This window comes from Abramis brama (assembly GCF_963993115.1).
Source record: "Abramis brama genome assembly, chromosome: 19".
In the NCBI taxonomy this organism is placed as follows: Eukaryota; Metazoa; Chordata; class Actinopteri; order Cypriniformes; family Leuciscidae; genus Abramis; species Abramis brama.
The window spans coordinates 25,330,589-25,402,677 of record NC_139981.1 but is presented as its reverse complement, the minus strand read 5'-3'; the positions used below and the strand labels follow the sequence as shown (position 1 = coordinate 25,402,677).

General features: G+C 40.6%; 1 protein-coding gene and 1 long non-coding RNA gene across 3 annotated transcripts; both read right to left on the bottom strand.

The window, feature by feature from the left end:
* Positions 1–25,598: 25,598 nt before the first annotated feature.
* Positions 25,599–36,183, bottom strand: LOC311070274 (uncharacterized protein). 2 transcript variants are annotated; one of them, XM_084094057.1, is made up of 3 exons: positions 35,742–36,183; positions 30,395–30,494; positions 25,599–26,914 (listed from the first exon to the last, which is right to left on the bottom strand). In XM_084094057.1, exons 1-3 carry the CDS (start codon positions 35,900–35,902, stop codon positions 26,387–26,389), a joined length of 789 nt encoding a protein of 262 aa, XP_083950183.1. In that variant the 5' UTR covers positions 35,903–36,183; the 3' UTR covers positions 25,599–26,386. The 2 variants fall into 2 exon arrangements, 1 of the variants encoding a protein (XP_083950183.1); XR_014603643.1 differs by lacking the exons at positions 30,395–30,494; positions 35,742–36,183 and adding an exon at positions 27,931–28,613.
* Positions 27,182–29,127, bottom strand: LOC311070275. The gene is made up of 3 exons (XR_014603644.1): positions 28,978–29,127; positions 28,806–28,900; positions 27,182–28,004 (listed from the first exon to the last, which is right to left on the bottom strand). It is a non-coding gene; the product is annotated as an uncharacterized lncRNA (long non-coding RNA).
* Positions 36,184–72,089: the final 35,906 nt, after the last annotated feature.

The window sequence follows — 72,089 nt, the reverse complement described above, 5'->3', positions numbered from 1 at the left end:
AAGGTAAGGATTCCACAGCTTAACGGTTCTCTTCACAGGGCTCAGACGGAGAGAGAGAAGGTAAGTGTTCCCCAGCTTAACTGGTTCTTCACAGGACTCAGACGGAGAGAGAGAAGATAAGTGTTCCACAGCTTAACTAGTTCTGATTACAACAGAGAGAATGGCACGTCGGCTAACTGGAACCACCAATGCTTTAGCAATGCACTCCCACACTCGTGTTTCACTGCAACCCACACAAATAATCACACGTGAATATATCAATGTACAGCACTGCAAAGTCTCTCCACTCACAGAATAGGGCATTGGCATGGGGTCCCGTCCACCACTCGCCGATGGAGTCTCATTGGTAACAGCAGTGAAGCGTGGGATATCCAATACACTATAAACTCCTCGCAAAAGACAATTTCAAATGACATGAAGTTCCATCCAGTTCCAAGAGACATCAATTATGTCACAATCCAGTTAAAGACATCACTTATCTCTCTTCGGTGTCGATTCTCCTCTCCAACCCTTCAGTTATGCTTCAGCCCGTTAGACTCGCCCTTTGCCCGGCTTCCGGTCTCCTACCGCGTCTGGAACACAAAACTGGCTGCCCCAACACCGCTCGACTCGACTCCACTCCGCTGGACTGCTGAACTCCTTTTGGTTTGAATGTAATACCTTTTTATGTTACCCCCCAATCAATGCGCGCCCCAATCGCTGTTCCGCTTACTCTCCTCCCGCACCTGTTTTCAATCTTTCATAATAATCTCCGTCATTGCCCGGTGTACCCGGAACCGGAGTCTTTGCGGGTCCCACACCGGAAGAGCTCCCCATTGGAAACTCCGGCCGGAATCAAAGGTTCCGCCTCCTTCATAATCGTCACCCGTGACAATAACACAAGCAAAAGTTTTCACCCAACAGACACTTTGTCACTTATAAAACAATGACCTAAAAACACTGACAAAGGGTAGCATTACACAATGATTTATTTTGTAAAAATTTCTTTACAAAAAAATAATTACACTCTTTATTTTTTAGAATTCACTGCAGTATGTTACATGGCCCATGTGTGCATTACAGTACAAAATCATTCCAAAGTTTTCCCTTTTGTATAGAAATTAAATCGAAAGACTAACACCTATGTAGATGTTTGACATCTAATTGTTTCCTGTTTTGTTTTTTAGAAGTTTTTATGCTTTTTTATGTTTATAATATATTTCAATATGGCATTACTGTAGAAATGCAGCAAATTGATATCTTATTCAGTTTGTATTTTGTTCATATTTTGAACTTAAGTTTAACACTTTTGTGTTTTGGTGGTGTTTGTGCCTGAGTGAGAAACTAATTCATGTATTTTGGAAGTAGCAGTTTGTATTTTACTAAGTGAAAAGAGAAAATAGACTCTGGGATAGGGAATTTTGTCAGGACATCTGGGACAGAGAGTGTGGAAAACATGGCTCAGGCAGACAAAGAGATGATGATGATGATGATGATGATGATGATGATGATGGTGTGTGTGTGTGTGTGTGTGTGTGTGTGTGTGTGTGACCAAATGTTCCTACAAGGATAATAAAACCTGAGATCACCTACATTTTGGGGACCAGCCAGTCTCCAAGAGGGAAATGAATTATAAACATACTAAATTATGTTTTTTTGTTGTTGTTGTTTGTTTGTTTTTTTGAAAAAGTAAAAGTGAATAAAGTTTTCTGTGATTGGCAGATTTAGGGATAGGGTTAGAGAATATAATACACAGCTTACAGTATAAAAAGATATGGAGCCACTTATGGAGAATCCCCACAAAGATAGCTAAACTGAGTGTGTGTGTGTGTGTGTGTGTGTGTGTGTGTTTGGTTCAGGTATACCCTACAGTTATGGCAATATCCAAAATCATTTTCCTTGTGGGGACATTTTCTTGGTCCCCATGAGAGAAACAGCTTATAAATCATGCTAAATTATGTTATTTGAAAATTTAAAAATGCAGAAAGTTTTCTGTGATGGGTTGGTTAGGGGATATTATATCCAGTTTGTACAGTATAAAAATAATTATGTCTAAGGAACATCCCCATTAAACATGGAAAACCAACGTGTGTGTGTGTGTGTGTGTGTGTGTGAAGGAGAGAGCAAAAAGAAACACTTTAGTGGCATATGCTGCTGTCTGTCTCTTTTTTAATCCCTGCATTTTTCCTCTTCTCTTTCCCACGTCCTGAGTGTTAATTGATAAAAACAGAGAGGGAATCTGACCCTGTGACTAATCGCCTCCAGCTCACCACTGCATGTGCGTCCTGATGCTGGACAGAAATGTTAAGTCTGCTCTGCAACCTCATGATTTGGGCCATGTGTCATCAAGTAAAGACATAAGTGGTTTACATAATCCACCCCTACGAGCCAACAAAACCTTCAAAGATATAAAGGACAGAAATGACTGTAGCTGATCTTCAAAAACAATATATGTGACCCGTGCTGGCAAAATGAGTCGCAATGAGCAAAATTCCAATTTTTTTTTACATTTTATTTTCACATTCTCTATTAAACCTTCAAAATGATGTATGATTTGTTGGAATTAGACCAAATAAAATACTGAGCTACACCTGTTTCTCGATAGAGTCAGCAAAGTCAATTTTGAGAAAAAATCGAGTTAAAGTTTTCTGAAGGTTCCAAAACAAAATCACCTAGCAATCAATCATCCCTTAAAATACCTGGTAATAGCACCAAATTTGGCACACACCAAGTCACACACAAACTTTTTTTTCCATGATACCACAATTGTTTGATTATTCATTTATTTATTTTAACATTTTATTTAACAGGCAGCCTATTCAGACCTACTGTACCGCTGGATGTAATATAATGTTACACATTAGATGATTTTCCCCAACAGGTAACCAAATGTTTATTTAAGCCATAACAGATCATTTTTGCCTGAATACTTGCTGTAAAATGACCAAGAATAGGCAGTTTCTTCAGAAGAACACTTATTCATTTATTAATAACTTATTAACACGTATAGCATTTATTAACAACCTGCAACACGCTACAAAGTCGACCCGCTGACCCTCTCCTCGTTTCTTTGACACCCCCCCCCATACTCCTTATATCCTAAATTTAAAGTAACAGTATTGAAACGATAAACAATATCAAATCACATGAAAAATGAAGTCTGCCTGTTTTCTTCTCCCCCTTTTATACTCAAAACACTTTTGGCAGTTAACGTTATCATGCATAACAAATAGCACCATGTAACCAGCTGGTAAATATCCATCAAAAGCATTAATCTGAGCAATATAAGCTCCTGCTGTTATAATGAATGGAACAGACATTTCAAATCTTCAGAAGATTGCACACCACAACTAGTCTTTGAGTCTATAAGTTTTCTTAATGTCTTTACAGGTCAAGCCTGACAACAGGTTTGCTGACTCTTCCAGACCTGGTAAATGTCAGTCCATGCTTAGGCGTAGGGGATGTTCCCCAGCATGTGTGGGTTGGTACAGTCTCAATTGTGTCAGTATATACAGGCTGAATGTCAACAGTCCCTTTTGTTTGTTGTGAGTGTGTGTGTACAGTCTGTTGGTACCGCTTGAAGATGCCGTCGGTTTCGTTGCAGTACCGTCCCTTGTTCCATCTCAATGATATAGGGGCGAGGTGTCACACTTTCTTGCCTTATCACTGCAGGTGATGCCCAGACCTTCTCATGGTCCAGCTTAGTAAGAACTGCATCACCAGGTCTCAGTGTAGACAGATGTTTAGCTCCATTACGACGATTGTAGTAGTAGGCTTGTCTGTCTTTTTCTATCCTGTCTTTCAACATGACAGACTTTCTGCTTGGCCACCTGGGTTGAAGATTCTTTTCTAGGGTAGGTTCTGATTTTCCTACCCATGAGAAGCTCTGCTGGGCTAACCCCTGTGGTGGCACAGGGAATTAATCGGTAGCACATGAGAGCACTATGTGTCCATTGCCTTGAGGATGGTGAAGGCTTGATGTAATGTGTCTAAATCCAGTTGCTTGGCTAGCTCCTGAAATCCTGCACTGGAGAATTGAGGACCGTTGTCACCGTCTGGCAAAGACAGCTTTCAACTTTTGGGTGATGCGAGATGTTGTTGTGGAAGGTAAGTGCAGTATCTCCAGAAATCTGGAGTAGTAGTCTGATACGATTAAATAATTTTGTCCATTATGCTCACAAAGATCAACTGCGATCCTTTTCCAGGGCCGTTCGGGGAGTGGTGTGGAGATCAGGGGCTCTTTCTGCTTGGTATTTCTTAACTCACGGCATATCTGACATGACATCACTGTATTCTTTATTTCCGCTGAAATTCCTGGCTACCACACTGACTCCTATGCTTTCTCTCAAGAATTTGTAAGACCCCGGTGACCCTCATGAATCTTCTCCAGGATATCTTTTCTCATCGCCCTCGGCACAACAATTCTCCTTCCCTTAACCCTCTGAGGTCTGAGCTGTTTTCTGGGCCCTGGAGGTGTTCTGACATGCTCTGACATTTCTGGTTATTTCTGTTACTTGTGACATTTTCATGGCTAAAGTCTAATTACACTGTATTCAGCACAAACTCTGCTACGATAATATATCAGCAGCATGTATGTAAAAGTTTGTAGTTTTGAGATAATGACATTTATGCGTGGTTTATGAAAATACAAAAAAAAATTCTCACTGAAATAAGGCCATGAAACCCATACTGATTATTTCTTCACAAGACTTTTGTAGCGACAATGAGAAGGAACCAACCACCAACCAATCTTCTTCCAGAAAATTAATTCAAACTTTCCACTTCCTGCCGAACAAAGAGGAAGATTTGTTCAGAACGTCTCATGATCGTCATCAATCTTGCCATCGGGTCCAGCATCACCGGTCTGACTAATTAAAAGAGCCCCCAGCACTAACGAAATAACTGGTCAATGCTAGCTTTGTTGCCAAAATACTGATTGGTTAAGAGAAAGACAGAGACCAAGGTCTCACACAAGAGTCCTCACATTCCAGATTCAAATTACCCAACCCAGAGCCATGAATCATTCACAGTCTCCAGAAAGTCTGCGGACCAACGACTTTTATTGGTCAACTTTGATAGTTTGCAAGACGGATCGATACCTGCAGATGTTGCTGAACCCCCACAACATTCCTGACCCCTCCCCCGTTGGGACCTCTGAACGAACAAACAGAGTTCTTTTCTCCCTAAACCAGAAAACTGAGATTCTTCCTACAGTATACATAAAACTCATTCAATAACAATTTTCAATGGACTTATAAACATCATACATCATTCTATGTGTTTCTACGATATATGTGTCCATTTAATATGCCTTGATCCCATATAATTCATGTAAATGTTATAACTATTATAGGTGTGTGAATGTAAGTGTGTACTGTTTCATATCAATGCTATCTTACGAACACCACTAGCAAGATGGCTGGAATTAAATCTGTGTAAAATGTTTCGTATTCTTATAATAGTAATGATGTCTAAACTGTGGCCTCTGTACTCTCTATTAGAGCTTAGAGTAAGGAGGTCCCAGATAATGCATGATTTACGATGAGACAAACAAAGCCAGTGTCTAATTGGTCCGATCTCTTCAGGAGGGGGGACAAACTTTGAGTTTAAAATCTTAGACCCGAAACAAAGTCCTCTCTCGGTGCTCTCTCTCGATCTCTGGGCTCTCTCTCTGTTCTCGCTCTCAACAAGGGCAGAACCAAAAATGCAGCGGGAGATGAAGATCTAAACCAGACTAGTAACCATGTAAACGCAGAGACAAAGAACCCAAATTAAGATCAGAAGAACGGGTTCAACAGCTTTATTCAAGCCATCTTACTACTCTCGTCTAAGTTTTCTTTTCTTTTCTAAGTTGTCCTTTATTTTCCGTTGTGAGTCTCGGTTCTAAGTTAAGTTTTGCGACAAGATTTCGAGCCACGTTTCTTCTGCAAAGCCAGCTTCAAACAAAGACTTTCATTCCGCCAGCACACCACGTGACTGGCCGCCCCAGACATCAGGCACGAGGAGACCAGCCAACGAACCGACCGGGGAAACCCCCTTTTACGCAACGAAGGGGATTCCCAAAAAGGAATGCAAAGACAAGCAAGTACCTCCAGACTAAAAGCTGAACTGGTGTATTGATATACATTTAATAACCTGTCTAAGAAACGATAGAAGGGTTAAATTAATGATTGATGGTTCGTTCCAGGTCATGTCTTAAGTGCATATAGAATCTTGAGATTTCATCATCTCACTCATCATCATCTCAATCTTTCCTCACTCTCTTCCTTTCTGCAACTCGTATGAATGTGTGTGTGCGTGTGTTTGTGTTAGATATTAGTTTTATGTGTTAGAATAATCAATAAAGTCATGTTTGTATTTTAAAGAGAAGTATTACTTGTGTTATGTGCTTACGAATTTAATGTCTTAAACTTCTAAGTTACCTTGCTAACCATAGTGTTTCACTATAGTTCGGATATTTATGCAGAGTTGCAGAGTTGATAGTTACAGCCAGTTCAAATGAACCGTGAACGAGTCATTTGCTCAGTTGTAATAAGTGACTCTTTCGAATTCCCTATAAATTAATTAATAATTCCTTTGAGCTAAATTGACGAATCACTACAAATACAAATATCTTACATTTTTGAAAATTGTATCACGTAGCCTAGAATATTTGCTCTAAAACTATGTGAAAATCACCCTGACTGCTCATTCAGATAAGACAATATATTGATTTAAAATTTTTACGACGTGTTTTGTGTGAAAAAGCTTTATGCGGAGGTCATTAATATGTATTGTTTTCACACCTGAGAAAGACAAAGACCCTCCCCTAACGGCCCTATTAGGAGCTATCAGGCCCTGTCATTCTGGGCAACCTTGCACAATACTGTAAATGAGGAGATTTAAAAAAGAATGGCTTTTAAATTGTTTGGATTTATTTACAACACAACATAGTCCAAAGATACACACAACAAATGCCAAAAAAGCACTTATTGAAAACAATGATCCAAAGACAGAGACCTTTGTGCCATTCCTAAAAACATTGTACATACCTTTCATTTCCAAGGTGTTTGATTTTCACTTTACCATGTTCATGTTCACTGAAGTCTTCAGTGGCATCTGGGCCCTGAAAAAAAAAGTGAACATACTGATATCAAGAGAAAGGCCTGCACGATTTTGGAAATAAATATTAGATTTTTCTGGTTAAAATTGCTTTTTAAAATTCACAGAATACACACACACACACACACACACAAATGTTTCCAACAATAATATAATGAACACCAGGTTTGTTGTGCCTTGTAGGCATAAGCTATGCACAGTGCTGGATAAAATAATAATATCAATAACCTATAGCAGTATAAATCTTCCAAAAACATGAAGCCGTTTGCTTTTCAAACGTGATCGCGCTGCAAAATATGATACATTCATACGCGATTGCGCTGCAAAATATAATTCATTCAAACGCGATCGCGCTGCAAAATATATTCAAACGCGATCGCGCTGCAAAATATGATACATTCAAGCGCAATCGCGCTCAAATATAAAACATTATGGTTACCATATACATATCTACGTTTGAGCAGATATCCACAAACACAGTAACAGTAAACACGGGTCTAAATATTATAATATTCACCATATATCTAGCAACAGTTCAACTGCAATGTGAAATTTATGCAACAATAGCAAACTAATATGTAAGAATTTCTTACCTTACACCTTTCTTGTCTTCAAATCGCGTTCTTCTTCTTCTGATGTAAATCCAATGTAAGCTTAGGCGCGTCTAAAAGCAGAGACTTGTAAAGTGTTTTGGTGTTTTGTTTTTGAGGTAGGCCTAATGAGCGCGATCGCGTTCCATGTGGAGATTTGCATGTGAATATCTTTTGCGCGAGTGGGCGTGGTAAATTAAAAAAATAATGAGCAAGCGTTTGAGAAGCTGGACATCTTGTTGGTTTTATACAAATTACTTAAACAGAGAATATTTGTTTTCAGTTTGAATCCGATCATTTAAAAGTACACACTTAAATGTTTATAAAGGTATATGGCTCATAAATGTGTGACAAGTATTCGCTGAGTTTTGTTTCAGTTTATAGACGTGCTCAAGAAAAAAAAGTTCACTGCGACGGAGAGGCAGAACGCACACCCTGTTTATTTTCTTTATTTTACAAAAGCACAATGTTTTGATTTGATTGTAAGTGGACACATACAAAAGTAGAAATATCACAGATTCTTTTTTTATATTTCTTTTTTCTGTATGACCATAAATGACGGAGTTTATAGTGCTACAATGTGGAGAAAATCCAGCAAAACGCGCCCGCGCGTTTGTCAACCTCAGAGGGTTAATCACTAAGCCCTCATGCTCTAAGAGCTCATCTTTTTCAGCCATGTACTCCTTCGCTGCTGCCGGAACTTGGCTAATGTGTTGTGGCCATCCAGCCCTGTTCAGATTGATTACAGCTTGCAGTTCACCATTTGTTGTAGTGGTAGTTCTGATGCAGTCCATTTTATGGGGAGTCGCAGGTATACCTTGCATTACTGCATCCACATAGCACTCCACATCAGCATGTGTTTCTGTTTCCTTCGCGGTGCAGGTTTGCGGGCTCCTGGACAATGTGTCAGCAATGACTAGCATCTTGTCTGCCACATACTCGGCTATGGGCTTAAACCTCATTATGCACATCAGAAGTCTCTGGCATCGTACTGGGACGTTATCTAGGCTCCTGCTATTAGACGAGAGGGACCGGGCGCTTGTGATCTGTCACCAGCTTAAACTCGTCCAAAGGAAAGGTACTCCTCTCAGAAAACACAAAAATAAAGATACTTTGGGATGTTTAATTGCTATTTGAAGCATTGGGATCGCTAGCTGAGGGCTTAATGAACTAATTTTTGTGAAAACCTCAAAATCGACCAAAATGGAAATTTTTCACTTGTTTTGCCTGAAGCTCGAAATTAGCCTGTGCGCATTCCAAAGTATTTTGCCAGCACGGGTCATGTATAATGCAAATCATATGACAGACAACTGCCCACCAAACATGCAAATAGTCTACAGTGTGGTCATGTGACTCTAAACACAAAGACACATACACATAAACTCCAACCTGATCTCATGAGAAAACATAAATGTTTCACAAGGTGGCAATTTTAAAGTAGAACAATGTGATTCATATGGAAATTGTTATGCTGAGTGCTCTCAGAGATGAGTTCAGGCAGGATCCATGTGCAGTAGAATTTTATTAAAATAATAACAATAACAACCAAAGTGTCATGATTCCTGTCTTGTGTTCCCCTTGTCTTGTGTGGACTTTTGTTATTTCCTGTTCTGTGCCATGTTTTGTAGTCCTTTGTAGTTTTTCTTGTTTATTAGTCTCCCCAGGTGTTTCTGATTAACCACGCCCCCTTGTTATCTTGTTTAGCTTGTTTGCCTGTGTACTTAAACCTCTGTGCTTCAGTTGTTGTTTGTCGGTCATTGTAGCTGTTGCTTGTTCCTGTCCTATGTTCCTGTCCTGAGTTCCGTTGTTTGCCCTGGATTACCTGTTTGTTTTATTAAAGTCGTGCTTGCATGTGGATTCTCTCTCCGCCTCGTCCGTGCCTACCTCATTGTTACACAAAGTAAACCAAAATAAATATGAGAAAGCCAGGAAGCAGAACTGAAAACTTCAAAGAAACATCCAAAAAAGACAACACCAGACAAAGAACATGAGAAACACTGGAGTATTTATACACAAGGGGTGATTTGCAAACAAGACACACCTGGGAACAACCAGGAACTAATCAACAAGAAAAACTACAAAGGACTACAAAACATGGTGCAAAATAGGAAATAGCATAAGTCCACTCAAGACCAGGGGCCTGTACCATGAAGGTAGCTGAACAAACTCGGGGGTTACAGGATTAGTTTTGAGTTGACAAAACCAAACCGATGCGATCAGGCTTTATTGGTCCCATGATGCAGCTCATCAACTTTCTTTGTCAACTCAGGCTTTGATCCTTAAGCTATGATTACTCCACGCGCGCGTGCACATAAAAGAGTGACGTCGACACTGAACAACCAATCGCGGGTAGAGCGAGAGCGATATATTTTTTCCGCGGAGGAGCAAGAGATAATCATTCATAATTACGATTAATTTAAATATGTATTTCTAGCTCGAAACAATACGGTCTCTGCTGCCAAAGCAAGAGAAGACTGTTGGAGAAAGATTGCTGATGGTTAATGTGTAAGTTAAACAAATACGTTCTATATTTATGTAAAATTATGTATGTATATATGTATGCCTATATGTGTAATATAGCCTATAGATTATTTTTATAATATATAAAAAATGTGCATGTATGTACTAAGAAAGATTAATATTCATTGATTTTTAGATTTTTAGATGCAACCCCAACTCCAAATGTTCTTGGCAGCAGATAAAGACAAAATATAAAAATATAATTCAAAGTGGTTATTTCAAGGAGTTAATTCAAAGAGTATTTACCACAACCTTTTATTACTTTTGTGAACATTTTATCACACTTGTTTGCAGCAAACAGAAATAAAGAATTAAATTCAGAAAACCAGAAGACACTGGCGGAGGAGTTGGCTCTGAGTAGGTAATAAGGGACGGACGATTATGGATGGGATTACAGGTGCTGTACAATCTGACCCTGGTGCTGGCTCCTCTAAGCAAGTAACACTGGGTACGTGTGCAATACATTACTACTTTTTTTTAAAGTTTTAAATATGGCTGACTGTATGTTCTGCAGGGAAATACAGTGTCCCTGTTGAAGCTAACACACACACACACACACACACACACACACACACACACACACACACAGTCTCCCACACAGAGGTCAGTATGCAGCAGACAGAACACCAAACATAACCTGCTTTACAACAGTTATGCTTAACATTGGCCTACTTTTATTTATTAGGGTGAAGCAAATGATGAAGACACTCTGTCTGTGTGTTCAGTTGCTGATGTGAATGCACTGGGCTTTTTATTATGGCAAACATTTGAATGTGTGGCATAAAAAAGGGACTGGCCCTTACACATCTCTGTTGTAGGATTTTTCACAACCTGACCCAGAAACTGAGGCCTCTACCTCAACGGGCTTCAGAAGAAATGTGTAAGGATTTAAAACCCTTGACATAAATTACAGTCTGTGTTTGTAGGAAGTCAAGGAACCTTTTGTGATTTTGATGAGCCTCCAGAAAACTTGTAATGATCATTTTTGTGGTGGAATTATGTTTCAGGTGGAAACAGACTCAGTCAGGGCCCTCTACAAAAGGAGTCTTGAACTAGACTGCACACTAAAGGGGTCTTGAACTAGACTGCACACTAAAGGAGTCTTGAACTAGACTGCACACTAAAGGAGACTTGAACTAGACTGCACACTAAAGGAGCTGACTGTGAGCTGAGGAGGCTCCAAACAAAATCAAACAGCTGGATAAAACTGATCTCAGTATGTATATAGTTATATTGCGAATGGTTCGACAAACATATGTTTTCTCCTAGCTTCTGTGCGTCACCCACCGTGCAAGAATGTACCACTTGCAAAAAAAAATAAATAAAAAAAATGCAACGCAATACAATTTGCAGTACAGTAAGTGCATGAATTCGACGTGTTAAATTCTTTATGTGCGGCTCAAGAAGTTCGCAAAGATAAGACATTCCTTCCGCGGAAAATCTGTATCTTTCATACAAGTAACTATCAGTTAAGGCAAGGGGATTTTGTCTGGCTAAAAACTCTTTCTCTACGAAGATCCCCACGGCGGAGCAGAAGACCACCACAGCAGAGCAGACAGGTCTGAAGATCCCCATGGCGGAGCAGAAGACCTCCAAGGCATAGCTGAGAACCACCACGGAAAGGCAGATGGAACTTGAACCCACCACGGCTTAGCAGACGAAACTGGAACAAAAAGCGCAGAGAGGTTACGGTTGGACTCTGTTGCTGTGTCAGACCATGCAGAGAGTACAGTAATGGTCTCTGTGGCCATAACAAGGCAAGCAGGACATCCAGGGGTAATGTCCATGCCAAAGTAGGCAAAATCTATACCACTGTCTTTTTTTGGAATTATAAAGTATATTGAGACAAAACCACTGAGCCGTTCTGGCCATTCTACCAGTTCGATGGCACCCGGGGGCAATGAATATTAGGCCTCAAGACTTCCTCTGGGGAGAGAACAAAAGAGGCAATACTTGGATCAATTTTAGGCATCTGACCCCAAGTCATAAGTGTCTGTATCCTGCATTGCAGCCAATGCTCTGCTTGCACTAGTGGTTGCCGGCTCCGCCCTGGTCCCCCGAGTTGCCGGCTTCGCCCTGCCCCCCCGAGCTGCCGGCTCCCACACCACTTGACCAGTTTTTACGCGAGGTCGCGCTTTCCGGGAGGGGGAAGTACTGTCACAGTCACCAGCACAGTAACCTGTCAGCACTACATTTCCCAGATTCCCTCCTGGTCCCCACCTGCACTAAGTCACCCATCACCTCACCTGCTGCAGATAATCACCCGGACACTGATTCACTGCACCTGCACTCCCTCATCAACACAAGATATAAAAATTTGGATGACTAGTGCAGATTTGAAAATCATGCTTTCCCCCGTTATGGTTGAATCAAGGAAGCTACACCAGATATTTTGCCAAGAGATTTCTATTTATTATTTTATACATGTATCAGACAGAGAGAAACAGGCATAGCAGAATAAGGCTATAGGTGAGGAGGTCTTCATTCCAGATTTCTCTGTTCCCCATTTCTCTATTCCCTCATGCCAGCTGTACATGGTTTTTTGGGGTTTCTCCTCCCTCACCCCCTCATGCCTTTATGTTTTTATATACACCACTCTGGGATTTACATCTTCCTTGTAAGGTAGAAAAACATGTAAGGTAGAAAAACATGTTGCTTACAGTATGTTTTAAAATTGTTTTAAAATTGAACGTACATGCTTACACATGGTACAATCCACTTTCCCTCTGTGTATACATTAGTGGTACATTTGCATCAGTTGAAACATTCCTTTCCTTGTAAAGAACATACCAACTGAAGTATCATCATTAGTGGAACATATCTGCTCAGTGAACGTTACATTGCACACATACTTGTATGCAAAATATAGCTCATCCCATATCTCTCATCAGCACACATGTACAACATACTCTGACTTCACAAAATACATTATGAAATTATGAAAATGAATAAAGAAAAATAATACTAAAAAATAACATTAAACAGTAACATTTTTAGTCTTCAGTCCCTTCACTGGAACTACGAGTTCCACACCATCATTCCCAGTTGGCCCTATTGAAATTGACAGTAAGGAGAAATAGCAGACCAAAGAAATCGACATAAAGGACAGAAGAATAGAAACAGAAAGGAAAACAAAAACAAAACAAAGAACAAATAACTCCAACCCATGTTATGTCCCTGCACACTATGTGTCATGTAATGTATATGTGTAAGCATTTAAAATGAACCCCAATCATCTAAGAAAAGAAAAAGTAATAATTTATTCTACCAGTGCCTGAACTCGTTAAGTACTTAACTCCTCCAGTTCCTGGCCAAAACAACAAACTAAAACAAACGTTAATGTTAAAGGATCCTATCCCTTGGGGTTGTAAATCAGTAAGCTGGTGTTCATTGCTTGTGAGGTTGTGTTTTGTAAGTATTGTAGAATCTCCTATTTCACTCTGTATGCCCCATTCTTGGTTCTATCCATTTGTCATCAAAGGAGCATTTCTAAAGCTATCTTTAGTTTAAATGGTAAATTAATTTATCCCCTGTTACCCAGAATTCTTTTGAATGAGCAAAAACAATCTTAATTTTTAGACACCACCATGTCTTGAAATTGTCCAATGCCATGTCTAATGATCTGCAAAAGTGAAAACTATGGTAGACATATTAATTCAGTATCACACAGCCATCAAGGATTCAGGATCTAAAACTTTTATATAATTTTGTCCATAAGGCAACCAACATCATATTTCTAAAATAAATTAATACACTTTACTGTGGTCTCCACAGAATTAATAACAATCACCCTCATGGTCTCAGCTAGTTCTTGAAAACTCTTTCCCATCAGCTCTTTTGCAAATAATCTCCTTTCCTCAGGGTGTTCCCCTGGCATAGTTATATCATGTTATGACATTTGTCACAATGAAATACAAGCCATCCAAGGAATGCAATATCTGGTGATCAGGCATGGAGAGCTTACATTTTTGGGCAGACTGCTGTAACCCTCAATGATGCTGTTGGCCTAACAAACACCTGCTCAATCGTACCCATCTCACATCTAACACCTCCCTTCAGGGTAGGTGCCCAGTGGTGGTGCCTTAGGTTGCCCTCCACTTGGCCAAAAGAGGATCTTACTCGTCTTTGAGAAATCACCTCATGCTCACTGGTAACCGCTCCTTCCCATTAAGAAATTTGAACAGGTATTTTCTGGAGCTCAGGAAAGTGCATTCAAGAGCCATCAGAGCCATTTGGAATGCCTAATAGTGTAAACATGGAGACAAATTAATGACAGTAGTATTTAATCACCAAAATCCATTAGATATCTTTAAAACATCAACATAGCAATGCTGAATTTATACTCAGTGAATTTAGTTATTACAACTGTCCATTAAGTGTTCTGTTACATCAATAACCAGAACCATCAGCCCTGTACATGGTGAAGACAAAGAAGTTACTGGTCATGGGATAAACAATTAAAAATGGTTACTTCTATCATTCAAGGTATATTATTATTTCTTGAAACATTTAATATAAATGGAAATATATATATATTTACATTCAGGATGTGTGCTATGACTAATTTGACAGTCCAACATATAATGACGGGTTGCGTTAACTATAAAGCGTTATCGAATTTTAAAAACACGGATGGAAAATGCTTTCTGACATTTTGACATAAAATACACAAGCACAAACAAAATTTAAACCTAGTGTCAGGGTTATGTTTGTTTTTAGTTTGGTTTTTGATCTTTTTCCCTGTTTTGTTCATGTCTGAGTTTCACATGTTCCTTTGTTTAGTTTCCCGCATTTGTTCAGTTTCCATGGGTACCATCATCATTAGTTCATTGGTTTTAGCTGTGTGTCATTTATTATCTCGTTTCAGTTTGTTAACTGTCACCTGCCCGTATACGGGCAAACTAAATTTACTTCACTATATTACTATTAAATCCTAATCTAGTCATGACAAACTATATATCGTTGGAAAGGTCTAAGGTTCCTTAATAGATATTTCAGCACTGTTTTTTGTTACAATTTATGCAGGAACATTAATAGATGAATTTATGACAAGAGCGCACCTCAAAAAAACTACATCATAACAGGCGTTTCTGACCTTTGTCACAAAAAGTCGACGCACACACTTTTAATAATTGAAACTTTGGTTTTCATGCTAAAAGTTCATAATAAAACATTTAATCTAGTATTTGTCAATAAAAAAATATAAAATAATATTATCTTCTAAAAAGTATAATATATATATTATCCTCTAAAATATAATATCGCCTTTTTTATCGCCTTTTTTATTACATTACATATTTTAGTAGTTATCATAAATTAGGTATCATTTGAAAGCTTACGATCTCAGAATTCATCCTGTGAAAAGTGTTTTGAAATTGGACATTGTGTTACCATAGAAACTGTACTCTAAATTATTTTATTAGGCTCCTCCCCTTTTGGGCATCATTATGTTTCATAATTTATTATCAAAATATTTTCTAATCTTGACAAAACACATATTGTTAGAAAGGTCTGAGTCTCAAGGTTCCATATTTTGTGACAGAAGTGATATTTGGACAGAAATTTATTAATTTGTAATGGTAGAATGCATACAGTTAAATTCAATGGAATTCAATGACACCCGGTGGCTATTTTTGGTAATACGCCTAAACAAAATCTCATGGGAACTTCAATTTTTGTGATATCAACTTCAAATTTGGAACACAACTTGGTTAGATATATGGCTTTGATTTGATAGTAATTTTTTTGTAAAACATATTTTGTAAAATATATATTTTATATAAAATAAAAATATGAAATAAATTATATTTGATTTAATGTAAATTTAAACTTCCATAACTTTTTCATACTTTAATTTTTTGAAGTGCTTTCACTTCTGCAATAATCTGCTATTTTTTCCCTTTAAAACAAGACCAAACTTAGGTCTATACTCCAAAGCATTCTTGAATTACAACCATTTAAGCTTGAATAGTGCATTTTAATGTCCATTCTCAAAAAGGGGGGTGACAGTTAAAGGGTTAAGCCTCACCCTTGCTTTCACACTTGGTCCATTCTCTGTTATGTTGAGATGTGTTTGCACTGCCTGTTTGCTTGCTTTTTGAGTTCGGATTAAAACTAATTTATTAAAACTGTTTATTAGTGTTTACACCTATCACGTCAATTTTCATTTTACAACTATCTTCTCTCTGTGTGTGTCTCTCACCATGACTACTGTCCTCCTCTCTTAAGAAATCAGTCAGACGGCAGGAGTGGAAGTGGGATCGAGCGGGATTTTGTGTTGCTGTCAATTTGCAATCTCTTTTTAATTCTTACGCATTTGTCAATCATCCCCGCTTGCTATTTGGGGTATGGACACAGCGCTATGATTGGTCGATTGGTCGCTCTTCTTTTGCTGTTGCTTGATTTGAGTACTGCACTTGCACAGGTTTTTGCGTAGTTTAGAGTGACAAATTACTTGTTCCAATTTAGCAGACTTTAAGTATACCAATTTAGTATACTAACAGTACAATTGCAGGGAATTTGTATTAGGTACATAAATATGTAAATGTATTGGTAGTATACTTAGCATAAAATAAAAGTATTTCAAATACATTTTAGTATATTTATTTTTCACTAGGGACACTTGCTAAATCAATCGGATATGCTCAAAAACTGGATTTGGACTGACAGTCTGAACGTAGCCAAAGTGACATCGCCAACTACTTGCATAGTCTGGCATGCATAGTACAGCGTTATTAGTTGTTTTTGTGGATCCGTGTGAACGGGGATCGTTTTGATCTGTACAAAGAAATAAACAGTAGATATACAGTAGAATAGAAACACAAATGGATCCATAAAGGATTCAGTTTCTCTAAGCCCCTCCTTAACAAGAAAAAAAAATGACAGGAAGAGCATTTTGAATTGTCCATCAATGTTTTCAAAATTCTTTAAAGTGCCGAGTTCGCTTCCTTGGTTAGCGACTACATTCCAGTAATTTTATCATGTTGGTCTTCTTCAAAGTTGGACGCAGAGTTACGGTCAGTAAACCCATTAAATCACTGTTCAGTTAGCCTAAGTTTTTATCTCCAAATGATGAAAAAGCGGAGTCGCTGACGGTTAGGATGGCCTTGATAAATGTGAGGTCACTATCGAACAAATCGTTTATTTTAAATGACTTTTTCATTATAAACTCGCTTGACTTTTTATGTCTGACTGAAACATGGCCAAAACTGGATGAATTTGTGCTTTTTTTAACACTCCAAAACTCTCTGGTCATGGTGGGGGTGTTGCTACTTTTAAAAAAAAAAGCATTTTAAAAGCAAAAAACTACATACGGATGTGTAGTCCAGTTTTGAGGGACAGTTAATGAGAATCGACATAGGGGGTCCTGTATTATGTGCACTAATTTACAGGCCTCCAAAATTTAACAAGGATTTTATTAAACAATTCTCAGATTTCCTCTCTAATATTGTATCTCGTTGTGATAGACTGTTGATTCTTGGAGACTTTAATATTCACCTTTGCTGTCCATCTAAATCGTTGGTGAAATAGTTTTTATGTCTCACTGAATCTTTAAATCTGTCACAATCAGTTTTTAGCCCTACTCACAGTTTGGTGCACACATTGGATTTGGTGTTATCACATAGTTTTCCCATAACAAATGAATGATTGATCACTAACAGTGATTGATGCTGCTATCTCTGACCATTTGCCAACTGTGTTTGAATCTGTCTGTGTTTTTCCCACCTCCACTTGCTCTCAGCCTGTGAGTTATTCTCGTTTCATTCAACCTTTCACTGCCAGTTTTTTTTCATAGTACTATCAAACTAACTTTTCGGATGCTGTCTTCTTTGAAGAATTAAACATCGAAGAGATGGAGGATTTTACTAAATTTTGATTTTAGGCCCCTCCAGGTCTTTTTAATTTAGATTATATTGCCGCCAGTGTTCAACCTCATGTAAGGAATCTTGGGGTTACATTTGATTTGTCACTAAATTTTGAGAAACAAATCAGTACAGTGGTAAAGGGCAGTTTCTTTCATCTGAGATCGGATTGCGAAATGAAAACAGTTTCAACCTCTGAAAAATTTGGAGACCATAATCCATGCTCTCATAACATCACGCCTGGACTACTGTAATTCCCTGTACTGTGGCCTGCCTCAAACTGCGATCTCTCGCCAGCAAATTGTCCAAAATGCTGCAGTGAGACTTCTTACTGGCACAAAAAAGAGAGATCAGATTTCTCCCATTTTAGCGACTTTACATTGTCTTCCTATAAAGTTTAGAATTGGTTTTAAAATTTCTGTTTTTGTGTACAAGGCTTTATCTGGAGTTGCACCAAATACATTAGTGACCTTCTGATTCCTCACTTTCCCCAAAGAACACTTAGGTCTAGTAATCAGCATCTCTTAACTGTCCCACATTGTCGCTGTAAAACTAAGGTGGTCGGACCTTCTCTTCTGCAGCACCTAAACTTTGGAACAGTTTGCCCGTAAATATGAGGTCTGCTCCTTCATTAGCCAGTTTTAAATCGGCTCTTAAATCTTATTTGTTCTATCTTGATTGTTTAGATTAATTAAAAGTTTAATTTAAAAAACAACAACATTGGATTGGATTTTGTTTAATGTGATTATATTTTGTACGCTGCATGGTTTCTTTTAATGCTTTCTTTTTATATGCTCAATGTTTTATTGTACAGCACTTTGGCGCAACTCTGTTGCTTTTGAGTGTGCTATAGAAATAAATTTTGACTTGACTTTGACTTTACAATTTTTGGAATACCTTTCATGAGATGTCTAATATAGCTGTTTGTGAATGTAAAAGGTCTGTAAAGTTATAAAGACCAAAGTGCATAACAAAAAAAAAGTTATTGTCTCCTAAAAGAAAGAATTGATTCTGAACTGTCAACATGAGTCATCAGCAAATCCAGTCTCATTTCCTGTTACAAACCTTCATAGGTTGTAACAAATTTGCATAATGCCAGCCTATGGTTTTCATTGGCTGCCCGTGAATAACGTCAACTCAAGTCAAGTCACCTTTGTTTATATAGCGCTTTATACAACAATAGTGTCATTTTAAATCAGCTGAAATCAGTTCAGTGATGATTCAGTTTGGTTCAATAACTGCACTGTTAACCCTTGCTGTAAAACAGGTCAAAACAATTCTGAAAGTATCATACCATTTTCCATTAAAACAGTAATCTATCATACAAAACAATGCATTCTTTGTTATTTGTTGTTTTCGAGAAAATAGCCTACAGGAATATACTGTGAATTAACATCGCTCATAGTTGACACTCAGAGGCTGTGTTCCAAATCACACTCTATACCCTCATTCATTCCCTACATTAGTTCAACTATAGTCCACTTGAATGAAAAGAAGTGAGTGAATTGAGACACTGATGAACACCTGACAAGCAGAAACACTGAAGGACAGATAAACAAGAACAAAAAAAAAAAAGAGAAACACAAGAACTACAACTGACTTCCAGCCACACTGAGTGTGAAAACAGTTTACAAACCAGTTTAACATTATTTCTTTCATACTTGTAGTATGTATTGCAAGTTATTGTTGAGAATTAACAGATATTTAGTTTTTGATGTTTTACTGAATATAATAAAGTTTGTAGTCAACATGATGGAGATCATAGACTGTAAAAAAAGATGGACGACGCCCCTTCGCTCTCTTCCATTGGATGAGAACTGAAGCGCCCTCACTCTCGCAGAATGCACTCAGGGAGAGTGGATTCTGCGCACTTTTTTAAAAATTGATTGCAGTACGACAAGAGGCTTGTTAAAATAAAGTAAATACAATCTCCTCAGTCCTCCGAAGATCCCGAAAAAAATGTCCGTTGGTGCTTCAGTGACTACTTCGCTCGAGAACCTGTCAATCACAGCTGTCAATCATGACGTTACACCACCGCATCACGTAACTAACTAAAAACCAACTTATTTTTGAAACAGACACTTGAACTTACATCAGCGTGATAAAAACGACAGCAAATGAAAGAAACCACCTTTGCAAAAAAGATATTTGAAGTGTAATTTAATTGTTTAGTTGGTCTCACGTCCCGTTGAATAACACGGGGAGGCGGGGCTTGTTATGACCTATACTAGGACCAGTCACTGGGGGGCGATCGAGACGTTTTGGCTTCACTTTTCAGGGCTTGTGCGGCACGCTTGATGGAGATCAGTATTTGCTTTAGTTGGGCTCTTGACCCTTGACTTTATAACATTAGATTCCCTCTGGCTGCTATACCTGTGAGTTTATAAATGTAACAGGGCGGACATCCGCCGTCTATAATCAATGGGGGAATAAACCCGCTCAAGTTGTTCAATTAAATGAAAGTATAGGCACTGGTGAGGTACACGGTCTCTTTAAAAGAAATCTACACAACATATAAACCTTAATTGAAACAAAAACCAAACAAAATAACCTTACACAGAGTACAAACAAGAAAAAGGGCCACAATAAGGAGGGGGGGCAGGCTGATTTAGTTAGACAAGTCTTGGCCTGGAAGTAACAGTCTCCGCTATTTAAGTGCAACCTGAGAGAATTGTAACACACGTGCCAAATGTAATACACAACCATCAAATCAATCAAAAGAAAAGTGCTATCACTGCATCACACCAACTCCTAATAAGGGAGATATGGTTGGATCCAGGTCCCCTAAATGGCCAAACAAAATTAAATAAAAAGAACAAATAACAAATACACTTTACAATGCAACTAACAACAATCAACTAAAGAAAACAAAAGAAAACCAATACACTCTACAATATTTTCACATAACAAAACCAAACAAAACAAATCCAAACAAACACACAATTGTAAATAAACTTTAAATACTGGGAAAAACATCAGCTGCCAGATGAATCTGTCAACACATAATACACATTCAGCACACCTACATTTGTACACGATTAAAATATACAAATAACATTTGGACCATACATTTCATTTATACATCTTTATATAAAATATAAAAACACATAAAACATCTCATTACCTCCACAATGTGTCCTATTTCATACCGAACACGTCATATCACAAGTCTATAACACATACAAAACACATACTCAAGAACAATACTCTGCTTTCTTTTACACATGATGCAAATCAAACGACCTACCCAGGAATTGTCAGCAACATGAACAGGAAAAACTGAATGATATAAGACGTAGCCTACAGCTCCAGTGAATGACCGCGATGCCAGTTTTGTTACTGCAACACATAAAACACACATACTCAAGAACAAACAATACTCTGCTTTTTACACAATCAATCTAACCCGGGGATTATTGGCAACATGAACAGAGGGGTATTCCAGAAAGCTTGGTTAACTTACCATTTGGTAAATCATAACCTCTGGGTTGATTTACCCCAAACCCGCATACCATGAGTATGTCGGTTCCAAAACACCTGAGAAGAGTTAGTTTAATCAACCTCCTACTGGTTACCCAGAGTTAATGCGCGTGCATAAAGGCGTTTTCAATGGATCGCCGATTTCACGAGTCAAAATGGAAAATGACAACGAAAAAAAGAGAGCGGCATACTTTACTGAGGCGGAGTTGGAGGTTTTAATGCACGCATATGAAGAATTCAAGCCAATGATAATGAAAAAAAAGCAATACGGCTGCATGGGCTAAAGAAAGAGAGTTGGTTTGGCAAAAAATAACGGACAGAGTAAATGCGTGAGTGTATTAAATTGCAAATTTGATATTGCCTCCCCTTTTATTATAGTGCACAATAATTAAACACCCCTTCCGCATCCTTTTGACTGTTAAATCACTACGAAAGCATTTACTTTCCCTGCCATTCATTTCTTTAGATTAAAATACCAGTGTATATTGACTAGGAATATATGGTTTCTTATTTAATAAGGTGTAATCCTTCTGGAGCCAGAAGAACTTTGAGCCAAGTCAAAATGAAACACAAAAACATTCTGCAAAAAGGTAATATTTGATTACACAATTACTGAACTATTTATTAAACACGACTTAGTATATTCTTTCTGTCATGTAGCTAATAGAAAGAAGGCTGAAGCCCGTCTAACTGGCGGGGGCCCACCACCACCTCCCCTCACCCCATCTGAGGAGCTGGCTCTGTCCCTTAATAAAGGGCGACCAGTGGTTGCTGGCATTCCAGGGGGCACTTCATCACACACACCATGCACCACAAGTAACATGGTGAAATGTAAGTTTGCCACTGTGATTTGTTCTCATTATGACTTAATAAATTACTCTCTGTCACTTATAAAGGCTTTTTGAACATGCTTAACGTTTTTATGCAGGCTTACTTTATTTAACTACATATGATGTATAGGCTACTGTGGTCTTAGTTATATTGCTTTGATTTTTTTTCCTGCATTATTGGTTTCTCTTTGATAATATTGAGAATTGTATGGGTTGTATTTTCTTATAGATACTGACAGAGGGATTGTATTATTGGACCCTACAGAAAGAACACAGTCTGTCACAGCTGTAAGTGTTTTGTTGTCAGGTACCTTTAGTTGCTTTTAGATATTTTTTTATGTTTATTTTTGCCAGATAATGTATACTTTCATATTTCCACTGAAGGATGAAGATGACGATGAAGAGACCACATCTGCTGTGACAGAAGTGGACAATGCTGGTAGATCCACTGAGGTATGATGAACACCATTATAATGCATGCCCCCTTTTTACATTAGAGCAGGGGTGTCCAATCTTGTTTCTGGAGATCTACCTACCTGCAGAGTTCAGGTCCAACCCTGATCCAACACACGTCTGTAATGATCAAGTGCTCCTGAAAATCTTAATAAGCTGGTTCAGTTGTGTTTGATCAGGGTTAGAGCTGAACTTTGCAGGAAGGTAGATCTCCAGGAACAGGATTGGGCACCCCTGCATTAGAGTAACAAACTGTCATTGTCCTTTCACAGTACATACCTGGGGATTTGCCCACAGATGAAGGTCCTTCAACCTCAACGCACAATCTAACCGGAGTAAGAATTTGAGTGCAGTTGTCCATATTTTACTTTTATTGTCTGACAGAATCTCATTTATTTAACTTTTTTTGCCTTCCTAGTTGCCAGCAAAGGAGCTGTATAAGGTCCATCTTCAAAAACAAATAAGATAAAGTGACATGGAGATGGACCTTATACAGCTTCAAATTAAAAAAGCAAAACTTGAAATTGAATTACTGGAGCATCGCCTTAAGGTGAGAACTTCTGATTAATCTGTTGCATGTTAAAAGTATTGTGTATATAAAGCATTGTAATAAAAAAAACACAAAAAAACACAAACATTTTATTTCATTTTTACTTTCATTGTTTTGCAGGAAATCAAGAAATTAACTGCAGAGCAGACCAGTGCAAACATTTTAATAAAAGTAATTTTGACAAATCCTATCTCTCAATAGTCTTCCATCTCTGTTGTGTGCAAAACCCTGTTGGGGTTCCTCTGGGCCATCTTCCTCAATCCAAGGAGGGTGGCTCTCTCCTCTTATAGTGGCAATGTTGTGAAGCACAACACAAGCCACTATGATGTCGCATGCCCTCTCTGGACTGACCCGGAGCCCACGCAGACACTGAAACCTAGACTTCAGGATCCCTATGGTCATCTCCACCTTGGCCCGTGTTCGGCTGTGAGCCAGGTTAAAGCGGGTCTGTGGTCCGGGATCAGGTTCAGGGTAGGGTGTCATTAAATAGGGCAGACAAGGGTATCCTCTGTCCCCCAGCAAGTAACCATTGTACTGTCCTGTAATGATTCAAGTGTACAATACAAATATAGTAAAAAAATAAAAAATAAAATAAAAATTGTATACAGCAAAACATACCCTCCTGAACTGACTGACATAATGATGACTCGCGGAAAATTCTGGCATCATGCACAGATCCTGGCCATTTTGCCTCCACATTAGTAATGATGTGGGTTGCCTCACATATTACCTATAGTTAGTGGGAAAAAGTAATGAGTTTAATGATTTTAACAAGACAAAAAATTAGGAACACAAAATTGTTACCTGCACATTGATACTATGAATAGATTTCCTATTAACATATTCTCCCTCATTTACTGAAGGAGCTTTAATAGGAATGTGTGTGCCATCAATGCACCCAATTACATTTGGAAATCCTGAAATAGAAAGTCATATTATGGAAGTTTAAAGTGTGTGTGTATGTGTGTGTGTGTGCAGGATGAATACATGTATAGATATAAATAGTATGACTACATATTTAATATGCGTCATAGATTTTACTACAAAGGACAAACCTGCCACTCTGTGGAATTCCTCTTTAATAACACGCAGAGGTTTATGGCCAGGGAACTGTACAAACGTGTGTAAGAATCGTTTAAGTGCCAGACATACTGTGCGAACGGCTCTACACACAGTTGCCTTTCCCACATGCTCTGCATCGCCCACATTGTACAAAAAATGCCCTGACGTGAAAAACCGAAGTGATATGCACAGAATGTTCTCTGTTCTAAGCGCAGACCCGCGGTTTGTGACATTTGCAATATGTGGTCTCAAGAGATGTGTTAAATAAATTAACGAATCTTTTGAAAATCGATAACGCTCTTTCAAATAATCATTAGGAAATGAAAATACATCAATTCGCGGTCTTATAACTCTCTCCCGGCGAAAAAAACCTCGTATAATTTGTGCCTCCACGTCCACAGGATCGTCATCAAAAGGGCACGCCATGCTCAGTAACCTTCTGAAACAAACTAACCCTGGAACATAACCTGCTACCGAGCAGGTTATCTTCAGAGAGTAAGTTCCTATGGTTACATACATACCCAGAAAGTTACCTCCGTTTTTGGAACCGAAAGTTGAGGTTATCCACTAACTTACCCTTAAACTTACCCGGGTATGTCACATAACCTGCTTTCTGGAATACCCCCCAGGTAAGCGATACCCTCAGCGTGCAGCAGCTCTTCACATTCGCAGCAATGCCACGCCAAACAAACATGTGCGTGTCTCCCACAATATTGCGCCACTCACCTTTTAACTCGCTTAGTATTTGTACTCGCTTTAGTATTTGTCATATATCTGTTAATCTACCACATGAACTCCAGCAATGTTTCTGTAATCAGTTATTCTGAAGCAGTGGCGGCTGGTGATAATTATTTTTTGGGGGGCGCATTTTTTATAGGGGGGGGGGGGGGGGGGGGCATGGGCAAAATACAAAGCAGAAACAAAAAAGCTATTTTGATCTCTTTTTATTTACATTTCAGACCAACAAAGTAGTAACAAAAAGCATGTTTCCTACTTGAACATAATGTTGCTCTCCTTTATATACAGACCCTTTCCAAAAATTAGAATATCATGGAAAAGTTAAATTATTTTAGGAATTCAACTTAAAATGTGAAACTAATTTTATAAAAAAGGCTCATTGCTTGCAAAGTGATATATTTTAAGCCTTGATTTGTTATAATTTTGATGATTATGGCTTACAGCTTATGGAACCCACGAAATCAAAATTTTTGAAAATTAGAATATTACATGAAATCACACTGTAGTAGTTACACAGTAATCCCATGGTCATTGAACCAGGTTTTGGTTATTTTGGCAGTGTGGGCAGGTGAAAATCCTGCTGAAAATCATCTTCATCTTCATAAAGCATCTTCATAAAGCTTTTCTGCTGAAGGAAGCATGAAGTGCTCTAAATGTCCTGGTAGACGGCTGCATTGACTCTGGACTTCCAGGACATTAGAGCACTTCATGCTTCCTTCAGCAGAAAAGCTTTATGAATATGCTTTATGAAGATGAAGATGATTTTCCAGCAGGATTTTCACCTGCCCACACTGCCAAAATAACCAAAACCTGGTTCAATGACCATGGGATTACTGTGTAACTACTGTGTGATTTCATGTAATATTCTAATTTTCTGACATTTAGATTTTGTGGGTTTCATAAGCTGTAAGCCATAATCATCAAAATTATAACAAATAAAGGCTTTAAATATCTCACTTTGCAAGCAATGAGCCTATATAATATATTAGTTTCACATTTTAAGTTGAATTCTTGAAATAATTAACTTTTTCATGATATTCTAATTTTTTGGAAAGGGTCTATAGGTCTCTTAAGTGAATTCACGTTATCTCCGACGAAAGGGTCTGTACATTTCAGACCAACAAAGCAGCAACAAAAAGCATGTTTCCTACTTGAACATAAAACAATGCTCTTCTTTATATACATTTCAGATCAACAAATCAGTACCAAAAAGCATCTTTCCTACTTGAACATAAATTTAGCTCTTCTCTCTTTCTGGCCAGCAAATTTCTCAATTACTCTCTGATTAAAGTCAGTCATCTCTGTGACAAGTCTCTTTTCCATGGACAGCAATGCCAGTGCATTCAGCCTCTCCTGGGTCATGGTGTTTCTGAGAAAGGTTTTAATTCTTTTCAAGGTTGAAAAGCACCTCTCAGCTTCAGCCGTGGTCATGGGTGTGGTTATGATAACTTTTAGGAGAGTCACAGTTTCGGAAAAGACTTCTTCGAGATTATTCTCTATAAACAGCTGGAATAGGTCCACAGCACCACGGCAGGCACTGAACTCTTGCTTGCTGTAGATAAGACTGAGCTCTGTCTTGAGCTTGCTTCCATTGAGCATCGGGTACGCTATGATGGTGCTGCTCAATGCATCGTCAGGAAAGGTATCCTTGTACTCGTCAAACCTGTCCCCCTGCAACAAGGTGGCACAGACAAGGTGGTCTGTGAAGGAGAAACGCTCCCTAGTGTGTCCCAGGATTGTGTCACAGACCTATAGAGATAATTAAACAATATATAAATGTAAGGTAGTAGCCTATCATCATATACTCACCCTCATGTTTTTTTCAAACCTGTATGAATTAATTTCTTCTGCTGAACAGAAAGGAAGATATTTAGAAGAACGTCAGTAACCAGACAGTTTTAGATACCATTGACATGGAAGTCAATGGTATCTAAAACTGTCTGGTTACTGACGTTCTTCTAAATATCTTCCTTTCTGTTCAGCAGATCCCGACATCAAACTGTGTTTTGACCGCAAACAACTAACGTCATTATTAGCTAACAGCTGTAAGCATGAACTAAACACTTTGCCATCAGAAATTAAAACATTGACAGAACTCAAGGTTTTTAATACACATTTTAAACAACTGTGTGAACACTGACTGTACAGGATACAACAATGCATACAAACAAAGTTGTTAGCATGCACAGACATATGCACATTTTTGTGTTTTTGTATTGTTAAATGTGTCTAGACTAGTTTTATATTGATTTCTACATCTATTTAAGCCCATATCTTATTTTCATATATGGGATGTATTTATTACATGTATTTTAATGGTTATACATTTTTAATTCAATACTCTGTCATTTCTGTTTTAATTTTACAAGCCTAACCAGGGACAGGGGTTGCAAATTAGTCATGGCTATAAACCTGTATGCATGGCATCTACTTTGTATTCTTTATGTGGCAGTTTGCAATTTTAGGTTAAATCCGACTACGCCACCCGGAAATAGTCCGGGAACTTGTTCAGGTACACAAAGCACGCAGATACGTAGTGGCTGAGTCAGATAGCAGACAACGATGATAGTACAAAACAGTTTATTCAAGAAAACACCATTTAATAAAATACAACTTGATCTTCAGTAGAGTCAGATAAATCAACAATCACACGCACACACACGCACTCACACACGCACTCCTACCACTTCAGAACCTGGGGGATTTGTCCTGACTATTAGATCAACACAGCAACCACTCGTGCTCTCTCACAACACTCCACCCACTGTGAACACTGCAGACTGTCAGTCAAACCACCACCACACCCAGAGGACTTCAGGAACCATGGGTACCCCAGATTCTGAAGGGAAAAGACAAGAACAATCAATATAACAATAAACACATACACTTTCCACATAAAACTCTTTCCACATAAAGCTCTATCAATGAAGCATATAATCACACCCGGCCGTAAAGGCCTGTCTTTCTCAGTAGCAATACCAGCCAACCAGCTCGTGCTCGTGGACCGCGATCAGCAAGATAGCGGGCGTTAATGGGTCATTCCCCTTTGTCTTGACAAACATATTACTCACAAACAGAAAATCAATTCAACACAAACAAAACAAAAATACAAAAGAAAACCAAACATTCCTAATAATATACAAATATAAGGGTGACACACATAAACCTTCGTCGCTGTAAGATTACCCCTCCCCCGTCCTCAGTCCACCCGTCGAGAAACACTGTGACAGCCCCAATTTAGATGTATCTTGGCAGGCTGTACACTCGGCGCGAATTTTGATCAGCTCTGACGTCGTCCTTGGCCGGATGGAGACCGTCGCACTGTTGAATTAGAATTCGCATACAAGTTCACAGAAACTGTAGTTCGAATAAGAGACGGAAAGGCGGGCGAACACAGCGACTAGGGGGTGAAACACAATCCGTCCGAAGTCGTTCAGCGTCACACACAAATAAGAGTTAGTAGGTAGTACGAGCCGACAGCGTCTTCAATGCTCCCAGAATCTGCAAAGCCGGCTAAGCCTGTTAAGCCTATTAAGCCTGCTGCAACACCTCCACGCCTCATACCACTATTAAAACATAACATTAGGTTTAGGAGATGATCATCTCGTTAGCTTAGGCATAAGAAGAATGCATCACATACCTGCGGTAATTAACTCATGCCGCGCAGTGCACTCAAGGCGTGCTAATAAAAGGCTCGCCATGATAAGAGTTCACTCCACGTTCTCCTCCACCACACTGCAAGTTAAGCGTTAAGAGTCCCAAATTACCCTTTCTGATCCAAACATTCATACACTTGCCACAAAAGCACTTACCTCCTAAACCTAAACCGGCGCCCCAGAATGACGTCACCTCCCGGACTCGGAATAGCACGCTTGTCTAGATGCCTGCCGCATCCCTTTTTATACCCGCAGAACACCATATTTGGGAATTAACCCTATGATGGCTGATTACATCACCACATTTATAAAGCAATGTTCTATGCATTTGTCCCTGTCAAATAAATATTAAATAAATAAAACTCATGCTAACTTAGTGTTTAGCTAACTTAGTGAAGATTATTAGTACCAGACAAAAAGACGACGTCTAACGTTATATGTAAACAAACTGCACATTGAAACATATGTTTGCGATGTCTGCCATCATATTCCTGTCTCTCTTCAACGTCTCGTAAGTTAGCATGTGTTTGTTGTAACGTGGCTGTTGTACTGCGATGCCCACCGTGTCAGAGTTCATCTGCTGTCAGTCAATCCTGCATCACCATGGCGCACACACTTACCACGCTGTGTTTTTGTCTGGTACTAATAAACTTCACTAAGTTAGCTAAACACTAAGTTAGCATGAGTTAGTTCATGCTTACAGCTGTTAGCTAATAATGACTGTACCTAACGTTAGTTGTTTGTGGTCAAAGTGTCGTGGTGTAGACAGTTTGATGACTGGGATATTCCTACATATTCCTATTATATTCCTGAGCCAACCAACCCCGTGACGTCATAGGTTAGAATACTGCACAATGTCGGCTCATTGGTCGCGAAATATATAAAGTTTTTCTTTTATATGTTTACATTGTCATGTTTCTTATATAATTGTTGATTAAAGTGAAAATCCATCTAGTAAATCATGTAAACTTGATTGACTGCTTCATTTCCCCTTTAATATTGTGTAGGCTAAGCCTACCCATATAGATTTTTATTTAAAATGTATGTTATGTTGTTTAATGTTTCACATGCAACAGGTGCCAGTCCACAATTATTTTTTATGCATTTTAATTTTCTGTGCAAAATTTATTTTGTTAAACTACATAAATGCCATTATCTGTACCGTATCCCAACTGTTACAATAAAACATCAATATAACATGCATTTTTATTCAGTATATAAGCAATATTTTGCTTTTTATTTTAAAGACACTATTGATACCGTAAGAAATTTACATTCTCAGGAAAATAGCCACTTATCAGTTAATCGTTAATCGATCGATAAGGTCAATCAACTAAAGATTAATGAATTAATCGATAACTTGCATCCCTAATTTGATCATTTATATTTATGTTGCCAATTTATTATTTTTGGGATGCTGTTGTATAATATTAAAATGATGATTTTTGTAAGGATTTATACCAAACTAAAATTGTTTTCTTGAGTCTGTAGAATATGATATGCAGGCAGGACATTTCTGCAGCACAACAATATTGTAAAATAGTATTTTGACTGATTTCTATAACAAACTCACCTCTGCTCCAATCCTTTCACGTTCTTCCGGACTGAGCACCCGGCGTCTCTTTGTTGGCTGAGAACCACTGCTTTGTTCACCAATGGAGTGGAGAGAGTTTCTGCAAAGGACAAAGCTAATTTATTATAATATTGGCAAAAGAGAGAGAGTTAATAATGAAAGAGAAATCAAATAATGATCATATTACAGGAATACAGTTGTCACGTTTCATGGATTCATTGACTCTCCCTCGCTATGTGTGTGCGTGTTGAGTGAATGGGCGTGGCTCATCAGCTGGCTCGTTATCCACTGATGAGCCGATCAGCGCCAGCTGTTCTGAATGAGGATGTCCTATTTATTGTTTGATCACTCGTCTTGTCTTTGTCAGATGGTTGTGGAGGTTCTCCTGGATCTGTGCTTTTGTTCTCCTGTTCCAGTCCTGTTTCCGTGTTGGTTCTACGACGCTTCACCGAGGATCATCTCTTCCACGTGGATCTGCATTCCGCCTACTGAGTCCCTGCGTTACCAAGTCTGCCCGAGTTTGCCCGAGGATTATCTGCCACTCCAGTCTGAGATTGCCTGAGGATCATCTGACATTTCTACACTGAGCTCGCATGAGAATTATCTGCTATTTCTACACTGAGTGATTCCTGTGAATTCTGCCTGTCAATTTGAGCCTCTTGTCTCCTCTTTTTGACTGTAATAAATACCTATTCACTCGCATCTGAATCCTTGACTATTTTCTAGCGTCCCATGACAGAACCATCTGACCATCTACTCATGGATTCAGCGAGTGCTCCCGGAATTGAGCAAATGTTCGCCGGAAACCACGCCCGAATGGATCGCCAGGACGAGCAGATCGGAGCTTCGGGACGGGCGATACAGGCTTTGGTAACGCAGGTGTCCGAGCTCACCTCTCAAATCCAACACCTGAGAGCTCCCACTGCGCCAGCCCCTCCATCAACCTGAGCCCGCCCCCGCCTGTTCCCCAAGGGATTCTCCATCAACCTGAGCCGCGCATCCTCGCACCAGAGCCGCGCATCCCCGCACCAGAGAGGTATTCGGGCGAACCCAATCTTTGCAAAACATTTCTAACCAAGTGCTCAATTTATTTTTCGCTTCAACCTGTGACATTTGCTTCTGAGGAGTCGAAGGTAGCCCTGGTGATGACACTGCTTTCTGGTCGCGCGGCTCAGTGGGGAACAGCGGTGTGGCAGAACAAACATGAGTGCTGCTCCTCGTTCCAGGCACTCGAGCTAGAGATGACACGAGTGTTCGACCGCGCTGTCGCTGGACGCGAGGCGGCCCGCCAACTCGCCGACCTTCGCCAGAACCAACAGTCAGTCTCTGACTATTCCATAGAGTTCCGGACATTCTTCATCAACACCTGTCCTTTAAAAGGCCAAGCCCGGCGGTAGGACGGCGGCTACTGTCGGGCGGGCTCTCCATGATCGGACCCTCGAGCGCCACTCTCCTCCCGGTTAGACTCCAGTGGGCGGAACACTCCTTCAGCTGCCAAGCGCTGGTGGATTCGGGAGCGGAAGGAAACCTTATGGACTTCTCACTGGCACGTAGACTTCACCTCCCCATCATTGCTTTAGAGAACACTATCACTATCAACGCACTCAATGGGCAAGAACTCCCGGGTATCACTCACTCCACTGGACTTATCACACTGATCACCTCGGGGAACCACACTGAAAGGACTTCACTCTACCTCACTCAGTCACCCCACACTCCTATTGTCCTGGGTCACCCGTGGTTGGTGAAGCACGGACCCAGGATAGAGTGGGGCCAAAACTCTGTTTCTGGTTGGAGTGATGACTGTTATGCCTCATGTCTTTCGTCTGCCGTTCCGTCTGTTTCTCGTTCTGTGTTGCAGGAGGAGTCAGTGAATCTGTCTAACGTGCCACCGGAGTACCGCGACCTGAAGGAGGTGTTCAGTAAGTCTCGGGCTGCTTCTCTTCCTCCTCATCGTCCCTATGATTGTGCTATAGATTTACTGCCAGGTACGTCTCCGCCTAAGGGCAAGTTATATTCACTTTCTGCTCCAGAAAGGGAGGCTATGGAGAAATATATTTCTGATTCTCTAGCTACTGGGTTCATCCGCCCTTCCTCTTCTCCAGCGGGGGCGGGATTCTTTTTTGTGGGGAAGAAGGATGGTTCTCTGCGACCTTGTATTGATTACCGGGGGCTGAACAACATCACGGTTAAGAATACTTATCCTTTGCCGTTGATGTCTTCAGCTTTCGAGAGGTTGCAGGGAGCATCTATCTTCACAAAATTGGATTTACGTAATGCATATCATTTGGTTCGCATCAGGAAGGGGGATGAGTGGAAGACCGCTTTCAATACCCCCAGGGGTCACTTTGAATATTCGGTTATGCCATTCGGTTTATCGAACTCCCCAGCGGTCTTCCAGGCACTCGTCAATGATGTGTTGAGAGACATGGTTGATCAGTTCATATATGTTTACCTGGATGACATATTGATTTTGTCTTCATCTCTCCAGGAGCACGTTCAACACGTCAGACGAGTGCTTCAGAGGTTGCTAGAGAATGGGCTTTTTGTCAAGGCGGAGAAATGCACTTTTCATGCACAGTCTGTTCCTTTCCTAGGGTACATAATTTCGTCTGAGGGAGTACGCATGGATCCTGAGAAGGTTAAGGCTGTGGTGGAGTGGCCAAGTCCAGATTCCCGTAAGGCCCTACAGAGGTTTCTGGGGTTCGCCAACTTCTACCGGCGTTTCATTCGCAATTTCAGCCAGCTAGCCGCGCCGCTGACTGCTTTGACCTCCCCCCGAACTGCGTTCAGGTGGTCAGACACAGCTGAGGCTGTGTTTGCCAAACTGAAAGGCTGCTTTGTTTCAGCTCCCATCTTGATAGCTCCTGATTCTTCACGTCAGTTTGTGGTGGAGATCGACGCATCAGAGGTGGGGGTAGGAGCAGTGCTTTCCCAGCGTTCTCTCACGGACGACAAGATGCATCCCTGCGCGTTTTTGTCTCGTCGTTTATCGCCTGCCGAACGTAACTATGACATTGGTAACAGAATTGTTGGCTGTTAAGTTAGCGTTGGAAGAATGGCGTCATTGGTTAGAAGGGTCGGGGGTACCTTTTATCGTCTGGACCGATCACAAGAACCGTGAGCGTTCTCTCACGGACGACAAGATGCATCCCTGCGCGTTTTTGTCTCGTCGTTTATCGCCTGCCGAACGTAACTATGACATTGGTAACAGAATTGTTGGCTGTTAAGTTAGCGTTGGAAGAATGGCGTCATTGGTTAGAAGGGTCGGGGGTACCTTTTATCGTCTGGACCGATCACAAGAACCTGGAATATACCAGAACCGCCAAAAGACTGAACTCCAGGCAGGCTCAGTGGGCACTTTTTTTCGGACGTTTTGATTTTTCCCTCTCGTACCGCCCGGGTTCCAAAAACATGAAATCCGATTCTTTATCGCGTATTTTTGACCGTTCCGAACACCCGTCTACTCCCGAGTGCATTTTACCCGAGACCCTATTTGTCTCCACACTCACATGGGAGGTCGAATCGAAGGTCAAGACGGCCTTAGAAGGGGTAACGCCTCCGCCCGGTTGCCCACCGAATCGTTTATTTGTGCCGGAGGGATTACGGTCAGACGTTATTCAGTGGGGGCATTGTTCCAACGTAGCTTGTCATCCAGGAGTTAATCGCACCAGTTTTATGGTCAAGCAACGATTCTGGTGGCCACTTATGGCACGCGACATTCACAGTTTTGTTTTGACTTGCTCTGTCTGTGCCACTGGTAAGACTTCCAATCGACCCCCAGATGGGTTACTCCAACCGCTGCCTGTCCCTTCGAGACCCTGGTCCCACATTGCGCTAGATTTTATCACCGCCCTCCCACCCTCTCAAGGGTACATGGTAGTTTTGACCGTGGTGGACCGATTCTCGAAGGCGGCTCATTTTATTCCCTTGCCCAAATTACCCTCAGCCAAGGAGACAGCGGTGACCGTTGTAGATCACGTCTTTCGCTTACATGGCCTCCCGATAGACGTGGTTTCCGACAGAGGACCCCAATTTGTGTCCAAATTTTGGAGAGAATTTTGTAGATTACTGGGAGCGACTGTTAGTCTGTCCTCAGGGTTTCACCCCCAGAGCAATGGCCAGACCGAGAGAGCCAACCAGGATTTGGATAGAGTTGTAGTTTAGGTTACCAGCCACCAATTTTTCCCAGTCTGGAATCCAAAGTCGCGGTCCCCTCCGCTCACGCGTTCGTCCAGAGGTGTCACCGCACATGGACCAGAGCCCGTGAGACTCTGCTCCAAGTGGGGGCGCGCACCAAGGCTAAGGCCGATCGCCACCGGTCAAGGCCACCCGTATACGTCGCTGGTCAAAAAGTGTGGCTTTCTACTAAGAACATTCCTCTCCGTTCCGTCTCTAATAAGTTAGCTCCCAAATTCATTGGCCCGTTCACTATCACCAAGATTATTAGTCCGGTGACAGTCCGCCTCAACCTTCCTCTAGCGTACAAGAGAATTCATCCCGCGTTTCATGTCTCCAAAATTAAACCCGTCTTTCGATCGCACCTTAATCCGCCTGCCCCAGTTCCCCCCCCGCCGCGACTCGTAGATGGGGAGCCTACTTATTCGGTTAACCGTATCCTGGACTCGAGACGGAGGGGACGCGGATTCCAGTACTTGGTGGACTGGGAAGGTTACGGTCCGGAGGAGAGAAGTTGGGTTCCTGCCAGGGACATTCTGGATCACTCCCTTATCGATGATTACAATCGACAGGTAAGGGTGTCTGGGAACGCCAGGTGGCGTTCCTAGGAGGGGGGGTACTGTCACGGTTCATGGATTCATTGACTCTCCCTCGCTATGTGTGTGCGTGTTGAGTGAATGGGCGTGGCTCATCAGCTGGCTCGTTATCCACTGATGAGCCGATCAGCGCCAGCTGTTCTGAATGAGGATGTCCTATTTATTGTTTGATCACTCGTCTTGTCTTTGTCAGATGGTTGTGGAGGTTCTCCTGGATCTGTGCTTTTGTTCTCCTGTTCCAGTCCTGTTTCCGTGTTGGTTCTACGACGCTTCACCAAGGATCATCTCTTCCACGTGGATCTGCATTCCGCCTACTGAGTCCCTGTGTTACCAAGTCTGCCCGAGTTTGCCCGAGGATTATCTGCCACTCCAGTCTGAGTTTGCCTGAGGATCATCTGACATTTCTACACTGAGCTCGCATGAGAATTATCTGCTATTTCTACACTGAGTGATTCCTGTGAATTCTGCCTGTCAACTTGAGCCTCTTGTCTCCTCTTTTTGACTGTAATAAATACCTATTCACTCGCATCTGAATCCTTGACTATTTTCTAGCGTCCCATGACAACAGTTACCTGATCTTTTGTATTTCCTGTTGGAACTGTTGGATGCTCACTTTGATATGGACCAAATCAATGTTCTTCTTCTGGAGCTTGGCATAGAGGAAGTCTACATGTGGCATGATGTGGTGATAAAGTTCCAGAAAGAACCTAAAATCATCATCCTCCAGTAGCATGGCCAGGGCACCTGCTTCTCTGACAGTATTGGGGTCAAAGTCACCTGAATCTTGTATGCTCTAAAAACAGTGAATGAGATCCTCTCTGTGCTCAAAAACTGTATTAATGGCACGGCTATGAAAGTTCCATCTGACATTGCTGGATCTTGGCAGTCTATGGGCAACCACTTTATCCAGAAAACATGTCCGCTTGTGTGACTTAGAAAAAAAGCTGGCAAATCCACCAATGTTAGAAAAAAAAATTCTCGTCTTGGATATGTGAGACGTGGCCTGCTGCATAATCAGGTTGAGCTGATGAGCGTAGCAGTGGATATAGTGGGAATTTGGATACACATCTTGTACTTTTCTCTGTACACCTGCAGTGGCACCCCTCATCACACAGGCCCCATTATATGCCTGGCAGATGAGCTTACTTTTCTGATCCTCAGGGAGGATAGAAGCAAGACGCTCTTTTAGTGCAGTAGCAATGGACTCAGCTGTAGCTGACTGCAGAGGGATGAACTCAAAAAATCTTTCCTGCACGTTATTTTTGTCATCGATGTAGCGCAAAACAAGCACAAGCTGGGCCAGTGTGGCAATAGCCGCGTTTCCACCGCAGGAACTTTCCCCAGGAACTAGGAACTTTGAGGTGGTACTTGGTGTGTTTACACCGCAGGAACCAGGGTCTAAATGAAGTTCCGGGTAAAAATTTCCCCCCCTGAAAGTCCCTGCTGGCGAGGTAGTACTTTTTCAGAGTTCAGGAACTTTCGGGGTGGGACTTGTGCGCTGAACATGCTGATTGGTTGACTCCATGCAGCATTTTATTTTAGCCGCCATTTTTAAAAATCGCGCTTCCTGGCTTCGTGCAGTAAAGAGTTGTCTGGAAATAGTTGCCGCTAAAGAGTTGCCGCTGGACCGACGACGAGGTCCAGGCTTTAATAAGCGTATTTGCGGAAGAAGAAATCCAGCGGGAACTGGAAACGGCAATCCGCAATGAAAAGGTATACCTGAAAATATAGAGTCGGTTATACGAGCTGGGCATTGTTCACACTGGAAAACAGTGCAGAGAGAAGTTAAAAAAATTAAAACAAGACTACAAAAAAGTCAAGGATCACAACAATAGAAGCGGATCCGATCGGCGTACTAACAAGTGGTTTGACCGCCTGGACGCGTTGTTGGGACACAGGCCGGCATTGTCTGGAGCAGCGGTGACAAAAGACTCTGCAATTGCATTTTTGGAATCCATTCATGAATCTGAGGACCCGTCGGTTGAAGGTAAATGATTACACATCTACATGATATCGTCTTAAACTCGTTGCAGTGATAAAACAAACTAACTTTTTTCAACGTGTTTTTACAGATGAAATGAATGGCCCCAACGATGTGCAGGCAACAGAGACCAGCGTGTTTTCCCCTGCAATCACCAGTAGCCCTCAACCCATGTCTTCCGCCGAAACACACACACGACGAGGTATTAAACAACGTTGTCTGTTGATAAAAATATACTTCAAAACTAGGGGTGTAATAATATAGCGTGCAGCAATATATTGCAATACAAAAATGCAACAATACGTATCGTGGATAGTTCACCCAAAATAAAAATTACAGTGTGAGAAAAAATTCAGGTTTTCAGAGTTTTAGTGTCAGTACTACATTAAAATGATGTTGATATTAATGTATAATATAATGCAATGGGGGAATATTTGTGGGTCCTGATAATGCCAAACATGTTACCAATGTTAAGCATATTCGTCTAAAATAATTCAGTATTTTCAGCTTCAGAATCATGAATATTTTTATTCTGGTGTCACCATTGTCCTTGGGTTACAAGCAACAAGTCCAAGCTTATTCATTTAAACCCACAATGTAATATCAAAGTTAGCATTTGAATCAACAGTAAATTTTTTGTTAACCTTTTATCATATGTCTTGGGAGTATCGCAATACATTGTATCGTGATTAATATCGAATCGTGACATGAGGGTTTCGTTACACCCCTATTCAAAACTGACCTAATTGTAATCCTAATGGTTTTGGGTCATTGTGTTATTTTTTTATTGCAAACTTAAATGGCCCATGATAAAAAATATGGAGCATGATGGCCCAACACAAGTTTCAAATTTAAGATTTTGTAGTGAAAACACTTAAAATAGGTATTTTATGGTTTTCAGGGTGGCCTTGTGTATTTATTGTCATGTGTTTCTGCACTTAGGGAAGAGGAAACGAGATTGTGACTTCCTTGATGCGCTGAGGGACATGGAAGATTCTAACCGGACCGCCCTGCAGCTTGGACAAGAACAGCGTGACAAATATATGCAGCTGTTACTTGAGGAAAGAGAGATGAGGAGGCAGGAGTTGGCGTTCCTGCAGTCGGAAGCTGAAGAAAGCAGACGGCAGCAGAGGGACTTTCAGGCCGGGTTTCTGTCTGTTCTTGGACAGTTTGCCCAGTCATTCAAAAAGTAGCCACTTGAACTCTGAGATTGCACTTTAAATTGCACATTTGCATTTTTTATTTTTCTTTGCACAATTCTAATTTTTATATATTGTTTGCATTCCTGCAGAGGGCCGGGTTTCTGTCTGTTCTTGGACAGTTTGCCCAGTTGTTCAAAAATACATTTGTATTTGTTTTTACACAATATATTACCGTTCTCGTAATTTATTTCTTTTCACGTGATTGTATTTTAAAAATATATATATTTTGTAAGCAGTACTTGCCTTGTGTTAAATAAAGTTTGTAAAATGTCACTTTGAGATCAAGTGCCTTTTCATCTCCATGGTAATTTTAGCTCTTACGGTAAGGTTTTGAAGTGCTGGTTAGATGTAAAACATTCCGGTGAAAGTGCACAGGTTAAAATAAGCAAAGTGTAGGTCATTTAAGTCACTTATGAAATTACATTTTATATTTGACAGCCAATATACAGGTGAAACTCAAATTTAGAAATATTGTGCAAAAGTTTTTAATAATTCAATTTAAAGGTGAAACTCATTACATGCAAGGTGTATTACATTTTCAAGCCTGTTATAATTTTTGGCTTGGCTATGAATTATGAAGACTATGGCTTACAGCTTATGAAAACTTCACATTTATTCTAATTTTGAATTTGGTTTTCATATCTTTGCATGTAATGAGTCTATATATTAGTTTAACCTTTAAGTTGAATTACTGAAATTAAATGTTGCATGTTATTCTAATTTTTTAAGTTTCACCTGTAAACAGAAGGTGATAACAGAATAAATTAAAACCAAAGCATGATTCAGAAGTAATCATTTTTTATTTACAAAAAAAAGTGTTACACAGCAAAAAACAATGTACAACAGGTGTATACAGCATTAAAAAAAAAACGCATTACAGCAGCTGAAGGTGATTTTTTCCCTTACCAAAAAAAAAAAAAAAAAAAACTTTCTGGTGTGTAACCAGAGATACTTTAGTTTACTACATTGTAGTCAAAAGCTTCATTAGACCTGTACGTGCATCTAGACCCTCTGCCTCTACAGTGGATGACAGTGCCCCGTCAGGCTGGTTGAATGTACCCGTAGCCCATTCTTCTCTGAACTCATCACCATTCATTTCACAGAGGTTATGCAGAACACAACATGCTATTACCAGGGATTTGACCTTGTGTGTATTGCAGTCATTTCGTTTTAGCAAACACCTCCATCTGCCCTTTAGTCTGCCAAAAGCATTCTCAACCACCACCCTGGCTCTGCTTGTTTTATGGTTGTACACAAGCTGTTGGGGTGTCAGTCGTCCGTTGTCTGTGAAAGGTTTCATCAGCCAGCTCTTCAAAGGATAGGCTGCATCACTAAGGACATAGTACCCCACATCATGTCCACAAATGTTCTTGGTTACATCAGTTAGTAACAAACCCCTATCCACTAGGTCCCACAGTTCTGACAAACGCAGCACTCTGGCATCATGCAGGCTCCCTGGCGCTCCTAAAAAAACATTCCAAAAGAGACCTCTTCCGTCCACAACAGCCTGTAGGATGATCGAATGCCAGCCCTTTCTTGGTACTCCTCTGGTCCAAGAATGGGGATGTGTGATCCATCAATTGCACCTACACACTGAGGCAAACCCCATCTGCACTCAAAATACGTCGCCATTTCTTTTAACTTTTCACTGTTTGGTAACTGGATAACTTCTTGCATGAGTACCTTCTCAACAGATGAGCAGAAATCGTAAACACAGTGACACACAGTAGCAACTCCGACTCCAAATAAATGTGAGATGCTTCTATACTCTGAGTTGGTCGCAAGTTTCCACAGTGCAATGGCGATTCTTTTTTGAATGGGTACACAATGTCGGTAGTTTGTGTCATGTCTCTCCAGTTGGGGTTGCAATCGACGACAGAGGTACAGAAAAGTATCCTTAGACATCCGGAAATTCTTTAACCACTGTGCTTCGGTGAAAGTTGGAACCACGCTGTCCCACCATTCTGTTGTTCTAGTGTGCATCCAAACCGATCGCGAAACACGACGCATTCGATAGTACTCCCATATCTAAAACACACAAAAGTTGCAAAAAATAAGTTGATGTAATCGATAATAACATTATTCATAACTCTTGTTAATTTTGATGGATTCATTTCTTACCAATCTTGTTCTTTCTGCCCGATGGCGCGCGTTCGTCTCATCCATCTCACGGTCAATGTCCGCTATAGCTGATAACAAACGTTGTCTACTTTTATATCTAGCATTACGAGCTTTCTGAATACGCTTTAGTATCAGTGCTCGTCTCTTTTCTGCCGTTTTGTTAATTACCTCGTTAGTAAGCCAATAGATCACACACAAAAGCAGCACAGCTTGAATCTCCTCCATACTTAAAACTCAAAACGCGCTCAAAACTCAAAACAAAGGCGTTTCCTGTCCGTCGCAGACTGGGAGGAGCAGTCGCACGCAGTTCAACGTCACCAGACTAATTTACATAATCTTCCCGGTACTTTAGATCGTGGTGTAAACGCAGTAAGCAACCGGTCTGGGGCAAAAAAAGTTCCTATGAAAAAAGTTCCTGGGACAAATAGTTCCTGGTAATTGCGGTGGAAAAGCGGCTAATATCTGTGGTTTCATCTGCCTGGATTGATAAAAAACTACTTGTCTGGACTTCTTTGATTATTTCTTCTCTTGTAACAGATAACATACAGTCCAGAAGCTCGTTCTGTATAGTTTTCGACGTTCCCTTAAATACAGTAGCACTGTCAAGATGCTCTTTCAATGCTCCATCAAGAGAGGCCACAAAATCCACCAATCCGCGAAATATACCAGGGTTATCTGAGCTCTCACTCTCATCATGACCACGTAAAGCCAACTCAAATGCTCCACAAAACTTTACACAGTCTATTATCCTAGACAGTATGTGTCGCTTTTTTGTCACCTCTTCGTTGTGCCTCCTAATGCCAATCCTGTAGCCTTCGTCTAGTTGTTCCGCAATGCTTACTTTGCCCAAAAACTTTAGTTTCACGCTATTCTCAAGATGGCTGCGGCTACTTTCATGACGTTTGCATTTGTCAGATAGATGTTTGAGGTCGCTTACCCCCGTAGTTGTCCACAAACTTCAGTGCCGACACTTTGAAAAAGAAGACAGGGAAAACAAAACAGGGCATTGCTAACATCACATCCAGTCAGCCAGCTCCGTTTCTCGTAACAAGCGCGGGTAAAGCTCCGTTTGTAGCTTCGTCCTCTGTCACTTGCCTGCTGCTGGATGTGTAAATCTGGTTGTTCCGGTCTGAGATCCTTAATCTTTTTTTTTCTTCAAGCGAAAGTCTTGAGAAAGGGTTTTTTTGTAAATAAATAACAGAATTTGGATTAACTGCTGCCATTGCGTAATAAAAAGTGATCAGCCTAGTAGCAAGCAAGGTTATTTCCCGCCGCATACAGTTGAATGACAGGTGACGAGAACCAATCAGATTTGATAAAATAACATGTATCCAATTATGATTGGCCAGGGACGCAATGACTTGCGCCCCGAGGAGGATCTTTAAGAAACCAATCAGAGACCAGCTTCAGGTCACATGCTGCCCGAGAATTTGTGTACTCACATAGACACCCATGTGTCCGGCGTCCCTCGCCCATGAAACGTATTGAAAAACATAGTAAATAGTTAATCGATTAAAGACAGTTTTTATTAAATTCTGAGGCTCTTACTACCAGCCGGCACATGAGTAAACTATTTTATTTTATTTTTTTATTTCATTTTAATATAATGTTTTTACACATGTTAATTTCTGAAATGTTGATGGGGGCGGCGCCCCAGCGCCCCCTATGGACAAGCCGCCACTGTTCTGAAGAATATTGAAAACATATACTGCATTAAAACATTTTGAACTCCTGCTTGACTCAGACATCAACAATCAGCATATGAATCTCAACAATGGTGACAATCAAAAGTTTCATGTCGCAATGCATGCTGGGTTCCAGGGTAGTATAAAACTCCCAGCATGCACTGCTGCATGAATAAATAAATAAATGATTGCCACCATTGTTGAGAGACGTGCTGATTTTTGATATCTCAGGGTTTCTACAAGACAGTGTAGCTCTGTTTCTTTGGTTGTGCATGATGTGTTAAAAAAGACATCATTGTAACTCCCCAGACAGCAACATAGTGTCGGCCCAGATCCGGCCCACATCTGGTACACGTGGATCTGGGCCGACACTATGTTGCTGTCTGGGCATGCTGCAGTTTCACGGTTTATGAATTCACTGACTCTTTCTGTGTGTATGTGTGGGTGTGGCCGCTGATTACCACTCATCTGATCATCAGCGCCAGCTGCGACTGATCAACCTTGTCTATTTATACTCGTGTTGACGTGACGTTTCCTGCTTCATCTGCACGTTCCGTCCTGGTTATTACTTTCGTTTGGAGATCTGTGGAACGTGCCCAGATTTATGTGGATTCTGTTCTCTGCTTCTTCCAAAAGGATCGGGTTGTCTGTTGAATGTCCCTGCGACACCCAGATTGACTGTTACCTGCACTATACTTTTCTGAACTGCTTATCTCACTTTGTGGTTAATAAACTGATTGATTATTCGCAATTGCATCTCCTGCTTACTTCTATTGTGACAGTTTCACAGTGGTGGTAATGTAACACTTTAAACGCTGAATGAGATTAGTGAATGAACAGGCTATATGATTATTTTGTCATCATAATCATTATAACAAACTGCATTCACAAATCATGTGTGACTTGCAAAAACAGTTCAAGCAGCAAGAGAAAAACTGATGTTAAAAAGTCAAGGGTCAGCATCCCAACTAAAGCAAACACTGATCTCTATAATGGTAACTTCAAACCAAACATTGTAGATGTATGACAGAAATAAAGTCATACTGGGTAATAATAAGTGTAATAATGTGTAATAGCTGAAAGCCAGTTGTAGTTCTTGTGTTTCTCTATTTTCTGTTCTTGTGTTCCTCTTTCCTTCAGTGATTCTGCTTGTTAACAGCAGGTGTTCATCACTAATGCTCAACAATCACTTACATATTTCCTAAATGATCTCACTGCAACACTGCGTCAATGTTACTTTTTACTCTTTGTAGTGTGGATTTTCCTGTGGGGTTGAAAGGGTTAACAGTGTAAGATAAAAAGACACACCCACAAAATGTATTTTAACAGTAATAAACTAAGTTATAAAACGGGTATATACTGGCAACACTGTTGCCAATAGTTTACTGTAAGATTTAGTTTTTTGGGTCACCATTGTGCTGAAGAGTAGAGCCTGTGCTTCAGTCCAGGGGAAGATCTAGAAACATTGATGATTTGCTGCATGTTGCTTTATTTGCAACCGCATGTTGCAGTGACTGTGTAGTTACTGGTCCAGTGGAAATCTTGTACAATATTTTTGTGACTGGTCTCAAATGAAATAAGTTCACAATAATACTTTGCTCACATTATTTGTGCATTATACATTTAAATGGCAGTTGGTCAATTTAAGGCAGTCAGTTTCTACAAGTGAAATTAGTTAACTCGAGTTTTAATTTAGTTTTTTTACAGTAGATTACAGTAAAGAACTGTACAATTAACAGTAAATTACTGGCAACAGTGTTGCCAGTATTTTACTGTAAAAAAGCCTGGTAAGGTCTAACAGTGTGTGTACAGTTCTTCAGCTATAAAGCAGTTCTGCAGAAAACAGTGACATCATCAACCAGCTCAGTTCAGTTCTTATCCAATAGTGTCAGTGCAGTCAAGTCAATAATTTTGCTGAATAATAAGTGTAATATTAAGTGCCTACTTTGACCCGCCCTGAAATTCTGGTGAAATTCAGATATGGTAATGGACGTTTCATTTCCAACATGAGCTGGGCCTTCTGAACAATCAGAGCAGAGCAGGTTTAGAGAGAGCATAATTTTTATGGAAACTTTTCAGACACTATGAGAAAAGAGGTTATGCTGAAACCTTTTTTTGCCCTTGGATATGTAAACCTATTGCAGGAGACAACATAAACTAAACTAGGAATCTTTAAAATAGCATAATGGAAGCACTTTAAATAAATTATCTGTTTCTTCAAACACAAGCACATTCTCACACATTCCACCTTAAATCTTCATGCTGCCTGACTCTAAGAGCACAAACACTGACCCTCTCACTCATTAAGCCATGGGTCAACCTCAGAGCCAGGGGTCAGAGGTCAGGGCAGCTCAAGAGACTGGACAATAAGCAAACAGGCACCTGGAGTAAATCAGGGTCTCTTCTCGTTAATCGCCTGTGATAGGGGCCAAATAAACAGGCCAACAAGAACAGCAAGGGTTTGTGGGTTGCTCAGGGACATACACAACCCTTTCAGTGACCAAAAGAGCCACAATTCACTCTGGATGGGCATGTTTTTTGCATGTGGGGGTGATTAATGAAGAAGTAGGGGACAGGGCTGGGGGAAGGGACCTGGCTAAGGGCCGACTCGTGAAGGGGAGCCTTTGTTTTTATTCTCATATTTCACGGGTCAGACTCCTTGTTTGTTGGTACAGACCACTCTGGCTGTGTTGATCTGCAGCAGGGGCAATATTTTTATTTGTTTAACAGGGACAATGCAGTCAAACATAGTTACAATACAAATCCTGCAACTGATGTGCAGCATAGAGTATATAGCTAATGCTAATTTTCAACTCCTGTTTGGGCTTTTCTAAGTACATTATAAAACAGATATATACAAGTATAAAACATTCACATTTCTTTAAACATGCACTTATTCACTCACTCACTCACACAAACAGAAAAATTACAATATTTAAAAATGGCTACAGTTTTGGCTTGTCTTTAGCCACAACTTAAGCCTGGAAGTGAACTTTTTTAAGTCAGATATGGTCTTCATGCCAGATGGTAACGAATTCCAGAGCTTACAGCTCTTAACAGAAACGGCTGTCTGTGCGAAGCTAGTCCTGCAGTATAGTGTTGTACAGTTATGATTGTTGGTGCTTCTGTTAACTCTTTTGCTGTTCTGTATTTGAATAAATTTGCAAAGTGGCTTGGGCGCAAAATTATGAATACACTTGAAAATGTATTTAAGAAAAAATAAATTACTGAAGCTTTCAAAGCTTATAAATTGTATTTCTTGAGGATATAGCTGACAGTGATGGTAGTGGATTGGCTTTTTATCCATAATTTTTATTGCTTGATTGTAAAACTGTATTGCAGTATGAAATATGTGAAAACACCACAGTATGCATGTACAGCAGGGCTGCCTGGTTCGGTATATATTTTCTGATTAGTTTAAAACAGTTAAGATTACTTTGTATTGTTTTAGCCAACTGATTTTGATTGAGCCACTGTGTGACATCAGCCATTCATGTACAAGCAGCCAGCTCTGGTGACTTGGCGGGTGCATAAAGAACTGCATCATCTGCATAGAGCTGGAAGCTGGCACCTGAACAGTTTAATGGTAAGTCATATATAAAAAGACTGAACAGCAAAGGACCAAGTATAGAGCCCTGTGGTATGCCCATTTTGATGTTCAAGAGCGAAGATTTTTCCTGGGCGACTTTAACACACTGTACTCTAACCTGAAGATAGGATGCAAACCAATGTACTGCCTCAGTAGAGAAATTAAAAGATGGCATTTTAGTCAAAAGCAAGCTATGGTTGAGTGTATCGAAAGCCTTTTTAAGATCAAGGAATACAGCTCCTACACATCACCCTTATCCAGGGATTTTTTCACATTTTCAATAAAACAGCAGTTTGCAATTTTGGTTGAATAACCCGATCTAAAGCCAAACTGTGGGTGGAGCTGAATGGCTTCTAAGTGGTCAACCAGTTGTGCTGCTACAACTTTTTCAAATAGTTTGAATAAAATAGGTAAAATAGATATTGGACGATAGTTAAACATAGAGTCCTGACTTCCTGATTTAAATACAGGCACAATGACTGCTTTTTTTCCATCCTAAAGGAAAATGTACAAGTTCTTATGGAAAGATTGACAAGATGTGTCAGTGGTTTAACTAACACAGTTCTATTATTTTTTTTTTTTAAGAAAGCAACTATTCATCTTATAGATATCATTTAATTTGGAATTTGACAATTTAATGTCTGCAACTTTCGTCTCCTGAAGTCATTCCAGTTGGATAATTGAAATCTATGGACTCAAAATCTTTTGTTAGTTCTTCTACTGACTGCACAGAATATAAATTAAATTCATTAGCCATAATGGCACTATTGTTTATATTCTTTCCATTTATGGTAAGTTCCTTTATCCCATGTTTATTTGTTTTATCAGTCAGATTGTTTCCAGAGGGAATTATTGTTGCCCTTAGCATTGCCTATAAGTTGAGTATAAAGCCTTTGCTTTATGTAGTTCTAGTACCACTTTATTTCTTAAACTTTTGTAAGTTAAAAGATCAGTATTAATTTTTGATCAGTATTAAGTATTGATCAGTATTAATTCTCTCTTCTTCATAAATGTTCTAATTTCATTACTTATCAGTTTCTTTCTGGGTACATCTTTTTATTTATTTATTTATTTTTAAATAAATTTGTCTATTAGTCCTGTGATAGCTGTAGTCATGGAATTACAGCACTCATCTACATCATCCACAGCCATGATCTGCTCCTAATTTAAGTTATTAAGTTCTCTTTCAAACTGCATAGTTTTAGCTTCAGGAATTATACATTATATTGTATCACAATCAGATTTACCAAATTACTGTAGCCGCTTTCTAGTCAGTTTTCTAACTGTCAGAGTCAAGTTGTGGTCTGAGACACCTGTTATCAGATTGTAAGTCCTTGTTATAGGCTACATTTTGGTTGTTAGTAAATGCCATGTCAATAAGGGTCTTGGTCTGCCTTGTTATCCTAGTGGGCCCTTTAATCAGTTGTAGATAATGAAATTGTGTCATGATTGTTTTTAATTTTTGTTTACTACTTTTGTCAGACCAGTTGATGTTAAAATCACCATACCATACAGTTTCTTTATAAGAGTCAAGTTGTTTAGCTACAAGACTTAATTCATCATAAAAAGAAGTGTTATGAGAAGGTGGATTATAAAGGGCAACAATATTAAAATTCATTGTAGGTGATAAAATTACATTCAAAGCTAGACATTCGAGAGGGGTTTTCAATTCAACTGTATGCCATTTAAATTTATCTTTGATGTATATTAACACTCCTCCCCCCTTGCCTGCATTTCTGTCCTTTCTGAAACATTGGTATTCAGCAATGTCTATCATATATTTAAGTTTTGAGGTATTTATTGCTCATTTGTGTATTTATAATCCATTCATGGCTTTTTGCATGAGAATACACATGCATGCAAGAAGATGTGGTTATTTTTGTGCATGCCGAAGGGGTAGGGGAACTACTGACATACCACATAGAGGGGCTTTGTGACTGTTTTTGGTCTCTCCTTCAGTCCAAGAGCCTAGAAATGAACCATCCGGTTATTATATGACAGTCAGATCCTGTCAAACCCCAATCGCCCATGATAATAACAGTTTTAATAACCCCAGCACACAGTCATATTTCACCAATGTTTTGATGAGTATGCCACTAGAGAATTGTGAACGTGGAAAGAAAGAGTCAAGGCCACAAGCTCAAATAAGTAGTTGGAATTTGTTCAGAGCCCCTATGCATTTATTTCAACCACACCGAAGAAATGTGTTTTGGTGATATATTTGTGCCCATAGCCTGCCCAGCTTTGGCTCCCACAAAGCTTGGATTAAAACCATCCTGTTTCATAGAACTTGGATACTTGCCACTGTGTTTCTGTGAGAAAACAGAGATGGCACTTCATATATATATATATATATAGCATTAAGGCATACTGTTAGGCAACTTCTTAGAATCCTGTTGTTATGATAAAATCATGTGAGAAGCACATGGTTTATAGCCTGGAAATCCATACCCAAATCTGAAAGATTAAGGTTCTGGCATCGACTAATGAAAATCGCCCAGCTCGAGGGGCGGCACCAAGCATGCATTTGAAAATCTCACTGCACGCAATTAGATAACACTACGACCAATCACAACAATACACGGGGTGACGTATCCAGAGCCCCATACGCTTAGCTACCAGCGGAGCTAACTGCAGATTAGACTTGCGTCCTTCTAGCAAAGGAAGGTTTGAGCGCTGTCTTCTGCTCTTTTAGATAAAAAGCCACGTCTAACTCATTCATTGTAGCGGCCAAAGCCGTTTCAAACAACTGGTGTTCATCCATAGCCATCTTGCAATGTTTACTAATGACTTCGACGTCACAGCGCTGTCGTCATCTGTTTAGCTCGCCTCTGGCCCACCTATATCAGATAACCCGATGTGATTGGTGCAGCTCGGATACAAAGGCATATTTAATAAGCATCATTACTCGACACCAGAGTAACTCTGAGCAAATTCAATTTGTGCTCTCGCGAGAACTCTGGATTTCCAGGGCACGTGGTTTACACATTAACCTCAAAATGAAAACAGAATTTATGATTTCAGCTAGGGCTGGAGACAATATAAAGTATCCATTGTTAGAGATTTTGTTATAGCGTTTTTGTGGTATGTAGATACATATGCATACCACAGTATTACTTAAAGTTGTTGACACTTACGATTAATAAACATGTATGGATGAGAATATAAAGAGCGGGGGTGTGCATGATGTTAAAAAAGTTATTAAGAGCAATAAGCCATGATAAAAGAACTCAATGTGGTACTCTTGCTGACTGACATACATTTGAAGCGCACAGAAAGATACATCTCTCAGACAGAATGCAATCCCAAATTCAGTTCTCTTTCATGGCTTATTGCACTTGAATGTTCGAATACACAAACAGTTATGCCAAAATGCCCACCATGTGAAGTATTTACATAAACACAGTTGGTTATGTCGGAAGTGAACATAAACTGCTGAGAAAGAAACAGTTTCTGTAACAAGCATTACTTTTAAAAGTGTGCAAAGGTGTACTTCTTTTTCACAAAGCTACACAAAAAGCTACAAACAAAAGTTAAAGTCCCCATGAACCGGAAGTTGCAAACAACTTTTCTCTAGTGTTGTGACGTATTTCCAAATGAAACAGAATATTGAACAGAGGGCAGGGTTTTACTTTAGCGCTTCTCCTCTCCATCTCTGCTCATAGCAGACTAACGGTTTGAGGGGAGTGGTTACGCGTTTTCAACCCAAGCCGCCAAACTGACGTCATCAGAAAAGGAACGCCATTCCAGACCGAAAGTAACTTTTCAGATTTTGATTAAAGATTACCACGGCAAACAATTTTTTTTCTGTGTATTAACTTGCACGGATCAATTGTTCACCACAAGACTAGTAATATGCGCTAACAAAGTAAATAAGGTCAATTTTGATTTCATGTCGACTTTAACAAGCTACACTGAAGCTTATGTATCCTATTACAAATATCCAACAAGTAGCAAGTGGCTTAAAAAAATGTGGCATATTGTCATACAACACTACTACATCTTGAAAAAATAAAAATAAAATACTGAAAAACATACCGAAATGAACTGAACATTTTAGCATGGCTACTTGTAGTTTGCCATTTCCCAACATTGCAGAGAGGAAATGAACACATGCTGCCCTTTCACGCCCAGCCAAACATTGTGGGTAGATTACTTCTAAACAGACACAAGCTGTTCTCAGCCGGAGGCCAGGAATTCAGTGGCACCTGAAGGATCCATAAACACTGAATATGTTTATGATGATGAATGGAGCTATGGGAAAAAACAGCAATCTAAAACTTTTTACTCACTCCATTAAGTGATTTGATATTGAGCATGAACCTTGGCTATAATGCATGTTTAATTTGGCACAATATGGGAAGGTGTCATGTCATTAGCCAATACCTAAACAGGCCAAACCATGTTTCTCTCTTTTACCAAATATCCCTCTAAAAGAACTGGGCCCGTATGTATCAAACCTCTGAGAATTACTCACAAGAACACTGCTAAGAATTAACTTAAGAATAAAAAAATTCTTGGCTCAAAGCTGCGCTTAAAAGTTATCAAGCATGTCAGTCATAATTTAAGTAAAGTGTAGGACTAAATCTTAAGTGTCAGTCTTAGAGATGATTCACAACACTTTGCTGTGCCACAAACAGAATTTTGGATGACGACATTGGCATGGACAAATCACTGAATAGATTTCCTTATTTAAGAATATTCTCAGATAAATTCACATTGAATGGTGAAATTCCTTAGAGGAGTTTACATTCAACACATTTGACAAATAATTTTCAAGAGAATACATTGTGATATATGCATTGGAAATGAAAGATAAACATGTTTTTGACCATGTCTTAATTACAATTTTTAAAGCGGTGTGCTGTTAACATATATAGTGTAACGATGTGCAGACTCAAAGAGTACAATGGGAGAACAGTTAAACAAGTTTATTGAAGCAGCTGTGAGACAGTCAAAACAGGCAGGTATCAGGATGCAACAGAACAAGAGCGATGATATGGAGGGTGAGAGTAACAGTCTTTTCTTGAATATAGTAGAGTGGTGAATGAACAAAGAGAATAGATGGAATGCACACACCTCAGTTGTTGATGACCAGAAGGGAATAACGGTAACAGGGAAATACTCGGAGATGAGGGAGGACGACTATGGCGGTAGAGTGGAGAACGTAGAACATAGGAGGATTTCTTGGTAGGAATGTTGACAATCAGGATAGTAGTGTAGCGAGTGACAGTCTTGTATCCGCTAGGGAGAACAGACAATGTGTGTGACTGAGGTGTGTGCTTAAGTAGTCTATGGCTGATGGACAACAGGTGCGGGTGATTAGTATTCGGGTGATACACTTTCACATACATTCTTCCACACACTAGAACGTCTTGGTTACATATGTAACCCTCGTTCCCTGAAGGAGGGAATGGAGACGTAGTCAACGTGTCGACTGATTGGGATCATGCTAGTGAGCCTGTCATCTTTGAGTATTGTAAAAACGAGCCAATGGAAATTGGCGTGCGTGAATCGCATCACACGCCCCGCCCAGCAGCGCGGGTATAAATACGGAAGTGGATGCACGCACTAGCTGTTTTTCGCTGAGGAGCCGAGCGGAACCCGGTCAGCGGTGGTAGAGCAATAGTGGCTAGGGGACTACGTCTCCGTTCCCTCCTTCAGGGAACGAGGGTTTCATACGTAACCGAGACGTTCCCTTTCAGTCGGGCACGTTTGACGTAGTCGACGTGCCAACTGATTGGGATCCTACTAAGTCGCCACTAGTGCTGCCACCTTCCAGTGCCTAGACAAAAGCCTCTGGATTTTCCACACTTGCAGATATGACAGGGCTTAATCCAGGAAAGTCACTGCTGTTCCACAGGACCACTGGGAAAGGTCTACGCTGCAGAAGCCACATCCTGCCCGAAGGAGGTAACATGTGGAGAACACAAATGGACTGAGCAAACTTAGCGGGCAGTACAAATATGGCATGTCACTGAGGTGGCTCCAGCCAATAACGGGGGGAGACGCAACTGGTCAGTGAAGGTAGAGCAGGCTCTGCCAAGGGAAGACACAGGCTCGCTGCAGGGAGTCAACTCATGGAAGAATACACATATGGGAAGGGATCACAACATATGGACCCCAGCTAACACATGTTACACAAGCATACAAGTGATAGGTCTAGTATTGGACACTCCCTTCAGTTGGTTTCCACAACAGACAAGAGCTGGAGAGGTCCTGAGACATTCTGTCCTATCTAACCACACTAGCGGGAGGTACAGAGAAAAGTCAGGGCTGGGTCTGACTCCTCCTGGGCAGCGCTTGCAGGCTCACCACCTGGTCCCGTTTTAACCCCCTGAGGTCGACGGTATCGCCGGCGATACCAGCTCGCTTTTTTTTTTTATCAGTGTAAAAGAAACTCATAAATACTCTGTTGACTTTGATTTTCCATAGGAGTTTCATACATCAATCGATTCTGTTAAATGTGTATTATTTTTGTGTATACTCACAATAAAAACAAAGTGTTGTGCTTTTTGCCAAATAAAGAAAAATAAACACGAAGCGAGTTCTGCCTTCTCTCTGTCCGTGTAGTCCATTCTGAAACGCGTCCGAAAATGAACTGTAACTCAGCGAATACTCAGTCAAACAGACATACAGACACACAGGCATGAAGCTTGAATTCTCTTCTTTTAAATGAAGTAATTTATATAAAAAACAAATATTCTCAGTTCATGTAATCTGTAAGAAAAGAGCGAGATGTCAGTCGTTCTCATCTCATCTAATTACTTGTAATGTGACTCCGCCCTCGGAGAGCGCGCGCTATTCAAACGCAAATGACTGAGGCAATCCGTGCAAACTGTGAACGCCCTCATATCAGCTCAAGAAAACAAGTTGAATCAGATCATTGTAGCCTACTTGTTTACACCGTCTCACAGCGCTGTGAGGAATAATAATAATGGAAAATGTCCCTCAGAAGTGCGGGTATATCGAGGAGCGAGCTGAGGAATGGTGTAGTAAGTTTTTTTCCTTCTCACGTGAATCAGGTTTCTGTTTATGAATGAATGAACGGCATAGATGCGCGCTGTTTACCACAGCTCACAAAAAGACAGTTTAAATTTAAATTGCGTGTGTGAATGAATGATGATGTTTTAGCAAACTGTATTGCTATACTGAGATGAGTAAAATCGACTGAAATATGTTGAAATAAAGTGTCTAGGTTTTGACATAAATGCAAATATAAATGTAATTTTACAAAATATTATCGATTTTCAAATACTGCTGTATTGAATGAACAGCTTTTAGCAAACTCTATTGCTATACTGAGATGAGGAAAAATATAAAAAATTATCAAAAATAAAGTCATCAAATAATACGTTTTGTATACTTTAGTTTTTAAAAAGAAAGATTACACTTGAATTGTTGTAATTGTAACCTTTTTAATAAAAAATATATATTTATAAGGTAGATGTAAACAAGTAAATATATTTTTTCTTTAAATAATTTGTATTGTGTTTTATTAGTGACAAATTTGTGGAGAGGATAAATATTCCAAAACTGAAAATACAGTATGAGAATTAACTGCACAATTACTAGACATGTTTACCTTGGATATTATACAATTTGCAAGCACAATTTGTGAAAAAATAAAAATAAAAAATGCGATGCCTCCAACTGTGAACCAATTTGGTAGTGTATATATATATATATATATATATATATATATATATGTGTGTGTGTATATATATGAAGAGTTCAGATGCAAAAGCCTCTAAATGCCATCTGAAATTTTCTTCTAGAATGATCATTTTTATGAAGCTTGTATATTTAAGTTAGCTATAGGTGACACACCTGAATGAATGGCTCATTAAGTATGCAGGGGCATTGTCTAATCAGGTGTGAACTACTAAATATGCATGATCGTTTACGCCCCATCCGCATATTGGCTTTCCAAACTAAAAGTGTTTTGCAAAACTTAAATCAATGTATCGTTTTATGTGAATGATTAGGCAGGATGATTTTCACATCATTTTGAAGAAAAAACTAGGCGAGGACATCCATTAGTCAAAAGTCTTATTGACACATATTTAGTATGTGTTTTGTGGCCTTATTTCAGAAACTTTCATTTTTAGTTTTTTCAATAACCATGCATAAACATTATTCTCTCAAAATTGAAAACATGTACATACATGTGGCTCACATATTATGGTAGTCCTGTTTGTGCTAAATAGAGTGTAATTTTTTTTTGCCATTGATATGTTTATAAGCAACTGAAAAAAGCACAAATGTCAGGGCATGTCAGAACATCTCAAGGACCCCAAAAACACCCCAGACTCCAGAGGGTTAAGGGAGAAATAGGAACCTCGGGCACAATCCAGGCCGGGGTCTCAATTAATGAGAGTTAGCCGGCCCGAAACCAGACACGATTCGTTGACCGAAATGTGTGCAGGTCCCCTACCTTCTCGATAGAGTAAGCACTAACTGTTTCTTTAAAAACAGATTTTTAACTCAACTACCTGTAGTACTCAGGGGAGGCCTCAGAGTGCAGTAGCACTGGAGATAGGTCCCAAGAAGGTATAGAGAGGGCGCAAGGAAAATTTCATCTCCTTGCACCGCTCAGGAACCTGACGATCAAGTCATACCTCCTATATTTCAACTGCATCCGGATGTGCTATAAGGGCAACATCATTTTGAGGGTGGAGCGGAACAGCCACACTCCGAACCATCTTCTGCAGGAAGGAAGCACACAAGTGATCGAACACTCTCTGGGGTCTTCCCGTGAGAAGAACACCAACAACGAACAGGTTCCACTTCAGATCGTAAGCAAGCCTCTTTTTTCTTTAGAGGGAGCTCTCGCAGAAGTAAACGTATCTAAGCTCTTTCAGAGGTAGATAGCTGAACCACCACAACAGAACCTGGATTTCTCCGGCCCGGTGCGGGTGCCAATGGTGCCCCATCCCTGAGAAGTCTCAGAGGAAGAGTCAGGAAGGCTGTCTAGGGAACGAGGTCCTAGTTGGGCCATACTGGGCAACTAAAGAACCTGCTCCTCTGACCTGACTTAGCACAGTGCTGTGCAAGAAGGCTCACTGGGGATTAATGCACTTTGCGTAGACCCTAGCGTCAGCTGTGAGCCAGTGTCTCCGTGTTTAAGGGAGTAAACAACTAGCAAGGGAACAGATCAGAGCAGCAACAGATGTAACTGTGCGGCCCCGAAGATTTCCCGGACAGCTGGAACGCCTAGGGATGGAGTCTCCACTCTCTTCGGCAACAGGCTGTCGTGAGGCCACCTGGGCGGCACGATTGAGCAGGTCGGAATTTTAGAGTGAAAGAAGCAACCTCAGAAGCTTCTGACCCCATAGGAGGAGGTGGCGGGCGAGTTGTGACATGCAAGGGAAGCGTATGAGCAACGGTCGCTGTACTGGGCAGTGCATCCTGCTGAGCAGCGGCATCAAGCAAGCAAACTGCTACAACTCGAGGCAACTGAATGCCAATGCAGTGTGAGGTAAGCCAAAGCCCTCCTTACTGCATGCCAGATTCATTCATTGCTATAGAAGAGGAAGAATTCGTTAAATTCATTAAATCATCTAAATCGACAACATGTATGTTAGACCCTATACCGACTAAGCTACTGAAAGAGATGCTTCCAGAGGTCATAGATCCTCTTCTTAATATAATTAATTAGTCTTTGTCATTAGGATACGTACCAAAAACTTTTAAGCTTGCTATGATTAAACTGCTTGTTAAAAAAACGCAACTTGATCGTACAGAATTAGTGAATTACAGGCGAATCTCGAATCTACCTTTTCTGTCAAAGATACTAGAAAAGGCGGTATCCTCACAACTATGTTCCTTTTTAGAAAGAAATGATATCTGCGAGGATTTTCAGGATTTAGACCGTACCATAGTACTAAGACAGCTCTCATCAGAGTCACAAATGATTTGCTCTTATCATCCGATCGTGGTTGTATCTCTCTATTAGTGTAACTCGATCTTAGTGCTGCATTTGATACTATTGACCACAAGATTCTTTTAAATAGACTTGAAAATGATGTTGGCATTAGTGGAATTGCATTAGCATGGTTTAAATCATACTTATCTGACCGTTATCAGTTTGTAGCAGTAAATGAAGAGATGTCTCATCGATCACAAGTTCAGTATGGCGTACCACAAGGCTCAGTACTAGGACCGTTGCTTTTCACTCTGTACATGCTACCCATGGGAGATATCATTAGGAAGCATGGAATTAGTTTTCACTGTTATGCTGATGATACTCAGCTCTATATTTCTTCATGCCCTGACGAAACTTACCAATTCACAAAATTAACGGAATGCATAGGTGATATAAAAAAATGGATGACTAGTAATTTCCTACTACTTAATTCTGAAAAAAAACAGAGATTCTAATTACTGAACAAAAAACTTCCTCACGTAATAATCTAGAATACTGTCTAACACTTGATGGCTGCTCTGTCAAGTCTTCGTCGTCGGTTAGGAACCTGGGTGTGCTCTTTGATACCAATCTTTCATTTGAAAGTCACGTGTCTAGTATCTGTAAAACCGCATTTTTCCATCTTAAAAATATATCAAAATTACATCATATGCTCTCATTGGCAAATGCGGAAAAATTAGTCCATACGTTCATGACATCAAGGCTAGATTATTGTAATGCTATTATGGGTGGTTGCCCTGCACGCTTAATAAACAAATTACAGCTGGTCCACAACGCAGCAGCTAGAGTTCTTACCAGAACCAGGAAGTATGACCATATTAGCCCAGTTCTGTCAACACTGCATTGGCTCCCTATTAAACATCGTATAAACTTTAAAATATTGCTGATTACTTACAAAGCACTAAATGGTTTAGCTCCGCAGTACTTGAGTGAGCTCTTAACGCATTATAGCCATTCACGTCTATTGCGATCTCAAAATTCCAGCCAGTTGATAATGTTGCACCAAAACTTTGGAACAGTCTTCCTAACATTGTCCGGGAAGCAGACACACTCTGTCAGTTCAAAGCTAGACTAAAAACACCTCTCTTTGACCTAGTGTCACAGGCGGGGGGCGCTAACCGCCTCCCCTAAGTTGCGTACCACCCTGAGGAGCAAGACCGTATTCCCACAAAGTCAGAACAGGACACAGAATAGCTTCAAAAGGTTTTATATTTATTAATTGATTAAAAGAGTCTTTGAAGTGAGCAATTACTCCCAGGAGGAATCGACCAGCAGTTCCTCGTTCTCTACTCAGACAGACACAGCTTTAGCAGGCTCTTCACTGGACTAAGACAGAGAATGGAGGGTACGTATACTTCACAGCTTTAGCAGGCTCTTCACTGGACTCAGACAGAGAATGGCGGGTACGTATAACTCACAGCTTTAGCAGGCTCTTCACTGGACTCAGACAGAGAATGGAGGGTATGTATACTTCACAGCTTTAGCAGGCTCTTCACTGGACTCAGACATAGAATGGAGGATACGTATAGCTCACAGCTTTAGCAGGCTCTGCACTGGACTCAGACAGAGAATGGAGGTTACGTATAACTCACAGCTTTAGCAGGTTCTTCACTGGACTCAGACATAGAATGGAGGGTACGTATAGCTCACAGCTTTAGCAGGCTCTTCACTAGGTCACAGGAGGCTGTTTATCTGGAACTGTAGATGCAGACCAAACAATCCGAAACCGTCAAAGCACTCGTGCACACACATCAACCTTCCCAATGTGAACACTTTAAGAACAGGACACTTCAAAACAGTAAACTCACTGTGACCAAGGCAATTGAACAGTGTCCAAGCAAACATCTCCTTGAAGTTGGGCTTGGCTGGTTAGCTGCTGTGTTGATAGAAGAAAAGCAGTACAACAGTAGGGTAGTAGAGCAGCAGAACAGAGCAGTAAAGCAGACGGGCCGAGGGAATCCTTTAGAAAGCCTTTGTTTCAACTGGCAGAGAAAACAGGGTATGAGCAAAGCTCACCATACCGTACAGGTCAGGGGAGTCACAGGCAGACACACATCCCATCACATTGAACCACGAAGCAGGCACACACGCCTCTCAACCCGACAATCGGGGCCGTGTCCATGTGACGGCGGCAGCCATAGTGATCGCGAATTCCAATTCCGTCAGAATGCCAGTTTCGTTTCAGATCCTCGTCGGTTTCGCGTTACAAACGCGCTCGATCAAATCTTCGGCCAAGCGCCCCTTCCTGGGCACCGGTCTCTCCCCGCGTCTGCTGCACTCGTCCGCCGAGCGCCCCTTCCTGGGCGCCGGTCTCTCGTCCACGTCTCCTGCACTCGTCGGCCGAGCGCCCCTTCCTGGGCGCCGGTCTCTCCCTCGCCTCCGCCGCGTTCTCCCCCGCGTCTGCTGCACCCCGAACTGTCGGCAACAAGGAACATATAAAGCACTCCTGCCACACATGCGGGCCAATCGCCAACCTAGATTCTTCCCGCCGAACACCTGAAGCTGATTTATCTATTAGATCGCTAGATTGTCACTGTTTACATCCAGGCACAGGAAACAGCCATTTTGTTGGGTGTTACATTAAAAACATTCCCCGAGGGAAACCCATTCCCTGGCGTGTGCGTTCCTCCCCCACTGAACAGTCACCCCGTGACATCCTCCCCCACTATTGAGTTCTAGTCCCTAGAACCCGGATGAAGAAACCCAGTCTCTGGAATGGCACAGTGGGGCTAGCGAGTCGTTGCTACAACACAAGTGAGGCAGCATTAATACAGTAGAGCGGCAGAACAGTAATACACCTCCAGTATGGAAGTTGTTAAAATAACATGCACTTAGCTTGTCCCAGCCCAAAGTCATCTTTCTCTTGCTCTCATCAAATTCAGTCTTCCACGGCCCAAGGCAATCCAGCTCTCGAATCACTCGTAATTGCGGTCATCTCCTCGCTACACCCTCCAAAGTCGCGTCTCCAGTGTATCCAGGCAGCTCTTGAATCGGCCATCCGAAACTCGCCACAAACCCCCCAGGCCACCATCACGTCCTCCCTTTATCCGGGCATACTGCTTCCGCATTCAGTCCCTGCAAGCCAGCCAGGCACTCTGTCCACGACTTCCATCCCTACAAACTCAGCTCTGATCCTGGTCCTCCAAACCTCAGCACCCAAGGGGCACCCATAAAGACCGGCATAACTTGGGGGCATGTTACTGGTGCCTCGTCGTCTGACATTTGGAGGTCTACGGTTGCTCAAACCCAGGGTGGAATCCTGCCGACTACGCCAATTGTCACAGGCAGACACACATCCCATCACATTGAACCACGAAGCAGGCACACACTCGGGGCCGTGTCCACGTGACGGCGGCAGCCGTAGTGATCGCGAATTCCAATTCCGTCAGAATGCCGGTTTCGTTTCAGATCCTCGTCGGTTTCGCATTACAAACGCGCTCGATCAAATCGTCGGCCGAGCGCCCCTTCCTGGGCACCGGTCTCTCCCCGCGTCTGCTGCACTCGTCCGCCGAGCGCCCCTTCCTGGGCGCCGGTCTCTCCCCCGCGTCTCCTGCACTCGTCGGCCGAGCGCCCCTTCCTGGGCGCCGGTCTCTCCCTCGCCTCCGCCGCGTTCTCCCCCACGTCTGCTGCACCCCGAACTGTCGGCAACAATGAACATATAAAGCACTCCCGCCACACATGCGGGCCAATCGCCAGCCTAGATTCTTCCCGCCGAACACCTGAAGCTGATTTATCTATTAGATCGCTAGATTGTCACCGTTTACATCCAGGCACAGGAAACAGCCATTTTGCTGGGTGTTACATTAAAAACATTCCCCGAGGGAAACCCATTCCCTGGCGTGTGCGTTCCTCCCCCACTGAACATAGTCACCCCGTGACACTAGCATACACATAACACATTATATACTTGTATAATTCAATGTTAGGCTGCATAGATTAGGTCAGCCAGAACTGGGAACACTTCCCATAAATCCTGATGTACTCGTTACATCATAAGAAGAATGGCGCCTACGCTAATAATACTCTCTCTGTTTATCCCGAGGTTTACTGCAGTGCACCGGATCCAGGCTGTATCCAGATCTGATGAAGGATCCTGGACGCGACGACAGCAAAGTCCTGAAATGTCAACTAGTATCTCCCCTGTGAAGGCCTCCCTCCCCTCCCTTTACCTCTCTACAGATAAAGAGTTGTCAGGATAATTCCGGTTCGCGTGGCTACGTGGAAGCGATAAAAATTCTGTATTATAAATTTTAAGGCCAGACAAGTAGTATGTTGAAGGTTGATTTGTAGGGAAGGACTACACGCCTGCGCACATATATTCAAACGCACATACCTATAGACTGAACTCGTAAAGTGCATGTGCACGCCATAGGTGTTCTCTCTGGTTCGCATTTTTGAAGAACGTTTTCTGTTAAAATGGTGTTGTGTTAGCGGCCCCTAAGTTAATAACTAATGATCGTTGCGTCGGAAGTGAATCAATCAAACTAACTTTAGCTGGACAATAACTTTATTCTAGAGCTGCTATAAAGCCAAAACAATCTCTTTTACTTTAATTTCCTATTATCAATGTAAATCTGCTTTAGAACAATCTACATTGTTAAAAGCGCTATATAAATGAAGATGACTTGACTTGACTTGATAAATGGACAACTTTAGAGGCGATTTTCTCAATGTTTTGATTTTTTTTTCACCCTCAAGATTCCAGATTTTCAATAGTTGTATCTCGACCAAATATTGTCCTATTGTCCTAACAAACCATACGTCAACAGAAAGCTTATTTATTCAGCTTTCAGATGATGTACAAATCTCAGTTTCAAAGAATTGACCCATGTGACTGGTTTTGTGGTCCAGGGTCACATATTTGCTATAGCTTTCTTTTCTGGGAGTACAACAACATACTTGTTAGTCACACACATTCAGACTCAATGCAACTCCCCCAAAAACACTCACAAATCGCATACAGTGCTCATGGGTTTATATGGCCCCTTTCTCATAAGTTTACATAGGTAATTGCAGAATGTGTTTTGCAATTTAGAGAGCTCAAATAAATCATCTTGATTTATTTATTTACATATCATTGAATAATATTCCACAAGACAAAATAATTAAAACTACCCAAATTATCCTGTTCAAAACTTTAAGAGAGAGAGAGAGAGAGAGAGAGAGAGGTTTATGAGGTTTCTACATATTGTATGCTATTGTGGTTGAGAACATGAATGTGCAGAGCATTCTAAGAAACCAAATAACTTGCAGGAACTTGGAGCTTTTTTGCTTCAGTCATGCCATTAACTTTTGAGGAGGCATTACACAATATTAAGAACCAAGGAGATGTAAACTTTTGAATTGGGTCATTTTGTCGTGTGTTAAATAAATGTAAATATTTGACAAATATCATAATAAAAAAAAAATAATTATTACGATCTATCTGAATGAATATGACACACAAACACATAGCATTTAGACACACACAAAATATTTCTAGAAATCTCTAGAGCTGAAAAGGCTCCTCTCCTACCACCAAAGGGTGAATTAGTGTGTCGCCCGGGCCACTTTGTCTTTTCCATAGCTTGCACCCTGCCTGTAGGACTGTGGCAGGCATTAATTCCGTATCTCAAAACTCCAGAAACAGACAGCAGTGGGAAGCACAACCATCTCATTAGCAGTCAGTGCCTGTGTCTGTTTGCTAGCACTAATATTGCAGTCATTTGCAATGGGCTGTGGATTTTGTCCTGCCATGTATTATGGGGTCAGGCAAGAGAGAGGATGCTAAGCTTTTGTCCTGCAATTTTAAGCACTGTGCCAATTGGATCCAGTGCCATGTCCAGACTGAACCCAGTTATGTGCCCTCTTACCCACAAAAAGGCCTTTAGACTGTCCGGGATCTGTTTGGTCTGTTTGAGATCTTGATTTGCAGTCTCACCCAAATTCCATCTGTTCCACATTTACACTTACATGATTTAATTTTCACTTTGTTTTCTGAAAGATTGTGAACTCCTTTACTGCTTAAGTTAAATTATTCAATTATTAGCATTAGCATGGGAGTTTGGTTGCAACATTTATTGCATTAAGGTTAATTCATGGTGCTATTTTTTTTTAAGTGAGAGAAAGACTGAAAGACATAAAAAGAAAGTCCCAAAGAAACCTCCTAAACACACTTCCGCATAGCTTTCCATCTCAGACTGCACCTCTGCAACTCAACTGGGCGATTTCCTCAACCCCCAGGTCATGAATGATAATAAAACACTGTTATGTAAATATTATTTTGTAATTAAATTTAATAACCTGCCAATGACGCAGTAACTAATTTCATAAATCCCCTCATGTTATTAAAATAGCTGTGTGAGAATTCAGAGCCACATTAAAATCTTCGTTCAGTATTTCACACCACCCCTATAGTGTGACCCTGTGACAAGATATCAACAGACGCAACACACTGACTAGTGGCTCTATTTCAGGTATGTACACCCTAGTGGAAAGAAAGTATACTTTATTGTATTTGAAATATATTCCCTTTTTCAATAGTACATTGCAAATATACCAACAAAAATTTGACTGTCTTTAAATATATTAAAAATGTATTAGCATCATGCTTTTACCTATTTTCACAATACAACTTTTAACAGACTTTAAAATAATTGTACTTTAGTATATTTTAGAAAAATATACTTGAAGTGAAAATTCAGTTTATTTTTTAAAAGTGTATTTATTTGCACTTTATTTATAATTTAAAAAAGTATACTTTTAACATATTTCTAAAAAGTACACTATAAGTACATTGGTAATAAATATATGCTTAGTTACACTTTTAAGAAATATGCTAAACACAAGCATACTTTTAATATATTTCTAACAAGTGCACTAGAAATACATTGGTAATAAATATGCTTAATTATACTTAAGAAATTTACTAAAAACAAGCATACTTTTAACATATTTCTAAAAAGTGCACTATAAGTACATTGGTAATAAATATATGCTTAGTTACACTTTTAAGAAATATGCCAAACACAAGAATACTTTTAATATATTTCTAAAAAGTATACTATAAGTACTTTGGTAATAAATATATGTTTAGTTACACTTTTAAGAAATATGCTAAACACAAGCATACTTGCTTCAGCCAGCTATGATGTGTTCGCTGTGCAGCTGCACTGTGTTTTAAAATAAAGGCTTCAATATTCTCGAGAAAATTAGTTTTCCCGTTGCGTTTGCAACGCAATACTCGTTCCCTTATCTCTCAGGGAACCGAGGTTATGTAAGTAACCGAGTACATATTCCACGTGTAAGTCATATTAGCAAATGCATAGCAGACCTATCCACCTAAGAAAAAAAACTAAACAGTGAGCTATTTATTTATGCGAACAGCAACTAAAACTTACTAGTAATTTCTGAGGGCAGTATCTTCATCTCTTCGCGTCTGCTTCGACTTCGAATTGAAAAGCTTGGCTCTGATTGCTCAAATCGAATGTAGCTGAACTGAAAAAGACGTGCTGTTACACTTTGTCAAAAATACGACAGGCACAGACAAGTAACGTTAATGTAATACAAATCTTACCTAGAATCACAATATAATGAGGTTCCAAATGTCACACGCCATGCAAACTTGAAGAAGCTGGTAAAATTAAAAACAACACTACATTTTCTATTAAATAGTCCTAACTCCAAAGTACATATATTTTAAACACACTAAAAGCTTAATCATTTTGCTATGTGCTTGCACAAAGTACTCATAAAATGTATTTAAGTAAGAGCGACATAAGTATGTTTTCCTTAAATACACTAAAACTTCACTAAAAGTATGCTTGTGTTTAGCATATTTCTTAAAAGTGTAACTAAACATATATTTATTACCAAAGTACTTATAGTATACTTTTTAGAAATATATTAAAAGTATGCTTGTGTTTAGCATATTTCTTAAAAGTGTAACTAAGCATATATTTATTACCAATGTACTTATAGTGCACTTTTTAGAAATATGTTAAAAGAATGCTTGTTTTTAGTAAATGTCTTAAATATAATTAAGCATATATTTATGTACTACGTTGCAAACGCTATGGTAACCCATTTTAAAACGCCCTGCTATTAGCAGATGACTACTCTGAAGATGTCCAGGGAGGTCCGGGACTTATAACAGAGTAGTCCGAACCATCGTAGACCAGAAGTGCCGGGTCCCAGGATGTTATATACTGCATATAGTGATAAGTGCAGAGGGCCACCGTGGGGGAGCCTCAGATATATAGGTCTGGACCCATAGGGCCCAGGGTCCTAGATGGAAAGGACTCGTGCCTGCAAGGCAGGAACCTCTAAGTTATAGAATTTTGCAAATGTGGATGGAGCAGACCAGCCGGCCGCCGCACAAATGTCTTCTATAGGAACTCCACTGGATCATGCCCAAGAGGAAGCCATACCTCTTGTGGAGTGGGCTCTTACACCTTTGGGGCACGGAAGGCCCATAGAAGCTTAGGCCAGAGAGATAGCATCAACTATCCATCTTGACAGAGAGGGAGATAACCTGGGCTCTGAACGGAGTTGAGAGCACTTTAGGTACATATCCATATCTTGGTTTAAGGACGACCCTGGAGTTATTAGGCCCGAACTCAAGACAGGAAGCACTTGCGGAGAGAGCTTGTAAGTCCCCAACTCTTTTAACTGACGCTAGTGCTAGCAGCAGAGCGGTTTTGAGAGAGAGGGGCTAGAGACAGTCCGAATGGTAGGCAGTCCGAATGGCGAATCTCAAGAATGGCCTGTGATGGGGGTTCACTTGGATATGAAAGTAAGCATCTTTCAGATCTACTGAGAAGAACCAGTCTCCTGGGCGAATCTGCGCCAGGATATGTCTGGTCGTGGGCATCCTGAATGGCCGTACCATGAGGGCCTTGTTCAGGTGTCTGAGATCTAAAATGGGCCTCAGGCCGCCGTCTTTCTTCGGAACAAGAAAATAACGGCTGTAGAAGCCTGACTCACTTTGGGAAGTGGGAACAATCTCGATAGCCCCTTTCGCCAGCAGACTTAACACTTCGGTGCGGAGGACGTGAGACACACTGCTCCTTACCGAAGTGTAGATTATAGCGTGAAAGCGTGGGGGTCTGCGGGTGAACTGAAGCGAGTAACCTTGCTTTATGATATTCATAACCCAGCCTGACACTTCGGGGATGGCCTGCCAGGCCTGGGCCCGAGAGGCCAGGGGTTGGATTGCATCTGGAGGCGGAACGCCAAGACTCGGGGGCCCGACCTGCCAGATGTTTTTGTGAAGAAATTTGCTCGATTTGTGCTCTGTGTGGGTCGCTGTTAAAACAGCGTTTGGGTGCAGGGGTGCGTTACGAAGGACGGGCCCATGTTCTGCAATTAACACATCTCCAGCCGCCTGAACTTCAGGGGTGGTCCGGCCGCAGCGGGACATGGCCCCCTCTTTCCGCTGGCTAGGACGGCTTCCTAGGCTCATGGTCCAGCGTGAGCTTTGGCCGTGGGCCCTGGCGTTTGGGGAGCGGGTAGGGCTTTGCTGGTTTGAATCGCTGATTGGTCTAAGCCGCTGGGTGGGGCTGGGGGACCTGAGGCGCTGGTTTCACTGGCTGCGGTGTGCTCTTGGGGCGCCGTGAAGCAGAGCTGGAGCGCTTGGGGAGGCAGTGCTTCATGGCAGTGGATGCCTTCTGAGCTTCCATGAAACGTTCCGCAAACCCCCTAACAGAAGGGTCGAAGAGACCTGAAGTGGAGACTGGCGAGTCGAGGAAGGCGTTTCTGTCCGCGTCCCTGATCTCTGTCAGATTAAGCCATAAGTGGCGCTCCAGCACCACTAGGCTGGCCATGTTGTGGCCGATGGCCTGAGCGGTGGTCTTGGTAGCCCACAGGGCCAGGTCTGTGGTGCTGCGGAGGTCTCTGAAGGCGTCTGGGTCAGGTCCTGACTCATCCATAGCATGGAGGAGTTTAGCCTGAAACACCTGAAGAACAGCCATGGTGTGTAAAGCAGAAGCAGCCTGGCCAGGAGTATGCACGGTCCGCGAGTGCTGAGGACGTTCTGCACGGCTTAGATGGGAGCGCGGCCTTTGCTCTCCAACTGCCAGCAGTGGGAGGACACAAATGGGTGGCGACCACTTCTTCCAGTGGCGGGAGCTTCACATATCCTTTTTCCTCAGCGCCGTCAACGGATGAGAGCGTCAAAGAGGCAGAAGAGCGCGTGCGTGCTGAAAAGGGCGCGCGCCATGATTATGTGAGCTCCTTGTGAACTTCTGGAAAAAACGGAGCAGAACGCTGGCGAGGGGCCTGCTGGCGCCCTGGCAGGAACCACTCATCGAGGCGGATTCTAGTGGGCTCTTCTGGTGGTAGCCAGTCAAGACCCAGCTCGTCGACAGCGCAAGTAATGACACGGAGACGCTCTGCGTCAATATTCACTCTGGTGTCAACCCGTTCAGGCTGAGAGAGAGGGGCGGGGTCCGCGGAGCCCAACCAATCCTCGCCCTCAGATGCCGCCACAGAAACTGCATCGTCAAATTCCTCCACCAATCCGCCGAAAGAGATGAGGCCGGCCGCTTCGAGAGAGGGGCGTTGATCGCTCTTGACAAACAGCACCGGTGAAGTGTCAGATTCTGGTGTGGGCGAGGCATGCGGGGACGGGCCCGGCGTGCACGCGCTCATATCACCGCACCGCTCATATCACCGCACCCGTGGAGTCGTTGCTCACGTCACTTCTTCTTTCGGGGCTCAAGGGGTGCCGGAGACGGAAGGTGGGCGGGCTCGCCCTCTGACGTAGCGAGAGCGAGCCTGGAACGCGCTGAGATGGGCATGCTGTCACAGGAAGGACAGCCGCCTTTGGTGAGCGCTGCCTCAGCGTGCTCAGGACCGAGGCAGGCGGCACACAGTGTGTGTCTGTCTGACACATGCAGGGGAATCCCGCAGGTCTCACAGACGGGGAGCGGCATTTGAAACAACGCACTCTGCTCTTTTAGAAAAGGCTTTTAAAGGATATATCTCGTCGGATGCCACAGGGAAACGGCAATCAGCTTAGATGGCGTAGAATCAGCCAGGCGCTGAAGCAGTTCCGCTGCTGGGCTGTTCGACGGCGAGAGGCTTCTAGTCCGGAGAAGATCAGCGATGAGGTGAGTACTCTTCGCTGAAGGAGATCAAATCTGTCTCTATGGCGATATTCTGCGGAATTTATACCCTTCAGCCATGCCCATATTGGCGCGCTCAAGGCGAGCAAGGCGGCAAGCGTACTGATTGGATCGCGCGTCCTTGCTGGATCGCCATAGGTTTGTGCAGTTGCTGTAGCACAGCCAATCAGCATGCTTCAGCCAGCTATGATGTGCTCGCTGTGCAGCTGCACTGCATTTTAAAATAAAGGCTTCAATATTCTCGAGAAAAGGAGTTTTCCCATAGTGTTTGCAACGCAATACGAGTGAACCGTTCTCAAAAGGGAACTGACGTTAACCACTTTAACATGATGCTGACACTGATTTCTAGCAACTTCAGCACTGGGTATTTAGTCAAAGTCTAAAGTCTTTGATAAATCTGTTTAAAATCTATGTGGAGACATTTGTCTGTCTTAAAACTACTATAAAACATTGTCCAATGCATCTGCAAAAAACAGAATTAGTCATTATAATATGTACAACATTATATTAACATTATTTTTATTGGCAAAATGAAGCTGTGTATTTATTTCTGATTTCCTGAACAATTTGGCTTCATTGTTATGATGTAAATGATCTTTGAAAAGTTTGAAAAAAACATGTTATGAACATAAAGTTACTTTGTTTTGGGCTGACCAGCCAATTATGATAGTGTGTGTTGATTGGTGTTTATATTTGTTCAAGCTTGACAACCTTATTGCATTTTTGATTACTTTCTAATATATATTTCTAATTACAATTAAGTACAAAGATTACATTGTTAAAATGGATGCTTATAAGAGAGCATACATTTGAAACTACTGCGTCTGTGAAGGGTTTTGATTATATTACCCACCTAGTACATTGTACTCAGCATCCTGTCATTCTTAAAAATAAAACAAATCATTCATCATAATTTGCCTGCTTATATGTGTATATATATATGTATATATAATCTCTCTTTTTTATATGTATATTAATATTTGTTGTTTTTACAGACCAGCTGCTATAGAAGAAAAACTGAAGTCTGAGTGCAGAGACATGTGAAGAAGAAAGTAGTAAGTATGGTTTAATCTATCACCTCTGTTATAGAGATTTTTGAATCAGGCCTATTGAAAGGTGATTGACAGTTAGGAAAATGTTAGCAACGTGTCTATGGGGTAAATTGATGCCAAAACCATTGAAAATGGACAGACTAAAATTCACAAATAGATATTACAACTTGTAAACACAAAACACAATCTACAAATAGATTAAAAATCTGCAAACAAAGTCCTCATGATCCGCAAATGTAAAACAAGATCTACAAATAGATACAAAGTCCTCAAACAAACTCTTTGTGATCCACAAATATAAAGCATGATCTACAAAAATATTAAAAATCCACAAATAAACACATCCTGATTCACAAATAGAAATCAGTGACTTGTACTTGAAAACCAGAATTTGAATGAATGTAAAGTGACTTGTTTGCAGGTGAAGATCATGTTCTGTTTGTAGATTGTGTCACATTTGTTTTCAGAATTCTGACACTATTGTATCGCTGTTGTGACAAAATAATGCCATAATCATTGAAAATGAAGAGACTACGAATCAAAAATGCATATTACAATTTGTAAACACAAAACAAGATCTACAAATAAATTTAAAATCTGCAAACAAACTCCTCATAATCTGCAAATGTAAAACACAATCTGTAAATAGATTCCAAATCTGCAAACAAACTCCTCATGATCCACAAATGTAAAACAAGATCTACAAATAGATTTAAAATCCACAAACAGACTCTTCATGACATACAAATATAAAATGTGATCTACAAATAGATTTAAAATCCGCAAACAAACTCTTTATGATTCACAAATAGAAATCAGGGACTTGTACTTGACAACCAGAATTTGAATGAATGCTAAGTGATTTGTCTGCGCATGAGGGTCATTATATGTTTGTAGATTGTGTTGCATTTATTTTCAGAATTTTGGCACAACTGTTTCGCTGTTTTTTCCCATTAAAAATCTACAAATGCCCTCCTCACAATTTGCAAACACACACAGTCTAACTTGTATTTTCAAACCACTGTAAAAAGACATTTTTACACATTCTGTGCAAAGCTCAGCATGCAAGTGTTGAATCTGCGTTTGCAGATCACAGGGCATTCACAGATCCCTCTGCACACGTCTACAGATCTTTTTGGCACTATCTTTCCGCAGAGTGTGTGACTACGATCCACACGTGTAGTCAGCCAATCAGGGGTATTGCTTCAATGTGATGTCACGCCCCCTCAATAAGCCCTTTTCAAAATAAGAGCTGACACTTCTTGGATGGGTGGGCTGGGCTCACTGCCATTTACCGTTGCAGGTGTTGTACCGAAATCCGACTCCCCGGAAAAATCGTACTCCCCTTCGGGTGCACGCGCAAGCGAGTTTAAATGCACTTCCTTTGCTATATCCGTTTATCGATCAATTTTTCACACAGCAAGCACTCAGATCCTGCATGGAAGCTTTGTCTACACTTAAATAAATTAACAGAAAATGAACTAGTGTGGATAAAAGATGCAAAAAACAAACACAAACAAACAAAAAAACATGGCAGATCGATTCAAACTATAAACTTCGACGGGTAAGGAATAAAGCTACCAGCTATCAAAACAAAACTGTTAATTTCACTTAATTTAACTGAACTTATCGTTTGTGTGTTAAACACGCTGTGGTTCATAGGAAAATATTGTATTACTCTCCCCATTGCACATGAATGCTATTAAAAATAATAATATTTAACCTTTTTTCACGAAGATAGGCTTTAAGAGTTCATCAAATACATATTGTATATATATATGAGGCAAATACCTGTCTTTTTGTTTGTTTTTTGCTTAATTGCGTCTTAAAAATAGAAATAAAACAAATTATTAGTGATAATTGACACTTAAAGCTAAGAATGTAAAGAAACCTTAGACATTTTTTTTTTAAATTAATAGTTATTTTCCAGCACATTAGGGCCCCAAAAAGCATTATTTATTTCATTCATTCTTTCAATTTTACATCTTACATAGCTTATGGAAATACAATTAAAAAAGCTGGAGCAATTGCTTTGCGGTCAGGTGCCCTTTTTTAAATAAAAAAAACCTGCTAAAAAACAAGATGGGTTTAGCAGGGGGAGTGGGATTTCCACAGCATTAAAATACGGACATGTGAAATCACACTCTCCTCACCAGCACAGGTGTATAAGGTCATAGACTCACCACACTACTGCCGCTGTCACATCTTGGTTTAGAGATTGTGTGGTGACAAAAGCATTTGATTTTAACTTCATTAAGATGGGTTTAGCAGAGGGAGTGGGATTTTCACAGCATTAAAATATGGACTGGTGAAATCAGTTGATTGTAACTCATTTTGTGTGAGTGTATACTGTACATGTTATTACATCCAAATAAAATGTATTTAATAATTTTTTGATTATATATTTTTAATATCCGATGTATTTTTATTTTTAAATATTTTAATAATAATTAATATACTAATTTAATATTAATTAAAATATAAATATATGTATATAGTTTTACGTAGAAATTAGTTTTATGATATAGTATATTAATATTATATTAATATAAGAAATATAATAATTTAATAATAATTAAAAAAATATGGTTTACTTGGAAATTGGTTTTATGATAAATATTATTTTTATTATATTAGTATTATGATAGATATTTTTTATTTTATTTATTTTGAAAATATATTTTAATAATAATTAATATAATATACTCTTATATATTCATTTACGAATAATTAAAAATATACATAATCGAATTCATCTATGGGCGGATGTGCACTTGTGAAAATCGCGCGCGCTAATTTATTCATAGGCATAAGCCGCGTTTCCACCGCAGGAACTTTCCCCAGGAACTAGGAACTTTGGGCTGGTACTCGATGTGTTTACACCGCAGGAACCAGGGTCTAAATTAAGTTCCGGGTAAATATTTCCCCCTCCGCTAGTCCCTGCTCACGAGGTAGTACTTTTTCAAAGTTCAGGAACTTTCAGGGGTGGGACTTGTGCGCTGCACAAGCTGATTGGTTGTGTTCACGCCGCATTTTGGTTGGATGACTCCACGCAGCATTTTATTTATTTTTAACCTCCCTTTTTAAAAAATCTATTGCGGTTTGTGTCGTGGCTTCATGCAGTAAGAGTTGTCTGTCTGCAAATATGGAATTTAATAAAAAAAACTGGTGGACTGGCGACGAGTTTCAGGCTTTATTTTGTGGAAGAGGAAACTTTCTGCGTGTTCGTCCCAGCCATCTCACGGTCAATGTCCGCAATAGCTGATAACATACAAATTTTATATCTAACGTTAGCATTACGAGCTTACTGAACACGCTTTATCAGTGCTCGTCTCTTTTCTGCCACAGCTTTTATTATTAAGTCATTATGTTGGGGGGCGGCAGTGGCTCAGTGGTTCATGTAGGTTGTCTACAAACCGGAAGGTTGGTGGTTCAATCCCCGGTTCCACCTGACCAAGTGTCGAGGTGTCCATGAAAGACACCTAACCCCAGCTGCTCCCGACGAGCTGGATGGCGCCTTGCATGGCTGACACCGCCGTCGGTGTATGAATGAGTGAGTGAATGGGTGAATGTGAGGCTAAATGTAAAAGCGCTTTGGTGGCCATAGGTCTGTGAAAGCGCTATATAAATGCAGTCCATTTACCATGTTTACACATTGTCATCTATTGCAAGGCACTCCAAACCATGTTATAAATTTACTAACAGGATTGAAATAGCGCTTTGAGGTTAGTAACAAACAACTATTTACAAGACTGTCACTATTTATGATTGATAGACTGGGTTCAGGCTTTTTTTAAGCGTATTTGCGAAAGAGGGAATTTTTGCGCGTTCGTCCCAGGCATCTCACAATAACTGATAACATGCGTTGTCTAATTTTATACGCATACGAGCTTTCTGAACACGCTTTAGTATCAGTGCTCGTCTATTTTGTTTTGTTAATTACCTCATTAGTAAACCAATACATAACTTCAGCACAGTTTGAATCTCTTCCATACTTATTATAAATGTGGCGCTCAAAACTGATTACTGTCTGTCGCAGACTGGGAGGAGCAGTTGCGCGCAGTTTACCTTCCCGGTACTTTAGACCGCGGTGTAAACGCAGAAAGCAACCGGTCTGGGGCAAAAAAAGCTCCTGGGAAAAAAGTTCCTGGGACAAATTGTTCCGGGTAATTTCGGTGGAAACGCGGCTATAGCTATAACTAACGGTACCTTGTTTGCACACTTAATTAATCGCGTTGTTTATCCAATGGATCCTGG

What these genes read in the sequence shown, in the direction of transcription:
- LOC311070274 (XM_084094057.1), bottom strand. Translation starts at nt 35,902, where the DNA reads ATGCTACTGGAGGATGATGATTTTAGGTTCTTTCTGGAACTTTATCAC. An exon ending in CAGGAAATACAAAAGATCAG is followed by an intron (nt 30,495 to 35,741) that starts GTAACTGTTGTC and finishes TGTCCTTTGCAG; the next exon opens with AAACTCTCTCCACTCCATTG. An exon ending in GTGAAAGGATTGGAGCAGAG is followed by an intron (nt 26,915 to 30,394) that starts GTGAGTTTGTTA and finishes TTATCTCTATAG; the next exon opens with GTCTGTGACACAATCCTGGG.